Raw genomic sequence first — 72,089 nt, 5'->3', positions numbered from 1 at the left:
AAACTGTTGGACAATAAGTAAGACATTGTTCCATGTATTTTTCCGGATGATATCTAGAACAGAGGATTATATGATCACTTATCTTAAATGGCGTATCAATATCTTCTCAGTTCCAAGAGACCTTGAAAGAGCTACGATTGTCGGTTGGTTCCTGAAGTACTGGAGTTATAGTTATTAGACTTATCCAAGTGGGAGACTATTGGATAAGGTGTCTAAGTCCATAACTATTTCTGGTCAGTACTTGACCCGACCCGGCATGGTCCATTTGGGTTGCATGGCACCATGCAATTGGATAGACTAAATGAGAGAAATAACACTTGGAGATTATTAACATATTATTAGTTCTAATATATTAATAATATTATTTAATTAGTTTGATCAAGAATTAATTTAGAATTAATTAAGTGATCAAAAGATAACTAATTAAATATGTGGGTTGATTATGTAAATCATTCATATCTTGTATAGTGGGCTAAGAGGCTCCATGCAATATCAAGTTGGGTTCCACCCATAGGATGCTCCATGGGAGTTACAAACCCATGGGTCATGGAAATGAAGAGTCATGACACATTAGGGTTTACATGGTGTAACCCTAGATATGTCAACACTATATAAGAATCCCATTCTCCACCAAAATCGGTTACACATATGAAACAAGAGGGCTAGGCCGATTTCAAGAAGTGTGTGTTCTCTCAAAAGTCTTTCCAAGAGCATTTGGTGTTGTGTGAAGCATATGAGGCATCACACATGGGGTGCTAGGCTCACAAGGTTTCAAGGAACATAAGCAACAACAAGGTAAGTTATTCTATCTTTCATTCAAGTTAAAAATTGTTCCCCATGATTGCTAGATAGGAATATAACCTTGGAATTCAACTTTGCATGATAATTAGACAAACATAGATCAAAGGTTACTAGGGTTGCATGTACACTTAGGAAGTGTTAGAATGCTCAAAACCCATCAAATATCATATAAGTCTTCAAACCTAGAGATATGATTTGTTACTTACGAGTTGGTTATGCATTGATTGTGCGAAAACGCATTGGTAACTCGAAGTTATAAAACGTGCTTTTTTGTGTAATTTAATGAGTGGTAGAACAAACATATGAGTCGAAGTTTATCTGTTCCTTGTTGGATTAGAAGCTGATATCTGGGCCCCTCGATGATTTTGTTTTGACCTATGTACCGGGCCCGATCAGAACTAAGTTGATGTGTTCAATTAAGTTCTTAGTCAAACAAATCGGAAATCGAGAAACAAACTGCTGGACAATAAGTAAGACATTGTTCCATGTATTTGTCCGGCTGATATCTAGAACAGAGGATTATATGATCACTTATCTTAAATGGCGTATCAACATCTTCTCTGTTCCGAGAGACCTTGAAAGAGCTACGATTTCCGATCGGTTTCTGAAGTATAGCAGTTATAGTTATTAGACTTATCCAAGTGGGAGACTGTTGGATAAGGTGTCTAAGTCCATAACTATTTCTGGTAAATACTTTACCCCACCCGGCATGGTCCATTTGGGTTGCATGGCACCATGCAATTGGATAAACTAAATGAGAGAAATAACACATATGGTTTATTAATATATTATAAGTTCTAATATATTAATAATATTATTTAATTAGTTTTGATCAAGAATTAATTTAGAATTAATTAAGTGATCAAAAGAATAACTAATTAAATATATGGGTAGATTATGTAAATCTTCCATATCTTATATAGTGGGCTAAAAGGCTCCATGGATTATCAAGTTGGGTTACACCCATAGGATGCTCCATGGATGCTCCATGGAGTTAACCCATGGATTGAGAAATGAAGAGTCATATTACATTAGGGTTTTACCTAATGCAACACACTATATAAAGACCATGTCTCTCCACAAAATCGGCTACACTAGTGATACACAAGAGAAACAAGAGGGCTTGGCCGATTTTGAGTGTGTTAAAGTATTCTCTCAAGTTTATACTTTTCATTTGGTGTTGTGTGAAGCATTTGAGGCATCACACTTGAGGTCTTAGGCTCACAAGGTTTCAAGGAACACTTACAACAACAAGGTATGTAGTTCTATCTTTTGTACAAAGAAGATTGTACCCCATGTATGCTAGATATGTTCATAACCTTGGAAAACAAATTTGCATGATTATTACACAAACATAGATCCAAGGTTATTAGGGTTGCAAGTACACTTAGGAAGTGTTAGAATGCTCTAAACCCATCAGTCTAGGCCTTACACCTCCTTAGATGCTACCCGGATCACTCCTAGCACTTGAAATAAAGTCTTTTCGAGTCTCGGAGTATACTATCTTAATGAATTAGTGGTCAAAGTCTAATTAGATACAATTGTGTACCTCTTCATATTACATAGGATCCTCGCGCGTGTTCAAGCCCTGAACTGACACTTAGCATCCTAACTGGCACATTTCTCGTCTAGTGAGTTCATAACCCTACACATTTTTCCGTGTTTTTCAATGTTTTCGGGGGGGGGGGGGGGGGGGGGGGGGAGGGGGATACAAGCAAGAGTACAAAGAAATCTTGTACTCAAACTTATTATTTCGTATGAAATGTTTCATATTTAGTATACTTTTAACATAGGAAATAGTTTTACCAACCATTTAACTTGTAGAGTTAACTTTTCAGATTAATTTGTGAAACTCCTTATAAAATGGTATATTTTATATTTCGCAAATGATTTTCTTTTTCATTTCTAGTAAAACTGTTAATCTTAACATACTTAACACATCCTTGGTAACACCCCCCTAGTTACGAGAGTGAAGGATGAACAACATAAGAGTCCTTGATAACACTCCCCCTAGATACGAGAGTGAAGGACCAATAACATAAATCTAAGAACTTTTGATACGTCCTTGATAACACTCCCCCTAGATACGAGAGTGAAGGACTAATAAATTAGAACGTTCCGTATTATTACTTTTAATTTCATTAATCTTAAGATTGGAGTTACGTCCTTGGTAACACTCCCGCTAGTTACGAGAGTGTAGGACTACCCTTGTAACTAGAATCTCCTGGAGGGAGAGCGTGACTTGAGTGTATAGATCTATACAGGATTGACTACCTTGCACCTGAATGCTAGCTACAGTCATACCGAAAGGTCCAAGGGTGACAAAAGTCATAAAACGATATTGGCCCCGTTCCGAGCCTTATCTAGTCTATTGTATGGTTATGGAACTCGCAATCTAGATTATGAAAAATTTCTACTTACTTTATAGTTTTATATACGTGTTAAAACTAATGTACTTTTCAAGGATAACCAGACTTTCAGGAAACTTCATACAAACACCTTAAGTATGGTAGATACTTGTACACTGCGTTCTGAATCATTAACCAACCACAAACTTGTAAGAAAAATAAGGGTTTTTCCTAGGATAACTGAACTGTTCTTAACTAAGACCGTGTAACAAATGGGTAACTAAAATTTACTTATAAAAAAGTATGGGATTTTCTTGGATAATAACTTTTACAGAAAAACCAAAGGAAACTTGTTCATTTTCAGAAACAAACCACTTATGAACTCATTAGCTTTATGCTGATTTTTCAAAACTGCTTGTATTCTCAGGTCCACATTAGACAGGTACCCCGCGATCTTTTGGAGAAGACGGAGCACATTAGTAGTCTCGTCTTTACTTTTGTTCATTTTGGATGTATATATCTATACTCATGTATAACTTTACTTTCAAACAAATGTAAATACTTCTATGTGATGTAATGGTTGTGTTTACTATGCTTGCTATGTACATTGGTTGTGATACTTAACATGACGTCACCTCCGCCCCAGAACGTTTCCGCCTACGGTTTTGGGGTGTGACAAGATTCTTTTGTGGTATATGGAAGTCAACATCTACACACTATGAAGATGAATGTTTAATGTCGACTACTCTCACTAAGGGGGAGATTGTTGGGATTAAATGTGTATAGTGAGGAGTCGATGTGGTAAGAGCCTACAAGGTGTCGAAGTCAACATTACATTAGTTATTCTATCTATTTTAACATGAATAGTTGTTTCGACACTTTGATGTTTAGTCCTTGTAAGATTTTGTGACTCTGGTGTACCCTATAAATACGGTAGGTGCATAAGAGTAGAGTAACGTTCGAGCACTAGCTAAATTCTTTCTTGTACTCTTGTTCAGTCTTGTACTCATTCAGACTTATTCGAGCCAAGCATACAATATTTACATCTTGTGTTCATTTACAACTTTGATCGTCTTAATCGTGTTCTTAATCAATCACTAAATCATACCACTTAGCCAAGGCGTATTTTGAGTACGAAATCCAATTTAATTGGGGGAGAATTGTAACATCCAACTTTGGATGTTCCTTATTTCAAAATGGTGGACTTTAATTTGATCAAGAGAAGGTCTCGACTTAATATGGATGAAGTCTCCACCTTAAAGAAAGAGGTTCTTGGGCTAAGAGTTTAAGACTTTGGGCAATATGTTAAGTTTTAGGCTGAAAGGCAGTTTTGGCATAAGCTGATTGGGCGTTGCTGGACCAGGCCAATCACGGTGCGATCTTTCTGGATTCATGATGCGAATCCTCGGCAGCCCAAGCACACTTCATTATTAGGTTTTAATCTCGTAATTAAATGTATTATATCCTTGTTATAGATAATTTGCAATTTCCATCACATAAGTCATCAAAGAGTTCCTTGGGAACAAACCCTAGCCTCCATATTGTCCCTGCTCCACTCCTTGCAAGTTTGGTGTTCTTGGAAGCCTTATTTGAAAGATTGTATAAGAAGAAACATCATTTGATGTTTATTAGTCATCTTCATCTAAACAATTCTATAGCTTTGTATGATGCAAAGCTTCATCTTTTATGCTTATTTGATGCTAGATCTAGGTTTTGGTTTGTTTTATGGTGTCAGCTTGGTCCCTTTAAAAGGTGTTCTTGGAGTTTGGAGAACTCCATAACCATATGAGTGATTTAACCAACTTCTGAACTTGATTAATGCTGTAAAAATGTTTGTGTATGCTTGTCCTTTGATAATGCATTGACTTTTAGCGTTATAAGTGGACTCTTGGACTTAAGGTTTTAAATTTAGAGTCATTAAGCCTTTGGGATTAATAATGATGGAAACGTTATCTATCAAGACGATTGTCTAATTCAGATATGAGAATTGAAGGTTCTGCACTTAATGGATTAAATCCTTATAGTAGAAGGTTGTTCAACTGAAAATCACAACACAATTTATTGGATTTCACGGTGCGACTTCTGGAGAACTCCTTATTATTTTGTTGTTTAGTGATTCGAGAGTTGATCGGTCAAGGCTCATAACATGAGGGTCATTGATTGTTGACTTGGACCGTAGACTTTTTGTCAAGTTTGACTTTTAGATAAACTTTGGTAGAATTGAGTATTTGGCTAGGGTCCGGTCTCGGTTTGACATTAGGAGGCTTGTGTAAGTTGTTTCTATCGTTAAGGAATGTTGTTGAGCTTCAGCTATTTAGGTCAGGTGAGTTTTCACTCACTCTCTCTCTCTCTCTCTCTCTCTCTCTCTCTTTATATATATATATATATATATATATATATATATATATATATATATATATACACACACACAGAGAGAGAGAGAGAGAGAGACATAAACACATATACACACACGATTGATAATGTTTTATTTAAATGCATATCTAATGCCTAATATGTTTTTAATGTTTTTATTTATTATGATTTGAGAATTATTTTACATTTTTTTAATAGGTTAGTTAATGTTTTTTGACACTTGGTTCATTTCGAGTTAAAATAAGCTAATCTGAAACAAATTTTGAGTTATATATAGATTAATAGGAATTAATAAATCAATAATATAAATCCTTATATATTTTTTGTTATACGAATACACTTTAATTATCTGTAAACGAAAATTCTCTTTTTTTTAAAGACCTTCTATTCATTTCGTATTTATTATAACGTCATTTTGTTTAAAATAATACAAGTCGAAAACTAAAAAAATGTTAGAAAAACAATTCATTCAAATAAAGCGTCAAAAGGTTACAATATAAATTTTAAAATAATTAAGATAAAAATAATAAAAAGGTAAAATTAAGTAAAACAATTAAGAATGTATTCAATATAAAATTGTAAAAGAATATTTAAAAAAATCCCAATAATAAAATCAAAGATAAAAAGATTAAAAAATAAAACTAATTTTATTGAACATGTTTATTTTAAAGATCTAAAAATATAAAAGATGTTTTTATCATGTTTATTTTATAGATTAAAAAATTAAAAGTTATTTTATTGATAGATTTAAGATGTGAATATTAAAAAACTATTTCTTTTTATCAATAGTAAAAAGGGGTAGTGTTACTGTGTAATCATTATTGTTATTTAAAAAAAATATTGGGGGTATTGATAAATTAAAAATAGCCGAACCCTTAGGTGTCTCGGGGTGGACTCAGTAAGGGTCTCTGTAACAACGTCAATTTTCAAACAATTTTTTTTTTTCACTTTAAAATCATATAATTCTCGTAGTGCATTTTAAAAAAATCTCATTGATTTAATTTACAAAAGACAACTTCATAATTTTTTGATCCGTACTCGAAGATCCTCAAAACATAACTCATACTCTGGTGTGTACAATCAAGCCGGTGCCTTCCCACGATCATGAGAAAACCTGAAACACATATCATATAACACAGTAAACATTAAGCTTAGTGAGTTCCCCAAAAATATGACATACAATATATTAGCCACTCAAGGATATCACTCTATAAGACCCTCCGGTCTATGTGTCTCACTGGGACCCTCCAGTCCCATGGCTCGTCGGACCCTCTCGTCCGGTCTCGCCGTTCGTTGGACCCTCCTGTCCAGTCTCGGTGAGGACTTTTCGGTCTCACAGCTCGTTGGACCCTCCGTTCTGGTCTCGGTATCACATAACATAACATATATATCACATAGACAAAATGCATAACTCAAATAAGCACATACGACCCTCTGGTCACACATAAATACCACTCTAGGTAAAGTATAGTGAGAAGACTCACCTCAGATGATGAACAACCCCTAAAACATTGCAACTGCGCACCGACCTCTATCTCTGAGCCAAACCCACAATTCACCCAATTAGGAACTAAGTCCAAACTCTCACTCATTAGGTATAAATGTAGCCTACTTACTAGCCCATCAATAATCTAAACCCATTGGGCCCACCAAGGCCAAATAATAAATGGACTCTCCCGAGGTCCAAATTCTCAAATCTAAATGGCAAGCCCACCCAAGGGCCCAAAGCGCGCACACACACACACACACACACACACACACACATATATATATATATATATATATATATATATATATATATATATATATATATATATTCCTCTGGTCCTAAACTCTATTGCAACCAGTCCAAACTCCAGGCCCAACACTCAAGGCCCAAAATAAGACTTAGCCCAAAAGTACACAGTGAGGTTATGCGGGGCGTACCTCCCTTGGTACGCTCAGCGTACTCACGAATTCAGATTGGTCGTCAGGGACACTTGGTCAGTACGCGGGGCGTACTGGAATTACGCTTAGCGTACGTCCAGGATTGTAATCTCCACTCACTTGATCATAATCCGTTAAGACCATAGATATACTCTTTACACGGAAAAATTCTCATATCTTATGCATGAGGTGGTTCCAATGTCCAAGGCCTCATTTTTATGAATCCTCTCCACTAGAAACACTTAAAGGGACATATATCAGGCTCTGGAGTTCAACTACTCATACAACTTCAAGCCTTGGGACCTAAACCACTAACATGGAACCAAAACAAAAACTAGCACAACAATAAGCAAGTTTCAAACTTGATACCTCTGGAAGATGCACCAACATGACAAGAACATAGATCCAAAAGCTAGATGCTCAAGCTATTCTCTTTCAAAGCTCCTTCTTCTTCAAAAACCAAACATAACAAGTCATCACCCCACTAGATCCACATAAGAAAGCCACCAAGATTCAAGATTTATGCTTTCTGGAGCTAGATCAACCAGATTAGGGCTTGGATCCACAAGCTCCAAGCCAAGCAATGCTTCCTCAAGGAGCTCCTTCTTCCACAATATGCACCAAAAACTCACTAAATCACCAAAATGCTCAAGAATCACTCAAATGGTGGCTTAGGGTCAATTTTTAGTGTTTAGAGGGATGGAGGCTGAAGATATTTGGGTTAGGTTATGAGATAAGGAGCTTATATAGGGTCCAAGACCCTAAAATAGGATTCAGGTTTGTTCAGCGTACATATGGTACGCCCAGCGTACTCCGAAGAACATTCGCGACCACCCCTGGTTAGTATGCCCAGCGTACTTCCTTCTTCACTAGTACGCCCAACATACGCTTTGTGTACGCCTAGCGTACTCGGTTAAGCCTAAAACCATAAAACTTTTGAAGGCCATAACTTCTTCGTTATAAATCCGTTTCCAACGATCCTTATATCCACGAAATGGTAACGAAAATCCCTACAGTTCTATCAACTTTATATATTCTTTGAATGAGAAGAGAGAGTACTCATTCCTATTCCTCCTGAATCCCACACGAACTCAGATCCAAAATTCATGAAAAGCCCGAACCAACGCCTTTAGCAATACATTTGGGCTCTAAAGTACAAACCGAACTCTTTTATCACACAACCTACCATACCCACATCCCAAATGGGCCTAAACCTTTCTGTTTCAAAGCCTTAAAACCTTCTCATACTCGGATTAAGGCCCACTAGCCTTAAATCACAAAACTATCCAGAAGAGAATGTTATAATTCTCCCCCATTTGAATCGGATTTCGCCCTCGAAATCGCTCCTTATCAGCACATAGGTCGAGCCCAATAATATGATAAGCACCACCAAAAGTACCTCATATCATACAAAAATCTCTTTCAAAAACAGCTGAACCCAACAGGAACTCCTTACCCCGCAAAAGGACATACCCAACTGCCGCTACGATACTCAATCTGACTCTCCAAACTCTAATGGTCTCTCTCCCTGCTAGACCACCCTCGCAAAACATCATCCTGCTAATCGCCTATCGGCCAAAAGACCCTAAGAACACTCTTCCAACTCTGATTTTCTAATCGATCCCAATTGCAACTCAAAAGGAACAGAAAGGTCATAAGCCCCTAAGGACCCACCACCTGAACAGCTATCAGGACTCATCAGATGGAAAGAACCCCAAAATTAAACATAAGAAAAGATCATGCTCACTTGGAGGCATCCTCTGACATCTATAGACATAAGCCCTAACTTCCTCTCAGTTATCCCTTTCAACGCTGAGCATCAGGTCACCTCCCGACCCAAAAGATGAACTTCCAAAGGTTACTCATTGCTAACCAAAAATGTCTCACCGACTTCCTTCTAACGATAACTATCTCGGCTCATCGTGATACACAAGTCATTAACTTCACTTTACCACAAGCGAATGCTACAACTTATCTGAAATCGTCTCATTTTCGACCTCTGTCGTCTACTACCCACTGGTTCCATGCGTCTCGCAGATCTTCCCATACCAACGAAATTGATCCACTCCGACCTAAGATATCAAATGAAGGTCAATACCCCCCTCAAAATGAAACCCATCCATTAATCCGAAACCTCATCTCGCCTATTCAATACACAAATGGATCTAGACTCGAGCTCGAGAGTCTGATACAACAGGAGAATTGGAACCACTCATTTCCAAACTGGTACTCAACTCATGATCCAAAATTCGTGGATTTATGCACACACCATCTCTCCAATTCCTTCCGATTACGATAATCCCTACTCAACCTGGTATATAAAAATTTCTTAAATGACATGGAGACCCCCGTCTCGCCCCTGGTTCGGCAACTAGGACCCCAAAGACTCAAGTGGTAAGGCTACCCAAGCCTAAGAACTCCTGTGCGCCATACTCTGACTAGTGAATACTACAGCTCCCGGCAGAACAATATTCACCCTTATCGACTACTAACTGCTACGACCTCCCACATAGTCTTGCGATACTCTCTCACTGACTTGTGAATGCTACGAATCCCTGTAGTATGACAACTCTCTTTCTCTCTCTCTAACCAGTAAATACTACAGCTCCCCATAGTATCATGACACTCTCTCGCTGACTAGTAAACAACACGCCTCCCCGCAGTATCACAACCCTCTCTCAATATCTTGTGAATACTACGGCTCCCCGTAGTATCGCGACACTCTCTCGCTGACTAGTGAATACTATGGCTCCCCGCCGTATCACAACCCTCTCTCAATGTCCAGTAAATACTACGGCTCCCCGTAGTATCATGATACTCTCTCACTGACTAGTGAATATCATGACTCCCCGCAGTATCACAACCCTCTCCCAATATCCAGTAAATACTACGGCTCCCCGTAGTATCACGACACTCACTTCCACTGACTCGCCATGGGCTCACTCTACGGTTTCTCCTGATAATCCCAAGCGATGACTCCCACTCGGATTCACTTGCTCTCTTATCACCCCATAACCTCATCATCAGGTCCTCACCACACTGAGTTCACTAACTCATGATCCGTAGCTCGACATAGATAAGTGCTTACACCTACCCAACTTATGCACCACGACTCCTGATGTAAGTTCTCACAGTCAAGGCACTAGTCTCATCATAGATACAACCTTATACAGTCTCACTCCGGCGAAAATTAACTGACGGGTTCCCACTGGAACAAAATCACTCGGGTACCTTAGTACATCATCACAACATCTCACGATGTCGTGCCTCAACCACCGATAACTCAGGTCTCATATGCCCGCACCGCAGATTTCCATAACCAGTTGCACTTGAACAAATTGATGATATTCTTAATATAATACCCAGTTCTCCCCTACTCAGGGTTCGAACCATCACCAATTGGCATGCCAACAATCTACTCCATAGACTGTTTCAATGGGTACATTACACTTGATTCTTGGAACATACCATGCAAACACTCAATGATCTTCCCGATGGAAACCAAGTGACTCCAAATATCTCGTAACTCATACAAGAATCACAGAATCCTCCCAACTTGACTGCCTCTGTTCATCTCAAAACCTCAGACTAACAGACCACCGGATACCTCAATTGTTCCGAAATAACCCTGACTCTCGGTCTGGGAATAATGCACTATCACACACCTCGTCTCAGATTCCTCGACCAGCCTCCTACCACGGGAATCATCATAAAAGCAAGAGACCTTACTCTCACAGAATATACAAAACTTAAACAATGAGGGCCACCGCCATGATATACTCCTCTTGATCACCTGGAACTGCTGTTAAAAGTGTGCTTCCCTTAACAAGGAACCTTCTTGTTCTCTTCCATCTTAGTCCCACTAACAACTCTCTCGTGGTATAAAAATACCTCGCAGCAAACAAACTGCCAAAATACTCTGATGAAAAGGTCATCACCATATGTTACCCCACGGGGTTTACCTCCAAACTCTGAAACTGGAACCTCGATACTCCTTCACAACTCCCAAAAACGGGACCAACACAACTCTTTCTGCAGAATGTGACGTCTCATCCATCAGCCGATCGCTCGACTTAGACCTCGATCCTCCAATAATCATCATCTCTACTCATCCCTGAACCTTGCGACTCCAACTATCATCTCACCAATAAAATCCCTCGGAAACAAACTCGATTTCCCTTTCAAGGTATACTCCATTAAAACTTGCTCGGCATAGCCCTCTGGCCCCACACTCTATCATATGATCTCAGACTAATCAATCATCACGGAACAACTGGTAAAACCAAAAGCACTAACCGCCACGAATCATGGTACTCGAACCATGTGATCACCTCTCAATCTGCTATGAATCATGGTACCCGAACCTTTGGAAATTTCCCTGTATCGAGTATAGGTCCTCTACTTTCAGTAGTACGGGCCCATACCATCTACCACATCTACCCATACTTTCCACATAGATTATTCCATATTTCCTAAGTAGCTGCTCAACCTCCTCAATCACCAATCTCGTCATACCTGATCGCTCTCCTGCAAATACTATCCGCTATCAGCATACTCATATGACAAAGGTCACTCCCTAGGTGTAACGCCTGTGTTTCTGGGCTAGGCATTAATGTTGATGTAATAGTCTAAGTTAACCTTTGTAACTCGTTTTGAAATAATAAGAATGTATTATTTGAGTATTATGTGTTTTATGCCTAATTGTTGTGACTTAATTGAATTAAGGATAATTAAAGCGTTAAAAATAAAATGTTACATAAACCCAATATCGATACATGACATTGCAGTGGTCGTGTCAAGGTTTCTGGATATATAAAGAATGCCGAAATCCGAGTTATAACGAAGAAGTTATGAGCTGCCGAAGTTTCGCGACAAAACCGACACGACGCTGAATGACGTATATAGTGAATTTATGATAGAACGATATCTAGCCTTAGTGATCTAAACGAACGTCGTAGAATACGTTAAGCCGAGGGCGTCCATAAGGAGAATGTCTAAATCTGACTTCGTATGAGGAAGTTATGATTTTCCAAAGTTTCGACTTAGTGGTATGCAGCCCAAAGTTTGAATATGCGATTGAATGATATTTGGCCGAAACAATCTAAACGAGAATCGAAGATCTCGTCGATAGTAGTCCACCGGTGACACGACAGAGGAAAACGGACGTCGGATGAAGAAGTTATGATTTTATAACGGAGTTTTCCTGTCCCGGCCTACTAAAAATAATATAATAAAAAAATTCAAAATTAGCCGATGGAGTCTAAATCAAAGTTGTAGAGCTTAGTCTCACCTACACGTGGATATAAAGAACGACGAAAACGGAGCTCGTATGTGAGAGTTATGTAATTTTGAAGTTTCATATGTCGATGTATGCTAAGCGTAATGTAGTACGCCCATCATATCCGTATGCATGAACTGAAATGGGCCACGTCGACCTAACCTAATACTCGAGTGCATGAGTCTGTAAGCCATGATGCATTAGCCCTGATCCGAAGCGTACGCCCAGCTTACCCTATGTACACCCAGCGTACTGCTTGTAGAGGGAGTACGCCCAGCGTACTCTGAGATTACTCCCAACGTAATCCAATGTTCATCCCCCTTTAAATAAAGGTCGTGGGCATCCAAGTTTTGTTGCCCTTTTCTCCCTCTCTCCCCATTTTACCTTGTTTTACGTGCAAGCTATACCCCCGAAGCCCCAGTATCATTCCCGAGACCCGATGCAAGTCACGAAGCCCCGAGGATCCCGATAAGTAAAGTTCCCGAGCCGAAACTCTGCCCGCGTAAAGCTTGGTTTTGGAGAAAACATCCCGATTTTATCGGAAAAGATTATTTTAAGAGACGAGGTGCTGCCCGATCATCGTCTTTTCAATTGAATGCATAGTCCCTTTCACATACACGATTTTAATACAAGTATTGATGAATGTATTAGATATATGGTATGAGTAGGTGTGTAGTTGCTTTATGATAACACACATATGTGAGTTATACTCTATGAAATATGTGTTATGTGATTATATGCTACCTGTTATGTGGTATTAGTATTGAATGGATATGTTATACAGGTTTTAAGTTTTATAGAAACAAGTATATTTTATCTACTAATATGTTGGGTAGAACATGGGTAGATAGTTGGTGTGTTATGAAATAAAAATGATGAGAGGCCTCGATGTTGTTGTTAGTCTAGTCATCTAGCGGAGTATACATAACGACCACGGACTCTTTCTAGACTGGCCAGTGGGAACGCTGGCAGGTTCATAACCTGAAGGTGTTGTGAACGATGTGCTCACCGATGTACTCTATCCCCCTCATTGTTGCCTTAGGACATTCATCGCTGAGGAAATCCCTCTGTAGTAGTGTCCGTCCCAATGAAAATCCTAGATTAGGTCCCTTGTAATAGATGTGGTCATAGGGATGTAAAGTGAGGTTAACGGGAATGGGTAATCAGGTTATTGTTGGTTGGTGAATTTAAACATAATTATTTATTATGGGTTGAAAACCCTATATATTGACCAGGATCCCAAGCCTAACCCACTCAGTTTTATTTGTATTACAGGTAGTGGCGTGAGAGCATAAGTTGGACAATTTGTGAAGATATTTTGTTTATAGGAAAGTAGTTGTGTATAACTGTTGTAAGGCTTATAATATGCCGTTTATGCTTTTGTGTCTGTATCGGAACATGACATTCCGAGTTTTGATATATAATGAAAATACATTCGTTTAAAGAATGCTTTGATAAATTTTATTTATCATATTTGTTTTGGGAACAAATTCCGCAACTCTATTAAATCAAAGGATTACTCTAAAAATTATTTCAGAAGCATAAATTAAATCGGTTTTTTCTGGCAGTGCTTTTGGGGATGTCACAATTGGTATCAAAGCATTAGTTTAAGCGAATAGGAATTTTTAGGATTTCTAGACTAAAACTTAGAATCCTAAGTGAAGATTTTGAGATGAGTGTCTGTTATATTTTAGACACGTGCACTAGTTTATTTTAGGAAAATTGTTTAAAATGTTTTTATGTTCTAAATGTTATATGTTTTCCATATATAATATTATTTTTTCGGATCTATGGTTTGTTGCCAACCGGATCTGGAGACCTTATGTGTTTAGGATTCTAAGCGTACGACTACAGTATTAGAACTAGCATGTAAACGTTTCAGAGTGATAAGGATGATTTCTTTATCTATCATGGATGAGGATCTAATTTCACCTTTTTCAGTGTATAGATAAAAAATTGTAAGAACCAGAAGTGGTGTTGGGTCCTTTATGTGATGCGTCTTGGGCTCGGTCCATAGCCCAATTTTGTATCCGGATTGGGCTTGTCCATCCGTGATTTAATTATTAGGGTTTTAGTATTTATAGATGCTTGCATGCATCTTTGTACGTAACGTTTGAGTCGATCATTCAAAGTGATTATTATTTTGTCGATTGTAACCCTAAAAGCCTCTACAACGGAAGTTCTTCATCGAGCACTGCTGAGGCGTGAATCTATTGAATCATTCAGCTTATTATTGATTCATTCTCTTGTTTATTATTTTGTTTGCATTATTCTGATTAACCTGTGTAAGATCTAAACGATTATAGAGTTTTTAAACTCATCAGTTAGTATCAGAGCAGGAGGCTGTGTAATTCATACACATCTCTTCTGTCATAGAAGTGATTAGGGTTCATTCCGCATTTATTGATATTTATTGAGCCATCACTCCATAATTGACGTATCTCATTAATTATTAATCTTACCCTAATATTACGTATTACAAAGTCTGATCTTATAACAGGTTAAACGATCAAGCATGGACGATTCTCAATCCAATCCCATCAACATCTCTAACAGCATCGGATCAACAACCAAGATCCCAATCCTCTACACTCAAGACTATGAAGTGTGGACGCACCATTTTGAAGATTATGTTATTGGATCGGAAGATAACGGGTATCTGATATGGGAAGCAATCACAAATGGCCCATTTGCTCACTCAAAAACTTCAAGAATCATTAAAGCTCGGAAGGAGTACAATGATCTATTAAAAGATGTGAAGGACGTCGCTCAAGATGAAAAGGAGAAGTTCCAATGCAACATTAAGGCATTGAGACTAATTCGATTCACCCTTCAATCCGACACGTTTCAGCTAGTAAGTTCATGCAGTACAGCAAAGGAAATCTGGGATCGGCTGCGAGAGCTATATTCTACAGATGAAGATTTGGAGCACTCGATTCAGACCCTACTTCTCTCCTAATTTGGAGAGTTCAAGCAGAAGCCAGAAGAGGTTGTTACACAAACTTTTGATTGGTTCAATCATCTTCTCAATAAGATGATCAAATATGACATATAAGAAAGCTTATCGAATAGAAGGTCACCATCTTCAATGGCCTAAGACCCGAATGGAGAGCGGTTGTGTCGACGGTTAAAGCACATGAACAATTCAAATCATACTCTTTGGCGAAACTTGTGGGGATTCTGAAATCCCAGGAAAAGATTGTGCTTCAAGAAAAGAGCGTGGTTTCAAACTTGGGGTCCTTGGCCCTTCTATCTAAAGGCAAGAGCGCAGAAGAAGAAGAAGAAGAAGAAGAAGAAGAAGAAGAAGATCTGAATCTAGGAGACTATGATCTGACATCTGAAGATTATGCAATGATGGTGTCAAACCCCAGGAGGTTCATCAAGAAGAAGTTCCCTTCCAACAAGAACCGAAATTGGCAGGGAAGCTCCAGCTCTAAAAAAGCGAAAGAGGAGCCGAAGGTTGAAGAACCAAAGAAAGAAGCGAAGGGTGAAGCCGATTCTGGTGTCAGCTGTTTTTACTGTGGAGGGAAAAATCACTACGCAAAAGATTGCGTGTTGAAGAAAATGGCAGAGAAAGATGAGGAGAAGGATGAAGAGGCAAATCTCTTGAAAAGACTGGAGGAGATTAAAAGGAAGAAAGCTGCTACTAATCCTTCTATGCATGCTCTTATTGTGCAGGGTTCGGTAGATGATGATAAGTTATGTGGTGTACATGTGTGGTCAACCGACTCAGAAGATGATGAAGTGAGAAAGCCTTCTCATGGAAAGGCTTATGTTGCAAAGAGTGGTGAAGCTAGTGGAAGATGTTTGATGGTGATGGATGTATCCCAGATGAGGGGATACAAAACTAATGGTGGAAACGAAGTGGCTAAGGAGCGAGAGGACGTGTGTTTTATAGCGAAGCCTCTCAGTGTGCAGATCAGTGAACTTGATGAACTGATCAAGAAGGTACAATCCATCTTTATTTCATTTAAAATTCCACAAACATCATACGAAAAAGAATTAAATAACTTGAACTCAAGAATTTCAAATCTAGATAGTTGTTTAACTCAAACACGGGTCACGAATTCTAATCTGACTGACCAAATGAGCAGGGTGTCATCCAAGAGTGAGGAGCGAAGAATGTGGATTGAGCAGAAGGAGTTGGAGTTGATTAAGTCTAGGGATGAAAATATCTATTTGCAAAGAGACAATCTTAAGTTGTTAAAATAGAGAAATGTTTTTTGTTTGATTGCAAAAAGACTTTATACTAACATTACACAACTACATTTGGACTGTGAAATAGGCCAGAAAATACATCGCATGATTTTGCCCTTCCTTGAGCTAAAGGAGGATGAAATCGATGCCGAAGCATACAACTGTGAAAGTGTTGTATCTTCAGATAATGTGAATCCCACTTATATGTATGGTCTGGACAAAATTGAATCCTTTATAAAGTCCAAAGATCATAAGGACATGCTTAAGAACCTTTTGGATGAAAATGATAAGTTGAAACTCAGAGCCGAAACAATACAAAAATTTGATTCATTGAGTACCAAATTAAGTTCATAAAATAAAATTAATGTTGAAAATGAATCTGAACTTAATGAGGACGATGACATGAGTGAAATCTCTGTAGAGGATGAGGTTGACTGTTCGGATTTTGTTAGGAGCGAACCCGAAAACAACAAAAACTTGATATCTGGAAATTTTGTGGAATTCGCTCGTCTGTCCAAAAATAAGTCCCTAATTCTTAAAGAAAAGGAAGTTGTATACCAAAAGGTGAGAACCACTCCCAATCATGTTTATAAAGTCACAGGAGTAACCGAACATCAGACAACTGAACTGACTGCATTGGTGAATGAAGATAATGTAGATGGTTGTGATGATTTTTTCTGGTCGGCACCGATAGACAAGGCAGACGAAACAGTTGGTTTGTCGGATCGAACATCATGGAAGGTCAAAGGTAGATAGGTGGCAGAACCACTTAATAAACTTACCAACTTTTACGTGCCCAGTACCAGTGGCACAAAAGAGGTTCCAATAGAATACGTCTCTTCAACAAGCGAAACCTCTTCCATGGAGAGTGAACCTGTTGTTCAGAAGCCGAAACAGAAGGCAAACATTCACAAACAACCGAAACAGGTGAAAAATCAAAAGTAGCAGAGGAATCTGAGGTATAAGAAAAACCTCTCAGAGCGAAAGGAATTTTGGCGCTCCTAAAATCCTCACTATACTCACTTTGATAGAAACTCCAAGGCAAAATGAGAGGAGAAAAAGGATAAAAGGAGCTTCGGTCCTTTGGATCAAAAGAACCAAAAGGAGACTTTCGGGCCACAAAGAGAACAAGACCAAAAGGATAGGTTCGGTCCTGAAAGTAACAACAACCGGAAGCCTAGTTTTGGTCCACCAAACAACAACAGACAAAGACTAGGGCTCAATCCATCAAGTTTTTACAGCAGAAGACCCAGTTTCGGTCCAATGATACACAACAACCGAAAAGCCAGTTTCGGTTCATCATCAAATAGCAACCGAAGGTCTAGGTTCGGTCCCTCAAATGGTCACAACAGAAAGGGTCATTTCGAACCTGAAGTCAAGAAAGATTCTCATTCTAATTTCTATTCTTCTAATTCTTCTCATTCTCATTCCTCTTCTAAGCCTAATTCTCGTCCTACAACAAGCTCACAATCGACGAAGGATTTGAAAGGAAAAAGTAAGATTTCCTCAGCAAATGAAGACCGAAAGAAAGCTAACGACCAAACTCCTAAACCTAAATCCAAAACCCTTGAATCTAACTCCAATAAAATCAAAGTGTTCACTATTAAGAGGAAAGATCAAACAACATTAATAAAATGAACTTATCATGTTGATGCTTCTCTTATTATTCTTGTTTCTGTAAAAGCCTCACGAGGACCCAAGAAACTTTGGGTTCCTAAATCTGCTTAATTCTTGGAGGTTATAAGTGACGAGCAGTTCGACGAAGAATGGTACATAGACAGTGGCTGCTCGCGTCACATGACAGGAAGGAAGGAAGAGCTAAGGGAGTTTCAGTCTCTTCAAAACGGTGGTAACGTCAAGTTTGGTAACAACTCCTATGGAACGATAAAGGGTTATGGGATGATAACCAATGGAGACTTTACAATCAGAAAGGTGGCTTATGTAGAGGGGTTGCAGCATAACCTCATCAGTGTGACTCAACTGGTGGGAGGTACAGGTCTCGAAGTCTCGTTCGATGACGAAGGTTCAGAGATAATAGAGAAGAAATCCAACAAGGTTATTCTCAAGTCAGAACGAAAAGGTGAGATATTCCCTCTGAATCTCAAACCAATCAAAGGGAATCCAGCCATATGTCTATTGTCTAAAGCTCATTCAGACGAAAGTTGGTTGTGGCACCGAAGGCTCTCACACCTCAACTTCAAAGACATCAACAAGCTAGTCATCGGTGATCATGTTCGGGGTCTTCCACTGTTTAAGTTCGATCGAGAACACTTATGTGCTACTTGTGAAATGGGGAAACAAAGTTGCCAAAGTCACCCAAAAATCATAAACACCAAAGTTGTTGAACCACTTGAGTTGCTTCACATCGACTTATGTGGTCCTTCATCAATTGAGAGCATCGGCGGTAACAAGTACATCCTTGTTATTGTTGATGACTTCTCACGGTTTACTTGGGTGTTCTTTCTAAAGCACAAATCAGAGCCGACTCCCAAGCTGAAAATCTTTATCAAGCAGGTCGAAGTGCAATTGAGAAAAGTCATTCAAAACATCAGGAGCGACAATGGACTGGAATTCAAGAACAAAGAATTCGAAGATTTCTTAGCAGAAAAGGGCACCGGTCACAATTTCTCATCCCCCTATACCCCTCAACAGAACGGAATTGTCGAAAGGCGAAACCGATCCCTGTGTGAGGCGGCCCGAACCATGGTGAGTTTCGCCTCCTTTCCTCTATATTTCTGGGCAGACGCCATTGCTGCAGCTTGTTTCACTCAAAACAGATCTTATCTCAACAAGCGTTTCTCTGTCAACCCTATGAGATTCTTAACAACAGGAAGCCGAATGTCAAGTTCTTTCATGTGTTCGGCTCAAGGTGATTTATTTTCAATTCCAAAGATCATCGCAACAAATTTGATGTCAAAGCGTACGAAGGCATCTTTCTGGGATATTCTCTTGCTTCAAAGGCGTACGGGGTTCTGAATAAACGTTCTAAACATATTGAAGAAACCTATTATGTAATATTCGATGATAATTACATCAAGAAGTTGAAGTCTACCGAAGGGGCAATTGGAGAGATTTTCTCTCAAACCGGTCAGGTCACAGCCTCAATCGCCAATTTGTTTGACCAGTTCATGGATTTATTTGATGAACCTGAGAAGGCTATTCACTCTGAAGCCAAGGCAGTAGATAACAAAGTGGATCACCTTAAGAAGATTATTGAAGACTCCGCTAAACAAATGGAAGAAGAAGACCAGTTAGAAACGAACCTCCCCAGACCAATACTTCAGTCGAGGAGGAGAATCAATTCTCTTCGGATCGACAGGACTCACATATCCAGGGGTGGGTCCATCATTTTCAATCGGCGATAATGCTCATGGCCAAAGCGAAAATCCAATCTTTGACGGAACCAAAAGCCCAGCCAGATCCGAAAGTCCTGTAGCACCCGAAAGTCCGAGACAACCCGAAAGCCCGGTTGCACCCGAAAGTCCAGAACCATCCGAAAGTCTTGATGCAACCGAAAGCCCGGAACCACCCGAAAGCCCAGTATAAGAAGAATTTTATGGTTCACCTCCAAATTCTTCATCATCTGTCGAGGGGGAGAATTCCAATTTGCTTTATGATGATGATATTCAATCAGAGTTGGAAGAAGAGGTAAATGCTGAATGGGATCCCACTTATGATCCAAATTATCCTCCTCTCATCAGATGGACTAGAGATCATCCTGTATCTCAAATAGTGGGTGATGCAACAGAAAAGATTCTAACTCGATCACAACTGAAGGCGAAGCAAACTGCTCTATTCTCCAAAGTAGAATTCTACATGTTCAATTCTTTTATTTCCAAAATAGAACCAAAAACTATCAATGCTACTCTCGATCATTCTGATTGGGTTCAGGCAATGCAAGATGAACTCAATGAGTTCGAAAAAAATAAGGTATGGAGACTTATTCCAACACCAAAAGATGCCTCGGTTATCGGTCTCAAATGGGTGTTTAGAAACAAAATGGACAAGGAGGGTAATGTGATCCGGAATAAGGCTCGGCTAGTGGTGAAAGGATATTGACAGGAAGAAGAAATCGATTACGAAGAGACATTCGCTCTGGTTGCAAGGTTGGAATCCGTTCAAATATTTCTTGCATATGCTGCACACAAGAACTTTGAGGTCTGCTAGATGGATGTGAAGTGTGCCTTTCTGAATGGAGAACTTGAAGAAACCGTGTACATGGAGCAACCTCCTGGTTTTGTAAATGAAAAGCATCCTAATCACTGCTATATCTTGGATAAGGCAGTTTATGGTCTGAAACAAGCTCCTAGGGCATGGTATGAAACATTAACTAAGTTTTTAAAGATGTCTAAATTCAAACAAGGTTCGGTTGACCCAACCTTCTTTCGTAAAAAGGAAGGTAACCACCTTATGATCGTTCAAATCTATGTCGATGATATCATCTTTGGCTCCATGAATCCTAGCCTAACAGCTGAATTCAGGAAGTTGATGGAGACTAAATTTGAAATGAGCTCAATGGGTGCGATTAACTTTTTCCTTGGTTTAAATATTAGACAGGGACCCGAAGGCATCTTTATCAACCAGGAAGCATACACAAAGACTCTTCTTTCCAAATTCATAATGATGGGAGACTCAAAAGTCAAAGTCCCTATGGCGTTCGGCACCAAGCTCACACCTTCTTTGGAAATACCGGCAGTTGACATAACTCTATATCGCCAAATGATTGGTTACCTGATGTATTTCACAGCTAGCAGGGCCGATATAATTCAGTATGCTATTGTGCCAGGTTTCAAGCAAATCATCATGAACCACACATGCTGCAGTGAAGAATATATTCCGGTATTTGAAGCGAACCACCTCTCTCGGTCTCTGGTATCCCTCAAACCCAGGTTTCTTCGTTCAAGCCTACTCAGATGCAGAATTACGAGGATGTGGTGTAGACTGAAAAAGCACCACGGGAGGCTGCCAATTCCTAGACGGGAAGCTGGTTAGCTGGCAATCAAAGAAACAAACATGTGTTTCTCTTTCTACAACCGAATCAGAGTACATTGTAGCCGCCTCCTGCACATCTCAAGTGATTTGGATCCAAAAGCCAACTCTGGGATTATGGACTCAATATCAAAAAGATCCCACTATATTGCGATTTAGAAAGTGCAATTAGGATCTGTCATAACCCAGTGCAACATTCCAAGACCAAGCACATAGCACTGAGGTATCACTTTATTAAGGATCATGTGGAAGATGGAAACGTCGAAATTCACTTTGTTCGAACCACTGATCAACTGGCCGACATCTTCACCAAAGCCCTTCCTGAAGCAAGTTTCAATAAAATCCTACAAGGCCTAGGTATGATGGAATCGGAGTCAGTACCAAAAACACCTTCTCAAGACTAAAAGTTGGAAGCGAAATGAACCGAGCACTCGGTCTATTCGGGCTCGGTTCACACGGGAATCGAAATGAACCGAACGCTCGGTCTATTTCGGGTTCGGTCCCATTGCACTTGTTTTCGCTTATCTCAAAAAGTTGTTGTCTATGGTTGTACACTTCTGTACAATTGTTTTCCAAAAATCCAAAAATATTTTTTTAAGGAACCGAAATGAACCGAGCGTTCGGTCCATTTTCGGGTTCGGTTCAAATTTTTTTTGGTTTGCCCTTCTCTTTACAAAAATATCAAAATTCCAAAAATACTTTCTTTCTTTTATCTCTATTTCTGTTTATGTTCACGTTTCTGGAATATCGATGGGGCAGGTATCATTCTCACATTTTATACTAGCTAAGTGTCCCTAAAAGCATGCTGTTGCATGTTGTCCAAAGCCTCAACTGATTTTGAATAAAGCCTTAATGACTGGGTATATACAAACCTCGTCTTCCCAATTAGGCTGCTAAATTTATTCTAATCATAAGCTACCTTACTCTTTTCTCACATGAGTTAAGAGTTTTCTGCTTGGTCTCTCTTTTTATAGCAGAGGTACTTTGGTTTCTTTACACCACCTCAATCATTTTTCTCCATCATACTTCGGTTCATAATTGTAACCCTTGAGACTCTCAGAAATAACCACTGAGGTTTATGGTTACACCATCTCTGTGTTTATGATCTTAGCCTCGTGTCACTACGTGCTAAGTGAAACCCAAAATTCAATACCTACTATGAATTGACGGTGAACAATTAAATTTGTACCATGCAATCTCTTCTTTCTTTTTGTGTGATTCTTATGAAATTGTTACACACCATAAAATTTCTTCCCATAGAATCCAGTTTTAAATTTTTTTTATTTGAGATTTCACACCAAGCATTTCCAACAAGTCACTGCATACTGTCCTAACCTACTGGTTCAACAGACCACATCGGTCTCACAGGTACTTCGTTCGGTTTCGGTCTTATGTCAAGATCCGGAATTCTGAAATGAAGCGAAAGCCACCCTTTTAAGCCTCATCAAAAGATGCCTTTCAACACTTCTTAACAAGTGTTTGATCGTAATTCAACGGGAATCTACACAGACACTTTAAAGTCTCTCTTGACTTTGAAGGAAGAGATTCGTGCCCGGGATCCACTGTTTCGTGTCTATATTGACATCACATATTCCCACATAGATGTTGCTTTATTTCTTTATCTTTGACACTCTATGCATGAAAATCTTTTTGATTTTCCAAAAGTCTGGTTCGGTTTTCTACACGCTACTTTCCTTTATGTAGCTTCGGTTCTTAAAGATATACTCCACAAGGGAATGTTGTGGTTTTTCTAAGTCTTTGATTTTATCTAATGATGACAGCTCATTTAAAAGATAAGATGATGACTCAGCCGGAAGATTAACGGTTTCAAGAATTCAAAAAGGGATTTGGCGGGAAGGCGTGTTATTCAGAAAAGACTTTCTCTCTCATGCGTAATCATCGGGGTTGCTAACTGTCACGCTTCAATCAATTCAGGAACCGTTTCGCGTTTCAAGAGGATTTGGGGGCGGATTTTTCTCTCTCCTCTATCTCCGGTATAAAGGGTTAAACCGTTGCTGCTTTACCTCTTTACTGCAACCCAAAATTTTGAGAGCAAACTAAGGCGAATTCTCTACCACTGTTCATCTTCTTCTTCAAAGCATTCAACAATGGCGGATTCCTCATCTGTTCATGAAATGTCTTCTCGATCAAACATTCTCCCAATCAGACCTCAGCAAAGCTTGGTCATCGACCTCAGCCCAATCTCATACGACGCCTTCATGTATCCAATAGTGGAGTGTCTCAAATACTCTCCACTGGTTCTCGCATTCTCCAAGGTGGAAGTTATGCCTATGGAATGTCTCTCACAGATTTTCTCCACTGCCCACTACGACAAATCTGTTGATCGAATCTACTTCGACATCCTTGACACCAAAACCTCCATCTCAAAGCAGCGATTTTGCTGGCTTCTAGGGTTTGAACCTGACGAATCGAGGGTTAGCCCTGATTCGATCTTTGTAGGACAGTTATTCTCCATGTTTTACAAAATGGGTTACACCGAAATCCTTACCACTGTGACGAAGTTCAAAAAATCATGCCTTCCTCCTCAATGGAACGACTTCTTCATGATTTTATTCAAGGGTTTATCGGAGAGAAGTGTAGGTTCTGATGGGGCCAGTCGTTTGTTCATGACTATTCTCTATGGGTTATACAATGGGATCAACCTCGACTATGGCTCGGTTCTCTGGCAGCAGTTAATTCAAAGCCTTGGCTCCACTTCTTGACACACTGAAATATCCTATGCCAGGTTTTGGACGCTAGTCAACAAATGGGCAATGGACAAGTTTCATGTCCCCACTGTGGCCACTTCCCCACTCTCCTCGATTGGCATGTTCCACACTACAAAGATAATCATCACTGATCCCTCCAAGTTCATCTTTGTTGGATCAATTCCTGAGTCCATGTATGCCAGTGTATCAAAGGAGAGCGTTATCATCAAGACCTACAAGGAGTTTCTTCCTTTGGGACCGAGAGAGCTGACTGCAGAGATGCTTCAGTCCATAAATGACGTAGACAAACCTGCTACCAGGGGCAAGAAACCGGAGAAAGGGAAAGTGAAGAAAGTGGTTAAAGGGGTGAAAGGCCCTACTCCCAAGAAGAGAAAGACAATAAAGGCAGCCCAATCACCTCCACAAAGAAGAAGAAAACACAGCCAAAGAGGAAACTTATCCTTATTTCTTCCTCAAGCGATTCAGAGGCTGAAAGTTATGACTCAGAGGAGTCGGTTCGTGGTGATACTCCTCCCCGTTCGCCTTCACATGAGGTACCTGTTTCAACCAAATCTGTCTCTTCTCCACCTATCATCATACCTATTTCCATTCCCATCATAACCTCCCTATTTCCATTCCCATCATAACCTCCTCTATCTCCATTCCCATCATAACCTCCTCTATTTCCATTCCCATCATAACCTCCTCTGTTTCTATTCCCCCCATAACTTCCTCTACCCATATTCCACCCACTTCTATTTCTATACCACCACCTACTTTCTCTGAAGCCACAAAATTAACAACCATTGAAGTTCGAACCAACGTATCTGATACGGGGGATTGTACTTCAGCACCCGAACCCACACCTACAACCGAACCCATTTCCACACCCGAACCTACCCCCATAACCGAACCTCCTACATCACCTTTATCACCCAATCACTCAGCCGAAACCGAGACATTTCTGGGCGGGGAAGATATGACTTTCGATTCAATTTACTATAGCCCCTACCAGGTTCAGAGCGATGATGATGATGATGCTCCTGTCACCAAAAAGCACATCAAGGAACTTCACGAGAAGATTGATAATCTCATCGCTTCTTCCTCCTCCTCTCGGTCCCATATGACATAAGCTGCCATTCAGGGGATGGTCGATGATTTCACCAAGAAACACAAAGCCTCCATCAACTCTGCTACTGCTGCCATAGATGCATCCACAAAGTCTTGCACTGATGCAAACGAAAAAGTCGAAAAACTATTCCGAGATGCTAACATCTTTTTGGAGTCTTTGCAGGGGGCAGCCGAATCTAATGCTGAGAAGGTAAATTCCGCTGTTGAGAAGCTAACTACTTCTTTCGATACAGAACAGCAACGCTTCGCCAGTCTTCGTCAGACTCTAGAAGCTGACAACAAATCCTTCCAAACAACCATTGAGGATCGCCTCACTAAGCTCCAAAAGGACCTGGCCACAGAAAATTCTGTGATGGATACGCTTGCACGCAAAACTACTGCGCTAAAAGCCAAGAGTCTTCAACTTTCCCAAACTGAGAAGGAGGTTGATTCTCTTTTGTCCGAGCGAGCTATAATGAAGAGTTATGTTTCGGATGTCCACGGAGCCCTTTCCAACATCCTTGAAGCGCATGACCCAATTCTCAACTACTCCATGAGGCGAACTCTTCATGAGAAACTTGTTCTTGCCCTCGCTATGCTTAGCCGAATTGAGGGGCTTCTTGAGCAAGTGGTCCATCCAAAACAAGGGGGAGAATTCAGTTCAAAGGATAGTGATCAATCTCAACCTCCTCCTGTTTCCACAGCTCAATCCTAACCGCCTCCAACTTCTTCATCCGTTCTAACTAAAGCAACCTAACCACCAACAACTGGTCATGCATCAGGTTCGGGTGCTCAAGTCAAAGGGAAAAAGGTTCTCGATAACAGTGATGGAGACGAAGACAAAGAAACCATTTTTGATATTCTGAAGAAACAGGCCAGGGACAAGGAACTGGATATGAATGCTCAGATTGCTAGGGATGCCGAAGCAAATGAAAGGAAGATGAAGGAGGCTCATGATCTCCTTGAAAGTCGAAAAACCCTATTCCCTCCATGGACTCTTGAGAAGCTTGTCAAAGAAGCTACCGAGTCCCCCAGTCTCCTCTGGATTGAGCCTGTGATCTCTTTGGATAGGGCTAATTCTGTTAATTCCCAATTTGACATGCCCTTGACCCAAAAAGCTTTTATCTTTCACGCATTTTCCAACATAGCTATAGTTCCTCATCCTCACCCGAAGGTTGATAGGGAACTTGTTGATTTATATCAGAGGTGTGGTCAGCCTCAGTATCAGACGTGGAGTACATAGAAGATTATCAATGTTCGGGTCCTCAAACCCTTTCGGGAGGGTAACTTCACGAATGTCGGATTCAAAGTTTTGAGGGGGTCAGATAAAGCTGAACATGCAATTTCTCTTGCAGATCTTCCTAACCTAAATCCTCATGACTGGATCATCATGCATAACATCCTCCTCACCAATGAAGTTGAATATGGGACACTCATAGATCACTTCAAGAGGATGTTGGTTTGTTATATCTTGGAGGTCGCCAAGTTGGATCAGGAAATTGCTAATGTGCTTAGAAAGAAGCCCACCATCAGCCCAGTGGGTTCTTCAAGTGATCTGAATAAGATGCAGATGGGGAGGATTGATCCACAGAGAAACCCGATCATGTTCACTAGGAAAGAAGGCCAGAAATGTCTGTTTGCTTTGGAAGACAAACATCATTACACCACATCTTGTCTGGAGCATGTTCTGGGGATCATCAATCAGTGTCAGCAAAATTCTGAAGCTGATAAGAAATACTTCAATGACAAGGTCCACTGGTTCATCCATTTCCGACGAACTCTTCTTTCCATCATTCCTTGCTTGTTTAAAACCACGAAGAAGGTTGATGCAGCCGGATCTAGTAAGCCATAATAGTGTCTCGCCCTAATTGACGCAAAGGGCGAGATTGTTCGGTCCTTTATGTGTTGCGTCTTGGGCTCGATCCATAGCCCAGTTTTGTATCCGGATTGGGCCTGTCCATCCATGATTTAATTATTAGGGTTTTAGTATTTATAGATGCTTGCATGCATCTTTGTACGTAACGTTTGAGTCGATCATTCAAAGTGATTATTATTTTGTCGATTGTACCCCTAAAATCCTCTACAGCGAAAGTTCTACATCCAGCTCTGCTGAGGCGTGAATCTATTGAATCATTCAGCTTATTATTGTTTCATTCTCTTGTTTGTTATTTTGTTTGCATTATTCTGATTAACCTGTGTAAGATCTAAACGATCATAGAGTTTTTCAACTCATCAAGTAGCGTTGGAAACGCAGATGAAAAAAGGAATCAACCACCTGTGATTGAGCGAGTACCCATTGTAGCTGCAACACCTGAGCCAATGATATTGACTAGGGTACAATTGATGATTCAGACGATGTTGGATCGTCAAATGGAAGAAACTAGACGTTTGATTCAGCAGAATCGTGAAGAACCTTCAATGCCGATTGAACAACCTGAATTGAATGAAGGGCATTCAGAAGGAGGAAACTTAAGTGGAACTGTTGGTCAAGCCAACCCACCGATTATTAGGCGAGTCAACCAGGATGGACGAAATGATGGGCGTGGTTGCAAGTATAAGGATTTCATGGCATCCAAGCCACCATGTCTATCCGGAAGCCTGATGTTGGTGGAAGTTATGAACAGGATCTCCGAAATGGAGACAATATTCGAGGGTTGCGAATGCAGCAACAGACAGAAGACCGGATCCCTCTGTGAAAATCTGGTGCATTGAGTTGGTGGAAGTTGTTAGCTGACTCGATGCCCAAGGGAGAAGGGAGTAAGATGTCTTGGCAAGACTTTGTGGTGCAACTCAAATTGCAATACTGCTACGAAGAGGACCTTCTAGAAATCAATAATGAGTTTCAAAATTTAAAGAAGGGAAAATTGAGCGTTACTGAATACACTAAAACTTTCACATAAAAGACGAAGATTATCCCATACCTAGTACCCACAGAACTCTCTAAGGTCAACAATTTTTCCCTCGGACTACCAGCGGACTATGGTCCAATGGTTAAGCAAGCAACCGCATTGATAGCCGCCATCTGGGCTGCTAGAAATGTTGAGACCCAGATCAGGGAGAAAGGTCTAAAGAGGTCAGAGGTTGGTGAGAAGAGGAAATTAGACGGACCCTCAGTGTCCAGCAAAAAGGGTAAATTCTCGAAGTCTAGTTCGAGAGGAGGTGGAGGAAGCGAAGCAAAATAATGCGACAAATGCAAGAAGATGCATCTTGGGAAATGTGGCGGGCAAACCACATGCTTCAAATGTGGAAATCCAGGGCACTATCCCAACGAATGCACCCTTACCAAGAAAGTCTTCTATGGGTGTGGTGAGGAAGGGCACATCTTGACGTAATGTCAGAAGAAGAAGGAGGCAGCAAAGCAAAATATTCCCCCAAAGCCAAAGGTGAGAGCCTTCCAGTTGACACTGGAAGCTGCTAAAGATGAAGTTGATGTCACTTCAGTTACCTTTCTTGTATACAAATTGTCTGCCCAAATTTTATTTGATTCTGGATTAAACTACTCCTTTATTTCGCATGAATTTGGTAGAAAACTAGCTTTTCCTGTCGATTGACTAGATAATGCTTTATTAGTTGAAGTTGCTAGTGGAAAGTTTGTACTTGTTAGCCATCGTATGAAAAACATCTTAATTGACTTGAATGGGAATAAGTTCCACGAGGAATTATTTCCTATTGAGCTAAATGGTTTCGACATCGTGCTGGGGATGGATTGGCTTAGCGCCAATGATGCCGAAATACTATGCAAGAAGAAAATTGTAAAAACAAACCCGACAGGGAAAGAGTCATTTATGGTGTATGGTGACAAACACAGAGTAAATTCTGGAATCATTTCGCTAATGAAAGCCAGAAAGTGTTTGGCCAAAGGATGTACATCATATTTTGCATTCGTAATTGATGCAAAGAAGGAGAAAAACGAGATCTTCCCGGATTACCGGCTGATAGACAAGTGGAGTTCAGGATAGACTTGTTACCAGGGATGACTCCAATAGCAAAAGCACCTTACATACTAGCACCGACGGAGATGAAGGAGCTGATGATGCAACTTTAGGAGTTATTGGACAAAGGTTTCATTAGACCTAGTTCATCACCTTAGGGAGCTTCGATGTTATTCATAAAAAAAAGTACGGGAGTATGAGGATGTGCATCGATTATAGAGAGCTGAACAAGACAACAATAAAGAATAGATATTCGTTGATGAGGATTGATGAACTATTCGATCAACTACAAGGTTTAAGTTATTTTTCAAAGATTGACCTAAGGTCAGAATATCATCAGCTGAAAGTAAGGGAGCAGGATATCGAGAAGACTGCATTCAGAACAAGATATGGACACTACGAGTTTTTGGTTATGTCGTTTGGACTAACCAATCCTCCAGCAGCATTCATGGATTTAATAAACAGAGTTTGTAATCCGTTCCTTGATAAATCTGTGATAGTGTTCATAGATGACATTCTGATTTACTCGAAAAGCGAAGAGGAGCATGGCAGACACTTAAGAGAAGTGCTGGAAGTCTTGAAGAAGGAGAAGATGTATGCTAAGTTCTCCAAATATGATTTTTGGATTTGAAAAGTCCAATTCTTGGATCACGTGGTCAACAAAGAAGGGATAATGGTTGATCCAGCAAAGATTGAAGCTGTGATGAAATGGGAACAACTGAAAAGTCCAACGGAGATCCGAAGCATTCTGGGATTAGCCGGATATTACCAAAGATTTATCCAAGGTTTTTCTTCGATCGCTAGTCCTTTAACAGCTTTGACTCGCAAAGGAGATACTTATTCTTGGAGTAATAAACACAAAGAAGCATTCGAGCTGCTAAAGAAGAAGCTATGTGAGGTACCGATTATTTCTCTACCCAATGGAGTTGAAGACTTCGATGTATATAGCGATGCGTTTGGTGTTGGGTTGGGTTGTGTTTTGACCCAAAGAGAAAAGCGATGGGTTTTGAGCATTCTAACACCCCTAAGTGTACATGCAACCCTAGAAAAACCTTGGATCTAAGTTTGTATAAAATACATGCAAAATATGATTTCCAAGGTTTATAATCCTATCTAGCATACATGGGGAACTTTTAATCTAAAAGATGGCTAGAATTACATACCTTGTAGTTGATTTGATTCCTTGAAAACCATTAGATCCTAGCACCCCCAAGTACGATGCCTCAAATGCTTCACACAACACCAAATGCTTTGGCATAACTTTAGAGTATGTATAACACTTGTATAAATCGGCTTGCCCTCTCTTGTTCTTAGTGTAGAGAATTTTGGTGAGTTTCATGTTCCTTATATAGTGTGTCACATCTAGGGTTACACCATGTAAACCCTAATGTGACATGACTCTTCATTTCCATGACCCATGGGTTTGTAACTCCCATGGAGCATCCATGGAGCATCCTATGGGTTTAACCCAACTTGATAATCCATGGAGCCTTTAGCCCACTATACAAGTTATGGATGATTTACATAATCAACCCATATATTTAATTAATTATCTTTTGATCACTTAATTAATTCCAAATTAATTCTTGATCAATACTAATTAAATAATACTATTAATATATTAGAACTTATAATATATTAATAAACCACAAGTGTTATTTCTCTCATTAATTCTATCCAAATGCATGATGCCATGCAACCTAAATGGACCATGATGGGTCGGGTCAAGTACATACCAAATATAGTTATGGACATAGACACCTTATCCAACAAAAAGGTGATAGCATATGCGTCTCGATAGTTCAAAGAGCATAATAAGAACTACCCCACTCATGATTTGGAGTTGGCAGCAGTAGTATTTGCTCTAAAAATATGGAGGCATTACCTCTATGGCTCGAAGTGCAAACTTTTCACTGTTCATAAGACTCTCTAATTTCTTTTTAATCAGAAAGAATTGAATATGAGGCAGTGACGCTGGCTAGAGTTAGTTAAAGACTATGACTGTGAGATACTTTACCACCCCGGTAAAGCAAATGTTGTCGCTGATGCTCTCGGTCATAAAGTCAATATTGAGAGAAAAAGGCTAAAAGCATTGAGAATAGAAGTTTTCTCGACAATTGTGGAGAGGATAAAGAAAGCTCAAGAAGAAGCTTCTGAGAAAAATGACCGAAAAGGAGAACGTTTGGGAAAAACGTTAGTGTTCGGTGTAAACAATCATGGACTGAAGGTATTCCAAGATTGAATTTGGGTGCCTAATCCAGGAGAAGTAAGAGATCTTTTGATGAAAGAAGCTCACAAGACCATGTACTCAATTCATCCAGGTAGCACTAAAATGTATAGGGACCTGAAATCCTATTACTGGTGGCCGACGATGAAGCTTGATATTGTAAAGTATGTCGCCGAGTGTGTGGCTTGTGCAAGAGTCAAGGCACAACATCATAAACCATACAGGAGTTTAGAACCTTTACATGTGCCTTTGGGTAAATGGGAAGACATTGCTATGGATTTTGTCACTAAACTGCCCAAAACAAAGAATGGTCATGACATGATTTGGGTGGTCGTTGATCGCGTCACTAAGAGTGCGCAATTCATAGCAATCAATGAGAAATGGTCTATGGATAAGCTTGCGAATTCTTACGTGAAGGAAATTGTGAGGCTTCATGGTGTTCCGTTAACGATTGGGTCAGATCGTGACAACCGTTTCACCTCATGATTTTGGAAAATTCTACAAGAGGAATTGGGTACCAAGTTGTGTTTGAGTACAACTTACCATCCACAGACTAATGGTCAGAGCGAACGAACGATACAAACGCTTGAAGATATGTTGAGAGCATGTATCCAGGAATTCCAAGGCAACTAGGATGAACATTTTCCTTTGGTAGAATTTTCCTACAATAATAGTTTCCACTCGAGCAAAAAAATGGCACCTTATCAAGCTATGTACAGAGAAAAATGTCGTACGCTGTCTTGTTGGCTTGACGCTGGGGAAAAGCAGTTTATGGGACCGGAGATAGTCCATCAAATGGCTGAAAAGTTGAAAATAATTAGGGAGAGAATGTTAGCAGCTCAGGATCGTCAAAAGAGCTATGCTGACAATAAGCGAAGACCGATGACTTTTGAAGTTGGAGATTCGGTTTTGCTTAAAGTCTCACCATGAAAGGGGCTTATACGATTTGGTAAAAGGGGAAAGTTAAGTCCAAGGTTTATTGGACCGTTTAAAGTTCTTCAGAGGATTGGGAACCAAGCTTACAAGATAAAACTACTAGAAGAACTGAATGGAATTCATAACACTTTCCATGTGTCATATTTGAGGAAGTTCACGGGAGAAGTTCCCGACATAATTCAAATTTCTGAGTTAAGAATTTATGAAAACAAGAGGTTAATTGAAGAACCAGAGGCAATCCTTGACCGAAAGACTAAGAAGTTGCGACGCAAGATGGTCGAATTAGTGCTTGTCCATTGGAAACATGCGAATCGGCCAAATCACACCTGGGAAACGGAGAGTGACATGATGAGTCGCTATCCGCATTTGTTTGTTGATGTGTGATTCTGGGGACGAAATCATCCTAAGGGGGAGAGAATTGTAACGACCGTGTTTCTGGGCTACGCATTAATGTTGATGTAATAGTCTAGGTTAACCTATGTAACTCGTTTTCAAATAATAAGAATGTATTATTTGAGTATTATGTGATTTATGCCTAATTGTTGTGACTTAACTGAATTAAGGATAACTTAAGTGTTAAAAATAAAATGTTAGATAAACCCGATATCGATACATGAAGTTGTAGTGGTTGTGGCATGGTTTCCGAATATATAAAGAATGCCGAAATCCGAGTTATAACGAAGAAGTTATGACCTGCCGAAGTTTCGCGACAGAACCGACACGACGCTGAATGACATATATAGTGAATTTATGATAGAACGATATATAGCCTTAGTGATCTAAACGAAAGTCGTAGAATACGTTAAACCGAGGCTGTCCATAAAAAGAACGTCTAAATCTGACTTTGTATGAGGAAGTTATGATTTTTCGAAGTTTCGACTTAGCGGTATGCAGCCCAAAGTTCGAATATGAGATCGAATGATATTTGGCCGAAACAATCTAAACGAGAATCGAAGATCTCGTCGATAGTAGTCCAACGGTCAAAAGACAGATGAAAACAGACGTCGAATGAAGAAGTTATGATTTTATAACGAAGTTTTCCTGTCCCGACCTACTAAAAATAATATAACAAAAATAAGTTTAAAATTAGCTGACAGAGTCTAAATGAGAGTTGTAGAGCTTAGTATCACCTACGCGTGGATATAAAGAACGTTGATAACGGAGCTCGGATGCGAGAGTTACGCAATTTTGATGTTTGGTATGTCGGTGTACGCTAAGCGTAATGGAGTACGCCCATCATATATGTATGCATGAATTGAAATGGGCCAAGTCAACTTGACCTAATACTCTAGTGCATGAGTTCGTAAGCCATGAAGCATTAGGCCTGATCCAAAGCGTACGCCCAACGTACCCTATATACGCCCAGCGTACTGCTTGTAGAGGGAGTACGCCCAGCATACTCTGAGATAACACCCAACGTAATCCAATGTTCAACCCCCTTTAAATAGAGGTCGTGGGCATCCAAGTTTTGTTGCTCTTTTCTCCCTCTCTCCCCATTTTACCTTGTTTTACGTGCAAGCTTTACCCCCGAAGCCCCGGTATCATTCCCGAGACCCGATGCAAGTCCCGAAGCCCCGAGGATCCCGATAAGTAAAGTTTCCAAGCCGAAACTCTGCCCGCATAAAGCTCGGTTTTGGAGAAAATGTCCCGGTTTTATCAAAAAATATTATTTTAAGAGACGAGGTGCTGCCCGATCATCGTCTTTTCAATTGAGTGCATAGTCCCTTTCACATACACGATTTTAATACAAGTATTGATGAATGTATTAGATATATGATATGAGTAAGTGTGTAGTTGCTTTATGATAATACACATATGTGAGTTATACTCTATGAAATACTTACTATGTGATTATATACTACGTGTTATGTGGTATGAGTATTGAATGAATATGTTATACAGGTTTTAAGCTGTATATAAACAAGTATATTTTATCTACTAATATGTTGGGTAGATCATGGGTAGATAATTGGTGTGTGATGAAATAACAATGATGAGAGGTCTCGATGTTGTTGTTAATCTAGTCATCTAGCAGTGTATGGATGACAACCACGGACACTTTCTAGACTGTCCAGTGGGAACGCTGGCAGGTTCATAACATGTAGGTGTTATGAACGATGTGTTCACCGGTGTACTCCATCCCCCTCATGGTTGCCTTAGGATATTCATTGCTGAGGAAACCCCTTTGTAGTAGTGTCCGTCCCGATGAAAATCCTAGATTAGGTATCTTGTAATAGTTGATGTTAGAGGGACGTAAAGTGAGGATAACATCAATGGGTAATCGGGTTATTGTTGGTTGGTGAAATTAAACATAATTATTTATTGTGGGTTGAAAACCCTATATGCTCACCAGGCTCCCAAGCCTGACCCACTCAGTTTTATTTCTATTACAGGTAGTGGTGCGAGAGCATAAGCTGGATAACTTGTGAAGATATTTTGTTTATAGGCCAGTAGTTGTGTATAATTGTTGTAAGGCTTATACTATGTCGTTTATGCTTTTGTGTCTGTATCGGAACATGACATCCCGAGGTTTGATATATAATGAAAATACATTCCTTTAAGGAATGCTTTGATAAAAAATTTTTATTATATTTTGTTTTGGGAACAAATTCCATAACTCTTTTAAATCAAAGGATTACTCTGAAAATTATTTTAAAAGCATAAATTAAATCGGTCTTTTCTGGCCGTGATTTTGGGGATGTCACACTAGGCTCTTCCTAGGTTCTCACACTTCTTTGCCATCAGTTGTTGATGAACTCCTTATGATGCCAACCATCTACCTCCTGAATATCGTCATATTCGCTTAGTAGCTGACTCCCATCATCAAGAGTTCCACTAAGCACGAAGCAAGCAGCATTCGAGCATCGAATAATTTCTACCAACACGTAAAACCACTCTAGGTTATCACTCCACTTGTTCTACTCACACTCAAAAGGTATCACCAAACTCAAGAAACTCTACCCCTCGCGGGTATCTAATTACTCTCTTAGTAGGATCCTCTGATGCTCTTCTAGGCATCTCTCCTAGATTACTCCTCTACTCAAGTTCTCTCTAAAAGATCTCAGTTGGATACTCTTACTCTGCGCATACTCAAAGTACATAACAGATAGCAAAATTCCTAGGCTAAGGCATCACAAATCAGGAAACTCTAGCTCTATAATATGAAATACCTAGCCTATCTTCTATGATGCATCACTAATATCTCAATAATAACTCATAAAACAAATAAGTAAGGGTATTTTGGAAAATCATCGTTAGGGCTTTAACTGATTGTATACACTACTCCTTCTCGTTTTTCTCATAGAATCTCTTGCTCGTTTTAGAAAAATCATTTGTTTTTGAAAATTTTTCTCAAATCCTCAGTTTGAGTCCAGATATACCCGAAGGTGCATCTGAATCCCTCAAACCAAGGCTATGATACCAACTTGTAACAACGTAAATTTTCAAACAATTTTTTTTTTCATTTTAAAATCATATAATTCTCGTAGCACATTTCACAAAAATCTCGTTGATTTAATTTACAAAACAAAACTCCATAATTTTTTTTGATTCGTACTCTAGGATCCTCAAAACATAACTCCTACTCTGGTTTGTACAATCATGTCGGTGCCTTCCCACGATCCTGAGAAAACCTAAAACACATATCACATAACATGGTAAGCACGAAGCTTAGTGAGTTTCCCAAAATACCACATACAATATATTAACCACTTGAGGCTATAACTCTATAAGACCCTCCAATTTATGTGTCTCAGTGGGACCCTCCAGTCCCATGACTCGATGGGCCCTCTGGTCCAGTCTCAATGAGGACCCACCGGTCTCACCATTCGATGGACCCTCCGGTCCGGTCTTGGTGAGGACCCCTTTGTCTCACAGCTTGTTGGACCCTCCGGTCCGGTCTCGGTATCACATAACATAACATATATATATATATATATATATATATATATATATATATATATATATATATATATATATATGTATATATATATATGTATATATATATATATATATATATATATATATATATATATATATATATTCCTCTGGTCCAAAACTAAATTGCCACCAATCAAACTCCAGGCCCAACACTCAAGGCCCAAAATGAGACTTAGCCCAAAAGTCCACAGTGAGGTTATGCGGGGCGTACCTCCCTTGGTACGCTCAGCGTACTCACGAATTCAGATTGGCCAACGGGGACACTTGGTCAGTACGCGGGGCATACTGGAATTACGCTTAGCGTACGTCTAGGATTGTTATCTCCACTCCCTTGGTCTTAATCCGTTAAGACCATAGCTATAATCTTAGATCTGGTTTCCATAAAGGCTCATACACAATAAAGCTCGTGACTTTAAGCCTTTGCACGGCAGAACAAGTCCCAAACACAAATGCTCTTACTCTTTACTCTGAAAAATGCTCATATCTTATGCATGAGGTGGTTCCAACGTCCAAGACCTAATTTTTATGAATCCTCTTCACTAGAAACACTTAAAGGGACATATATTAGGATTTGGAGTTCAACAACTCATAAAGATTCAAGATTCGGGACCAAAAACCCTAAAATGGACCCAAAACAAAAACTAGCTCAACAATAACCAAGTTTCAAACTTGATACCTTTGGAAGATGGTCCAACAAGAGAAGAACATAGATCCAAAAGTTACATGCTAAAGTTATTCTCGTTCAAAGCTCCTTCTTCTTCAAAAACCAAACATAACAAGTCATCACATCGCTAGATCCACGTGAGAAAGCCAGCAAGATTAAAACTTTATGCTTTCTGGAGCAAGATCAACCTGATTAGAGCTTGGGTCCACAAACTCTAAGCCAAGCAATGCTTCCTCAAGGAACTCCTTCTTCCACAATATGCACCAAAAACTCACCAAATCACCAAAATTCTCAAGAATCACTCTAATGGAGGCTTAGGGTCGCTTTATTGGGTTTAGAGGGATGGAGGCTGAAGATATTAGGGTTAGGTTATGAGATAAGGAGCTTAAATAGGGTCCAAGACCCTAAAATAGGATTTAGGTCTGATCAGCGTACGCCCAGTGTACATATGGTACGCCCAGCGTACTCCGAAGAACATTCGCGACCACCCTTGTCAGTACACCCATCGTACTCAAAAGTACGCCCAACGTACTTCCTTCTTCACTAGTACGCCCAACGTACGCTTTGTGTACGCCTAGCGTACTCGGCTAAGCCTAAAACCACAAAACTTCTCAAGGCCATGACTCCTTCGTTATAAATCTGTTTCCGACGATCCTTATATCCACAAAAAGGTAACGAGAAGCCCTACACTTCTATCAACTTTATTCCTCTTGAAGCCCACTCGAACTTAAATCCAAAATTCATGAAAAGCCCGAACCAACGCCTTTAGCAATACATTTGGGCTCTAAAGCACAAACCGAACTCTTTTATCACACAACCTACCTTACCCACATCCCAAAAGGGCCTAAGCCTTTCTCTTTTAAAGCCTCAAACCTTCTCATACTCAGATTAAGGCTCACTGGCCTTAAATCAGAAAACTATCCAGAACAGGATGTTACAGTCTCAGTTATCTCGACGAACATCGAGTCGAACCCTTGGCATGCCAAGCGTGGCTCGGCAACTCGGGACAAATGAACCAATGAGAGAGAGAGAGAGATTGTATGATTTTAAAATTTTGAACGTTGGAAGGATATTTGTGACTAATTTTTTTCAAAAAAAAAAATTCAAAAAATCCCAATTTCTACCCTATATAAATACCACTACATATTCATTTTATCTCATTTCAATTTACACTTTGGTGGTTTTTACTATCCATTTCTAACCCAAAATCAACCTTAATACCAAAATCAAGCACACAATATCAAAATCAACTTCAATTCCAAAACCAACCACAGTTTAAAAGACAATTCTAATTTGAAAACCAACCACAAATGAACATCTCATCAAAATAGAATTTGACTTCAATCCATTTCATGATCTTCCTGACTCCCCAATGAATATCCATACCCAATTCCAAACTCAAGGGAAACTCAACTCGTCCCTGAAACGGAATCGGAGTCGAAAAAGAATCAACCAAAACCCAAAAAAGTGGAAGGCCGGCTCTAAAGTAATTGACACTGACCGAAGAAAATGCATTAACTCTTGCGTGTGTCGATGTTTCTGAAGATCGAGTGGTTGGAAACAACTGGGATTATCCAACTTTTTTCTAGAAAATTACACGGTTTTCTTATGGAAATGAATCTTAGAGAATACCTAAAAAAAGACCAAATTTATTCGAAGTGGAGAAATGTCAACAAAGTGGTGACGGAGTTTAATGGGATGTTTTCGAGTGTCAAACGACAATGACAAAATGGTGTCAATAACAAAACTATTTTACAAAAAGCTCTTGAAGTGTATAGGATTCAGAAAGCGGTCAATTTCAAATTTCTACATATTTTGAATATTTTTAAATTATTAAAAAATGGCAAGAGGTCGATGCTTCTGAAACCTTTATGGAAGGTTCTACTTAAAGAACCAAAACTTCCGAAACGACGCATAATCAATTGTACGATGCGCATGTCGGGATTGACCTCAATGAGGAGGAGTCTTTTGAAGCTCCAAGAGCCACTAATCCCATTGGAAGAGACCGAACCAAGCGAAAGGGAAAAACGATGAAAAGTGGTTCGAAAAATGCTTTGGGTGACATTAAGCAACTAATAACCAAAGGACAACTTGAAGTCATCTTTGGAACAATATTTGGGGTCGCACAAGAGAAAGAAAAAACACCGTATCAAGAGGATCTTAACAAGAAAGACTAGCGCTCTCATGGGACGTGGAAAAAAAATGACGATAAAAGCGAAAGAGGAAGTCGTGAAAAAATATAACATCTAGGTTTCGTTATTTGATTTTCATGGTTTCGTTATTTAAATTTCTAGATTTGTAATTTGAAATTCTTTTTTTTTTTTTTGGTGTTTTGTAATTTTTTTTTTTTAAGTTTAATGAAATTTAAGATTTAAAAAAATAATATGCTTGAAATATTCATTTTCTATATTAATGAATTTTAGAAAAAAAAAATAGCATGATAATTATGACAACCAGGCATATAAATGATAAATTTTGATTAAAGTATGAAAAAACTGACGTGATACTTACGTCTTAGGTGGACTGAGGCATCACTCCTATCGGACTTATTTTTTCTTCCCATCATTTCCACATTTATATTTTACATCGGTGCCTCCAAGCTTCTTTCTTTTTTTAGTGGCCCAAGCTTCATATTAATATAATTGCATTCCCTTAAAAATAGGGAAAAAAAAAAGCAAAGAATACTAGTGACTTTTTTTCTTGGACACTTTTGAGTTCTCGCCTTCTTGGAAATGAACCAATGTGGGAACGTCAATTTGTAGCATGAGCACATGCTCTATATATATATGTGGACCTGGATTCTTAAAAACGTGTAGCCCAATTTGAATCTATAAAAGGTGCATCGTCTAAATGTTATGCATTTAGGAAATTAATGAGCATGTAGTTCATGATATATACTATAGAATTCTTTTACTCAATTTTGAACTTCACTTCATAGTATATATGTGTGTACGTCACTTGCGTAGAACAGAAACGAAATGAGACCATGTACTAATACGGGTCCAATGTTGAGGAAAGGTGCATGGAGCGTGGAAGAAGATATTTCTCTCAAGAACTATATTGAGAAACATGGTGAAGGGAAATGGCACCTCATTCCTCTTAAAGCAGGTTGAAAATTACATAATCCTTTTTGTGTTATAAAAGCATCATCTCCTAACTCTCTTTCCTCGGTGTTTAAAAATAATAGCTAATAAGAGTAAAAAAAAAAAAAAACTTTGCCTATATTGTTAATGTCGTTTGACACTCGAAAACATTACTGGAAAACATCCGGTGGTGGTTGTGTTAATAGGTTTCTTGTTATGTTTGCAGGGTTAAATAGGTGCAGAAAGAGTTGTAGGTTAAGATGGTTGAATTATTTAAGGCCAAATATAAAAAGAGGAGACTTTGCTAAGGATGAAGTTGATCTCATACTTAGGCTTCATAAGTTGCTAGGAAACAGGCAAGCACACATTCAAAATATTAATTCACTAAGAACATCAAGTGAAGTTTAAATATTTTTTTAACCAGTTATTTTTCATTCATTATGGTATTATATTAAAGATAAAATATTATAGCGACATTTATTCATTTTGGAATTTGGATTATAATTTTAGATGGGCATTGATAGCTGGAAGAATACCAGGAAGAACCGCTAATGATGTGAAAAATTACTGGAACACTCATCATCGTTCACGTCCCAGGCAACGAAGAAAGAAAAAACCTATAGAGGATGAATCATTGCAAAAAACCATGGTCACAATTATTAAGCCACAACCACGAACTTTTTCAAGAACCCTAAATATGGGTAACAATCCACGACACACTGCTATGGCTCATGAGGTTGGTAACCTAAATTCGCCGAATAATGTTACCAACAATAAATTTAATGCGTCCTCGGGGTTAAAGTTGCCATCCAATTTATTAGATGACAACATCAGCAAGTATATAGACCAGTTATTAGATGATCATGAAACGAAATTTGATGGAAATTTTGGTTGTTCTTCAGTGGACGGAGTTGTCGGGAAAGATGATAATCAAATTAGTTTATTTGATTTCCCAATCGATGATATCACGATGGACCTTATACATTCTGATCAACCATGATCATGAAAATAATGATATGCTTGCTCGGTGTACTAATAAATTGAACAATAATATAAATAAAGTATAGTATTATATATATATATATATATATATATATATATATATATATATATATATATATATATATATATATATATATATATATATATATATATATATCTATTTTAATAAAAGAATAAGTTTATTTTTTTTTTGTTATTTGTAACCCTATTGCGCCTCATAGTTAATGTCATTTCACTTGTCAATATATTTATTCTTTATTATGTCTGAGATTCATTCATTACATGTGTTAATTTAAAAAATATGTTAAATATAAAGATCAAAATATTTGAGAAATTTGAATTTATAAGAAAAAAATAATGATTTATTATAATAGAAATGTTTTTTTACTTTTTAAATTTAAACATATAATTTAAATAAAGAAAAAAAAACAAATGAACTTTAATTTTGGAAATTTTAAAATAAAAGGTAACTCTATTAGTGAAATTAATATCTATTTATTATTATATTAATTGCAATTATATTAAAATATTATGTAGAATTTAGTAATGTTAACGTATATTCAAAAGATATCTAGTTTCCTTGTAGATATATTGTAATTAGCCTTTTCATAAGTTAGCTTCACTATTTAGTTCATATACTTTAGTTTAGGTCTCATTGTAATATCACAAAATATACAATTCGATCTTTTATATATATATCAAAAGCTTTCATGGTATCAGAGCCCATGGCTCTCTAACCTCGCAGAACCCCAGTCAGTATCTCTAGTACTGACTTCGCTGGAGACACCCAGACCACCAGACAACCTGAATTTGCCCTGCTGTCGCTGTTCTCTTCACCAGACACCCCCATTGTCTCAATCGTTGCTTGAATCTTCCTTCCCGTCAAACTCAAGTCCCATTATTGCTGGTACTTTCCTCTGAATCATCGCCAGTCACCACCGCATCAAAAAAAAAAGGCTGCCCCTCTTCTCAACAGGAAAATAAATCTCTGGTTTGAAGCTTTATCTATCCCTGTTTCAAGGTTTCTTTTATTTGAGCCTTTGTTCGGATACTACACTATTCCTTGGAGTTCTCGTTTATCCATAAGACCTTAACCAGGTTCCATTTTTTAGCATTAATACTTATTTAATACCCTTTGGTATTATTAGTCATTCTGTCATATTGCCTCTGTGGTATAATTTTCTTACTTTCTCCATGTCACCCACTGGAATCACATCACGACCCATTAGTACCGTTTTCAATGGTACAAATTATGTTACTTGGGCTCGTCAAATGACAAGCTACCTTCAATCCAAAAAATTATGGCATGTTGTAACTGGATCATTATCTCGTCCAGTAATCAAAGAAAAAGAAGACAAAGATGCATTTGATCTACGTGAAGAAGATTTGTTCTGCAAGAACGCTGAAATCATTACAGTCATATGTAACTCATGCACCATTGAGATCACTCAACAATTTGGATTGTATACTACCAGAAAAGAGATCTGGGATTTTTTGGCCAAATGATATACCACCACAGATCTTGCACATCAATATCAATTGCTTCGGACTGTCCTTAGCAAACGCTAACAAACTAATCAGTCGATAAGTGCATTTGTATCTGAGATGCAAAGTTACTGGGATTAACTCACATTGGCTGCACCTACCACTAAATGTCACGATGATGCAATCATAGCTGTGAATCACCAAAAGCATCTTCAACTAATGATTTTGCTAATGGCACTTCAAGATCGTTTTGAACCTGTAAGAGCATCTCTCTTGCACCGTTCTCCTCTCCCTACCTTGGAAAGCAGCAATAACTGAATTGATTTCTGAAGAAACAAGAATTGGGGCACCGACTTCTCCATCTAACGAGGTTATGGTTGTCTCTGGTTATAAAGGAAACAATAAGTCTTCTGGTTTCACACCACGCAACAACAATACAAATAAGAACTCAAGTGAATGCAACTATTGTCACCTCAAAGGCCACCGGTTGCTCGATTGCCCTCGCAAAATCTGCAAATTTTGTGAAAAGAAGAACCCGAAACACTATGGTTCAGACTGCATGCAAAACCCAAATCGCAACAAAAGCTTTGCCAGCTCTACTTCACATTCAGACTCCTTTCCAAATCCATCGATGATGGTACCAGGGGCTGCTTCAGTTACTCCAGATGATGTGATTGCCCTCATGAAGCAAGTTATGTGTGGATCATCGCATTCTATGGCTACATCCCAAGGTACATCATGGTTATTCGACTCTGAATGTTGTAATCACATGACACCAGACACCAACATATTTGCTACAAAATCGTCGAGTAAACCCTTATCTCATGTTACTACAGTTGATGGTACACAAGTACCTGTTCAACATAGTGGTTCTGTTTGTACTTCCCATCTATTATTACCAGACACCCTATGCATTCCTAAGCTTTCTATTAGCCTTATTTTTGTTGCTCAGTTATGTGACATGGGCCTTAATGTCAATTTTACTCCATCTGATTGTTGTGTGCAGGATCCAAGGATGAAGCAAATCTTTGGGATCGGTCGTAGGACGGGACAACTGTACGAGCTTGTCTACCTTCCCATACCCAAATCTTTTACCCCCACTTTGCTCTCAACCTTACCTTCAACAAATTTTCTTGATATTTGGCATTCTAGATTAGGTCATATTTCTTATGATAGACTCAAATTACTTATTTCTTCTAGTATTTTGGGAAATGTCAAAACCAAAACTTTACATTGTTTACCTTGCCAACTAGGGAAACAACATGCTTTACCCTTTTATCCAAATGAAATGAAATCAGTTGCACTCTTTGACTTAATTCATTCTGACGTATAGGGTCCCGCACCTATCCCAACAATGGGGGGAGCACGTTACTTCGTGACATTCATCGATGATCACACTCGATTTACATGGATATACCTAATGAAACAAAGATCAGAGTTGCCCCAAATTTACATCACTTTTGCTCGTATGATTCAAACTCAGTTCAATAAACCAATGAAAATTCTCAGAACAGACAATGCCATGGAATACAAAGAATCATCCTTACTAAATTTTCTTCACCAACAAGGCACTGTCTCTCAATATTCTTGTCCTGGCACGTCTCAACAAAATGGACGTGCTGAGAGAAAACATTGGCACATTCTAGATACCATTCACACCCTTCGTATATCCTCTCAATGCCCTGAACGCTTTTGGGGTGAAGCTGCACTCTTTGTAGTGTATACCATTAACCGCCACCCTACCCCAATTCTATAAAACAACTCACCATACTTCATACTTCATGGTACACTTCCTGCCTATGACCTCCTTAAGGTGTGGGGGTGTGCCTGTTTCGTTCTCCTTCAACCTCATGAACATACCAAACTTCAAACTCGCTCACGACTCTGTTGTTTCTTAGGTTATAGCCTTAAACATAAAGGTTATCGGTGTTGGGATCCTATATCCAATAGACTTCGAATCTCTCGCCATGTGTTTTGGGAACACACTATGTTCTCTACCCTTTCCAAATTTCGACAACCAACAGATCTGACTCCTCCCCTCTTCACTGATGCATCCATTCCCCTCACCCATGAGTCAGTAATTTCAAATCCTTCCCCTACTCACCCTTCCTCTCCTACCTCATCTGGTCCTGATCACCTTGAACAAACCGATATACCTGAACTTATTTTGAGCTCTCCTACATCACCTACACCTATTCCGTTGTCTACGAATGTTCCTGATACATCTGATTCCTCTGAAGATCCTGCTCTCGACGTGGCACTAGAAGTTACTGAACATCGCCGCTCCACACGAGTAAGGAATGTTCCTTCTCACCTTCATGATTATCAATGTTATAATATATTTTTCTCCACTCATACACCATCCTCTTACAAAGAGGCTTCCACTGATCCTCTTTGGCAACAAGCTATGAATGAGGAATTGCAGGCTTTAGATTGGGCCCAAACATGGGACATTGTTCCTCTTCCTCCCAACAAAGCTATAATTAGTTCCAAATGGGTATTCAAAGTCAAGACTAAATCTTATGGATCTGTTGATAGATAGAAAGCTAGACTCGTTTCTAAAGGTATTAATCAGGAATACGACATTGATTATGAAGAGACTTTTGCACCCGTTGGTCGCATTACCTCTGTTCGAACTCTTCTTGCTATTGCTGCTGTTCGGAAATGGAAACTCTTTCAGATGGATGTTAAGAACGCATTTCTTAATGGTGATTTATCTAAAGAAGTTTATATGAAACCCCCTCCCGGGGTACCACATCCTCCGCATCATGTTTGCAAACTATGTAAGGCTCTCTATGGTCTAAAACAAGCACCTAGAGCATGATTTGAAAAATTCAGTGTTACTGTTTGCTCATTGGGATTTATGTCTAGTCCCTATGATTTAGGTCTTTTCATGAAGACCACAGATGCGTGTACCATCATCTTGCTTTTATATGTTTATGATATGATCATTACTGGGAGTGCCTTACAGGGAATCATTCAACTCAAGTAATATCTTCAACAACACTTTGAAATGAAAGAGTTGGGCTTACTTCAATACTTTCTAGGGCTCGAAGTTCTTTCTCAGGACCAAGGAATCTATTTGAGTCAAGCCAAATATGCATCTGACCTTCTTTCTCAAGCTGGCCTTACCGATAGCAAGACTGCCTCAACACCTCTTGAACCAAACCTTTGTCTAACTTTGAACGATGGTTCACCTTTACCTGACCCTACCTTATATCTCTAGTTAGTGGGATGCTTGGTCTACCTGACTGTCACTCGTCCGTACATTGCTTATGCAGTTCATGTTGTTAGTCAATTTATCTCATCTCCATGCACCACTCACTATGCTGCCGTTCTAAGAATTCTTCGATACATAAAAGGGTCAATGTTTCGTGGCTTACATTTTTCATCAGCATTATCCTTAGAGCTTCGTGGGTACTCTGATGCTGATTGGGAGGGAGATGTTATTGATCGTCGCTCTACAACAGGTTATTGTTTCTTCCTTGGTTCCTCCCTTATCTCCTGGCATAGTAAGAAACAATCTCTGACATCTCGCTCCTCTACTGAATCTGAATATCGTGCTCTTGCTGACACCACCCAAGAACTCGTTTGGCTTCGGATGCTTCTATCCGATATGGGTGTCTCTCAATCATCCCTTACAGTTCTTTGGTGCGAGAACCGCAGTGCCATTCAGATAGCTCATAACGATGTCTTCCATGAACGTACCAAACACATAGAGATTGATTGTCATTTTGTTCGCCAACACGTTATTCGCAATATTGTTCGTCTTCTATCAATCACTACCACTGATCAGACAGTTGACATCTTAACCAAAGCTCTCCTTCCAGGTCGCTTTAATCTCCTACTCTCCAAACTCAATTTGGTCTCTCATCAACCTCCTTGAGTTTGAGGGGGGTGTTAACGTATATTCAGAATATATCTACTTTCCTTGTAGATGTATTGTAATTAGCCTTTTCCTAAGTTAGCTTCACTGTTTAGTTTATATACTTTAGTTTAGGTCTCATTGTAATATCACAAAATATATAATTCGATCTTTTATATATATATATCAAAAGCTTTCAAGTAAAATAGAAAAAACTCATAAAATAACATATATAGAAAAAAAATTAATTCAAAATAACATTTGACAAATTTAATGAGAGTGTAACAAGTGGCAAAAAAATATTCATTTATTACAGTGGATTTCAAATTTTAAATTTTAAATTTCTTATTATAATTACATTAAATTAACAACATTAGAATAAAAATTAAAATATAGTTAACACATATTATAAATTGATATAATTTCATTTATTGATTTTAACGGTTATAATTTTATATAACTAAAAAAATATCTTTTTAATTAATAATTTATTTAAACGAATTTACTTCAAATAATTTATTAATAATTTTGAGCTTTTGTTAATTAATTTTGTAATCGTGGTTCCAACGAGTTATAAACCGGTATGTGTGTGTATATATATATATATATATATATATATATATATATATATATATATATATATATATATATATATATATATATATATATATTCCCTCTAATAAATGAAGGTTTTTTTTGTCATTTGTCAAATTCTCAAGCGTTCCGCCACATGTCATTTTCTGGTTGCTTTGTATTAAATGAGAATAATTAATTATTTAATGTATTTACTCTATTAATTTTGAAAATAAAAATTATAAATGCTATATATACGTTTCTTTCCTATGATATAATAAATACGCATCCAATTTTGATTATGTCAACCCAAATTCTAAGCTAATTTACCATATAATTATCAAACACCAATTTCTTATATGGTATTACAATTTTACCATATAATTATCAAACACTAATTTCTCGACACATATTTATTGGCAGCTTTAAAGTCAAACTTTAACTAAAATCCAGAAGTCAATCTGTCTGGATCGAAAGTTATTTGAAGTTTAAGTGCAATATCTTTAATAGTTTTGATAGAAAAAGAATACATTACAATCCAAAACAAATTGAAAGTGACTCTCTATAATTTATAAATCCAATGTAATTCATTATAATCGATTTTGATTTAATACCATTTTTAGTTTTTTTTTTTCGCAATTAAAGTTTTATTTTAATCAAGCACTGTAGTTCACGGGTCTCACACCTAATATATATATATATATATATATATATATATATATATATATATATATATATATATATATATATATGGCAAAAGTGAATATATGACTGATAAGTATAAAACCAATAAAATAATATTGTTTCAATAGAAAGATCACTGGTATATTATTCCAATTTTTTCATATTGTGTTCCAATCCTATTTTATCTATTTCCTGATGCAACCCTACCGTATTTCGTTTGTATATGCGTACTCTATAAACCTTCACGTATGTATATCTATATGGTGTTTCAGTGAGTCTTGCATAAGACCATCCACAGCGGGTCTTTCAAAACTTCTTGCAATGCCACATTTACAAATTTGAAAGCCACCTATGTTTAGTCCTTTCTAATCTTGAAAGGATTGCAAGCATTAATGAGCACAACTATTCATTTTTGTTTATACATTGTATTTAAATAAGTAACTTTATTTACCATATTATACTATATTTCTATAATTTATCTCATTTTTTGTATTTAAAAATTAAAATATTAAAACTAATTTCTATATTATAATCTACAAACAAATAAAAAGACAATAAACAAGATATACTTTGACGTCTAAGCTATTTAAATTTATAATTAGTTAAACTATTTAAATTTTTAATAATTAAATTTATGTTTATTTATTATTGAGTAAAAATTAATATTTAATATATATATATATATATATATATATATATATATATATATATATATATATATATATATATATATATATATATATATATAAAGTAATTGTTGATGTGGTAGTGGGGACCACTTTCGAAAGATGAGTGTTATTGCACTGATGTCAGTAGTCAATGCAAAACTGATGTGACACAATTGAAAGATTAATGATATTGTACTGATGTGGATGACCTAATGGTTTTTTTCATTAATAATAATGCCCTCGAGTTTATAATCAAGAGTGAGATTGTCGTTGGTTCTTTTAATCCATTAGTTTTTAATCACTATAAGATTTCTTTATTCATTTTCCACAATGGGTTCAAGGAGTAGCAACTGTTGGTGAAATATCATGATATACTTTCAGTTTGAAAAATTAAATTTATAAACTTAAATTAAAATGATTAACAAACAAAATTTCAAATAAAAGATGCATGAAAAAAAAGATTTGATTCATTTGAGTTAAAACTATATATTTTTGTGGTTCTATACCTAACATTAGGTACATAACAGCCACATATTCTCTGTGCCTTATATATATATATATATATATATATATATATATATATATATATATATATATATATATATATATATATATATATATATATATATATATATATATATATATATACTAGCTGTTTACCCGCACCAAGCGACGAGTTTGAATAATTTTTTAGAAATTAGTTTCTAGAAGCGATTATTTCTTTTGCGCAAATAGTTATTATATCTAAACAATTATTAATAAGAATCATACAACCAAAAACAAAATCATGAAAAAGAAAAAAATGAAGAGTTGTGATAATTAGTTTTCATTTCTTTTAGAAACGTATTGTATATAGCATACATGCAGTGTGATTGTATAAGCATAAACCAACTTGGTAACTATATGTAACCATTTAATAATCGTTTTTTATTTGTAATTTTTGGACTTTATTGAGCAACTGAAGTTCAATGCGTATTTCTTTAAGTTCATTACTTATCTATAAACAATGTCATATAAAGTTGGTCACATTAAAAAAAATAAAAATTTATTTGATTATTAATTAAACAAAATGATCATGAAACCTTATCTTTTTCATATATAAAGCTTGAAGAAAAACATTATTATTTATACTTCATAGTAATTCTAATTATCTTTAAATTGGTTTGTTATAAGATTATCAATCAAAAATGACAAGACTACCGAAGTATATAAAAGAAATAAAAAACGGATTTAAAACAATTTTAAATTGTTTAATGGTTACAACCATTTAGATTTACCTGAAAACAAAGATTCAAACATTTTTGAAAAAATACAATTTTTAAAACAATTTTTTAACGCCAATTTATATATAAAAAAACACAAGAATAATACAAGCGTAAACAATGAACTAAAAAAATCATGATTCGTTTGTATAAGAATCAAATTGGAAAAACAATCTATATTTTATCAAAATTCCATTATAAATTTAATCAATTAATAAACAATCATTTTTGAATTGAACACTACAAGTGATAAACACCTAATTTGCATTTTTTTTTAAATTAAAGTTTGTCTTGAAAAAATCTAATTGCCCATAGTAGTAATGGTTTTGGAGTAAACCACTCATTTATGAATTGCTTGAATTTTCAAGTAAATTACCCAATAAATTTAATTTATACTTGGATATCCCACCATGAGAAATCAATAAAAATCTTCCATAATATTTGAACAAATATTCAAATGAAATCCAATAAGTTTAATCAAGGAAACAATAACTTGCCACTCCATAAACAATAAGGTGGAGCCAAAAATCATCACTCACATATAAGATTATAACCTTTACGGAAGAAAATTCATACTCATATAGCTAAAATCATAGAACGGGCTAAGCATAAGCTTTAGTTTGTTGATAGACATTTTGACAAAGTAATTATACCATCGAGAGTCAATATTCAATGCATGATGAAATGTATTTGCAAGTAGATTTCCTTATTTGACAGCTACAATCACTTTATTATTAGGTTTAACATATACAAACCAACACTTCAACATCGGGTCCCTTAGTAAAATAAAAAGCATCTTTAATAGTCAATAACTCCAATTTTTACGGGTAAATATGTCCATAACTACCAATCAACGACAAGTCTCAATAGCAAGTCTCCAAGAATCGAGCATGGATGCAACATCAGAATACAAAGTCGAAATTTCCCACTCCAAGGGAAATTTAGAAGCATGGGTAAGGAAAAAGCCACCACCCCTCCGTAGATTTAAATAACAATCTAATTTAATTAGAAAAGGGTTTCTAACTTTTCTATAATAGCAAAACATTCTAGGTCTAAAAATAATTTATCCATCATACATGAAATTTGTCCAAGCTTAATGTATAAACATGAAAGTAGCAAACAATCTACTTTGAATAATATGAAATTGATTTGTATAGGTCTGATTGTTATTATTTTTTGCAAACCTTTTAAACTTGGCCCACTTACTTAAAACTTCTAGTCCTTGTTTTTTTGAGCAACCGTGAAGTATTTCGATTTGTTTAAGTAGACCTATTTGTGAGTCTTACATTCCTTTTTTGTTTGATCAAGATTTTGGTCTTGGTTTGTTCGAGTATCTGCCCCGTTTGGTGACACAGGTGACATCTTTTTTTTGAAAAACATATAAAACATTTTAACAATTTTTATATCATTCAAACATGTTTTTTGGGATTTAGCTACAACTGAAAATTGCAATATAAGAGAACAGAAGAGCGAGAGATGGTAAAGAAATGAACCTTTTATGTAATAGTATTCTAAATCCAGAATCTAGGGATTTCTCCACTGCTGAAACTCTGAAGATCCATCCTCCTTAACCATCTGTAAAAATCAAGATGAACCTCCTCCCTCCTCAACCATGTTCCAAGTATATGATCTTAATATTGACATCCTGAAATCGACATAAAGAAACATGAATAACATCCTTATCAGTGTACATAATATGTTATTTTGTCCATGTTATACTTTAATCCGTCCAATATGTATGTTCAAACCTCATACATGAATAGCATGATTGTGCTGAGCACTTTTGACCACTACATGCATATGCATCTTGATCACTAACCCCCCATAAAACATAGTCCACCTGTTAGTAACAATATAATTAAAACATACATATTTACTCCATATTATACTTCAAAAATATTCCAAATCTTATAGTTTAGTGCATAAACTAATAAACCTCATGAACAACAGGCCCATGCATCTTCCAATCTAATTCCACCAATTAAGTCATAAGCCAACTTATCTGATACTCTTTAGATACCTGTAAATATTGTTAGTTGTGGATTTGCCTTTATAATTGATTCACAATAGTTATATAAAAGTATTAGTCATTAGCATCATGAGTACTTTCTTTCGTTTCATCCCATCATCGCATTACCCTTATCCACCTAAAATGTCAATCGAAATAAACATATTTTTTCACAAATAAGCCTCAGATGTAAGCAAGAAAACACACATTCAAATCAAAACATAGCTAACTATTTGACATGAACGATTAAGATAACCTCATAATCTCTAAAAGTTACTCAATCTTTAAAATTGAATTTTATATAGTGTATAAGCAAAAAAAAAAAAAAACATGTGAAATATAAAAATCATGCAAAATTGAAGCTCTTTCTTCCAGAATGCTGCAGCAACCAACCTGAAATACAACCTTAAGAACAACAATTAGCACTTCTTGCACAAGAAATCTAGAGATGAATGAAAACATATTCGTAAGAATTCGACCACTGGCGATTGGGAAGCAGCAACATGTAACACCCATAAAGTTTACGCCAAATTTAAACTTTTAATACTAACAAAAGAGTCAAGTAGTAATTGTTTTTACAAAACATTTCCAATTCATTTATCATCAGAGTATCCCAAAATAGATCATGAGGATGAGGAACGTTACGGTCACGCCTTCGCTTTCCCTCGCTCTCCTCACGTACCAGAAACAATAAATTGAAAACTGTAAGCCCGAGGGCTTAGTGAGCTACCCCCAAAATACCAATACCACGCTGGCAGAAACCATAGCCATAACGATCAATCAAACAACATACATACTGGGCCATCGGCCGGATTGGTCCGCCCTACGGGGCCTACAGTCTATCTGAATCTATCATGAGCCTTCGGCATGACTGGTCCGCCGCGTGGGCCTACAGTCTCCCCGAACCGCTCAGAGGGTGTGTTGGCCATCAACACAAAGCAGGACCGCCTCAATCCAACCAACAAGCAACTAACCATGTACGCATACTATCATATACTGGCACATACACATAGCAAACATATCTATCTCATTTACCATCAATCATAGAGTTTCACTCGTAAATAGAGCATCGACCTAACAGGTCACTAACATACCAATCCTTACGGATCATAAAAGCATAACATACTATCTATCCTGATTTCGATCTAACAGATCAGAATCACATGTAGCATACCACGACAACCGATCTAACCGATCTCTGGCATAACAACCATCCTAAATAGGATGAATTCTAACATAGCAATAACATAACACCCATCCTAAACCAGGATGAAATCTAACATGGCAATAACAAGGCAACCATCCTAAACCAGGACATAAATCATAAAGGGCCGGACTTGGTGCCGTAGACCCTATCGATATAGTGAGGATAACTCACCTCGCAGATGTCGATTCGAAATGCAAAATCCAACTATCGGATCCCTTGACACCGGCTCCACCACCTATAACCATATCACAATATACTCATAAATTCTTACTCTTATGAGACACCCCATAACCTCTTAGTAATTCCTGATCAAGGTCAAAATCCTTAGTCAAGGTCAACAGTCCATGTTGACCTCAACTCGCCGTGTACACTCGGCCACTCACCGAGTCCATGGAGCACATTCCAACTCGCCGAGTCATCGGAGTGACTCGTCGAGTTCCTTCGAATCCTGATCAATCCTCAAGGCCACCCGTCGAGTTTCCTCCTTGCAACTCGACGAGTACACACGCATGTATATCCTAGGGAAAAGCCATCCGACTCGTCGAGTTGTTCTTCAACTTGTCGAGTTTTATGGTGATCTTCATCGGACTCGCCGAGTTGTTCATCCAACTCGCCGAGTTCAATGACCATCTTCATGTGACTCGCCGAGTCATCCTTGTGACTCGCCGAGTCCATCCAGTCCTCTTTCCATACATACTTGTTTTGAGCCATGCAGCGGCTCCAAGTCACAGATCCAAGCTTCTAGGGCATATTTACCACGTAAAGTTGCAAACTTTATGTGCATGCATGGTTATAAAGGCTCCAAATGTCCATTTTATGTTCTTAATGGAGCTTCTAGTCCAAGAGGGACTTCAACCACAACAAATACATCAACTTTATGACTCTAGCATCCAAGGCGGGTCCAGATCTGAAGTTACAACTTCAGATCTAGCCCATAGCTCATCATCCCAACTTGAAAATCCATAAAAATCCCTAAAACTCAACAAAAGGGAAGAAAAGGAAGTAAGAATGGAAATTCGATACCTTTAAAAGATGCTAGTTGAGGCAAAACCCGCTTCCCACTCCTTTCTTGCTTCAATTTCCTTTGCACTCTTAGCGTCCTTCCTCCAAGATCCTCTTTTCCAAGCTTCAAACCCACACCAAGGCACACACACACAAATTAGGGTTTTAAGGGCTCTCAAAGACTGTAAGGAGGCCCAAAGGAGGCTGAGGATCCTTTAAATAGGGGTGAAAACCCCGGGATTTAGGGTTTCATATGCCAACTCCTACTCGCCGAGTCCTAATAGTGGACTCGACGAGTAGGTCACTAAACACGTGTTCTCACCCCACTGCTACTCGACGAGTAGGTCGACCAACTCGTCGAGTAGAGCTTCATCCAGAAAATTCTTAATTAATTAATACCTGAGGATCGGGGCGTCACACAACAACTCATACGATAATTGTGAATGTGTGTGTGATGGTGGTATAGATACTTACTTCATTGTTTAGATAAAATAAAATCATTTTTTTCCGGTGACTTCATTTCATGAAGCTGCATAGGGTTGAGATCAGCGTGTTCTGTATCGGAGGTGACCGCAAAAATAAAACCCCAAATCGCTGACCATGAGTGAGAAGAGAAGGTTGTGTCGAGTCCAGATCCATCGATAGGGTTTGGGATGACGTTGGATGGTGGAGATGGTGGTGACGGCTAGGGTTTCTAAGAATCTCAAGAAAATCAAGCGACGTGGTTCTTTTATTACAAAAAATATGGGTGGCTAAAGGTTGTTTTATAAAGCATTCTGACTTGACCGATTCAATTGGCTGAAGATGAGGAATACCCATTCATCTGACCAGTTCAATTTGAAGATAAGAATGGGAGACATATTCAAAATCTACTTAATTCCATAAATTGTTGACCAGATAAGATTCAGTATTTCTTAATGGAGAGACTGATTGTTGACCAGATAAGATTCATTTTGACTTATTCAATTTGAAGATGAGATCGGGAGACCAGTTCAAGGAACAAATTCGAAATAAGTCTTCAGTTTGACCGATTCTTTAATGAACTGAGTCAAAGACTTCCAAAGATAACTTTAATGCATAAAAGTCATTGTACAATATGTTTTAAGGGTTATACCTCTTAAAATTCAACAATACATGATAAATGCTTTTTAAGGTATAAAGATATATATACGACCTGGGCTTAAACAAAATGAGCAACGATTGAATTGGTTTCAAATCGATGGATTGATGAATAGTATGAAATTAAAATTTGAGCTTAAGGTTTATGAATCAAATGAATAGAAGGATTGATTTGGCTCGGAAGATTAAACGAGAATGAAATTGATTTCAAATTTTGATCAAACATATACCATTCATCATTGGATCTTTAAAAACAAGGTATCCATCTCAAAATGAATTTTTTGGAATCCATTTGTGAATTTGAGAAACATTCTTGATAAACCATTGCAATACTCGAATCGATCGTTGAAGATCTTGGTTCCTTGGTTGGAATTAGAAAATCTCCAATTTGCACATTATACCACCCATGATGCACATTGTACCATCCATGGAACTTGTTCTCACTTCTCCAATATCTAACTTCATCTTCATAACAAATTTGAGAATCTTCAACAATTTTGGGTTTGGAATTCGATTCCATAACGAAATTTGTTGATTTTTTCTTTACAACCCAAATTTTCTTCATTGATTTCGGCTTCAAAACGACAATTAAAGAATTTTGTTTTGAAATCCAAATTTTCTTATTTTTTGTCTTATTTTTGTTCTTCATCTTTTTAGATCTTGAAGATTTGAATTCAAGAACAACTTCATTCTTCATAACTTCAACTTTGCATTTTTTAATCAAATATTTTGGAGTTTGATACATTTGAACACCTTGGATTGAAGGCATTCTATATGGCACCATTTTTTCAAACGAATTACAAGAGTAAAAACAATCATCGGTTTGAACTCCAATCGAAGAAAAGACTTTTACAAATTCCTAAGAATCACATTGAATTCCCTTGTCTTGAACTCCAAGAACATCATGAACATGATTTACTTCTTTAAGAACATCTTTAACAAATTCAAGAGCACGATGATCATTTGGATCTTCAATTAGCAAAACATACTCCTTTTTGAACAATTCTCTTTCCTTTTCTTCTTTTTTGTTACCACACCAAGATAACATACTCATGGAAATTTCAACTAAACATTCAATCTTACAAAGAGATTGATATATCAATTTTCTAAAATCATCTTTCTTATTTCCATAAGAGATTAAAGAATTCCATGTAATAAACCCGACTTTCAACATTAATCCATAAAATTACATCTCATTAACTTTGTACTTGACATCTTTAATTATCTGTAACATCCCGAAATATCAAGAGCAGAGTTGAAGGGCTAAAAGAGTAAATTGGGAAAGAGTGACTCGGCGAGTCCATGGATGGACTCGGCGAGTAGAGTCGCGATTTAGTCGCGTGTTAAGTAGCCGACTCGGCGAGTCAATGAGATGGACTCGGCGAGTAGGCACTGAGTGGAGAAAACCCTAATTCTCGGGGTTGAGCCCTATATAAAGAACATTATGTTTCCTTCTCAGCCTCTTTATCACCCCTTGAGTCCCAGAAACCCTAATTTCGTGGAGGAACCCTATTGTTGAGCAAATTGGAGCTTGGAGAGGTGGTTGTTAAAGAGATCTTAGAGAAGAAGAGGCTTGGAGCAAGGGGCTTTGCTTGGAATTGAGTTTCATTGCAGTTGGGGCGTTCTTCTGAGGTAATATCTCGTTTTTGAGCTGCTATTTCCTAGATGCATCGTTTTAGGGGTACTAGAGATCATATCTTTGGATGTATTGGAGTTTAGAGGTTAGATCTGAGGTTGCTACCTCAGATCTGGAATGGAGAAGGGTTGGAATGCATGAAAGTCCCTGTTTTTGAGTGGTTGATGGAGCTATTTTGTCCCAAACCTTAGCCCTAATGTGAAATTGCATAGATCTCTTTGGATTCACGTAAAGTTTGCCACTTTACGTGATGGATGAGTTGTAGGAGGCTAGATCTTTGTTTTGGATCAATTGCATGGCCTGGAATGCTTCTGTATGGGTTCAGACCGGTGATACTCGGCGAGTCACATGGGTGGACTCGACGAGTTGCTTGAAGATGAGCTGGAACTCGACGAGTTGGAAGAACAACTCGGCGAGTTGGATGAAGATGGCCTGGAACTCGGCGAGTTGTATGAACAACTCGGCGAGTAGGTTGAAGATAGCCTTAGACTCGGCGAGTCTTGTCGAGGAGTCCCGATATTTTCTGGTTGAGTCGAGAATCGGCGAGTCAAGGGATGACTCGGTGAGTTGTGTGCGAGTGGACTCAGAGTTGTGGAATTTGGCGAGTCTCGGGCTGACTCGGTGAGTTGAGTCGTGGACTGGGGAAGTTCTAAGCATGGGGAGTCGACGAGTCGACGGGTTGACTCGGCGAGCAGGGTCAACCAGGAGGGTTGACTTTGACTGAGGACTTTGAATTTGACCAGGAGTTGACCGTTGACTTTTAGGGCTTGGTCAGTGATGTGGCCTTTGGGCCAAGAGAGGGGTAAATAGTCTTTTACCCTTAAGAGGGTGCCATGAGAGGGTTGATTCTAGTCTCGAGAGTTATATTCATGAGAGTATATGCCTTACGTGTTAGGCGGTGGCGAGTTCGAGATTCAAGTGTGGGGATATCTGCTTTCTGCTTGCCAGGTGAGTCTTCTCACTATACTTTACCTTGAGTAGGTAACCAGAGTTATGTGACAGTATTTGTATGCTATGTTTGATATATGTTGTACTGCATTATTTCTATGTGATTTATGCTGTGCATGTTTTCAGAGTTGGAACCGGAGGGTTCCTAGAGTTAGAACCGGAAGGTTCACGGAGTTAGAACCAGAGGGTTAACAGAGCAGGGTCCACGGACCCACAGAGTTATAGCCTCGAGTGGCTAATATGTGTTATGGGTGGTATTTTGGGGAACTCACTAAGCTTCGTGCTTACAGTGTTTTGTTTTATGTTGTGTTGCAGGTTTCTTTCAGGATCACGGGACGGCACCGACTTGATTGTACACACCAGAGAAAGAGTCATGTTTTGAGGATCCTGGTTTTCTATACATGTGAAAATGGAGTCATGTTTTGTAATTCGATTATGAATGAGAATTTAAACAAGTGTTTCTAAGAATTAAACGATTATTTTAAAATGAAAAATTTGTTTGAAATTTTCGGTGTTACATTATCACGATCCAAGAATCATAATCCAAACATGTTGTCATATGTGAATCAAGATCAAAGAACAATGCGATTTCTAGAACAAAAAATACTCTAAAAAATGAAGCACTTGCACCAATTTTTGATTCACCAAATCATGTTGTCATCATGCATCAAATTCTTGAATGCTTTAAGCACAATTCAAAAACACCCGCTCTAATACCAATTGTAATGACTCGATTATGATGACGTATGCAGAATTGTAATGATAAAGTGAACCTAAAGCAATATTGAAGGACACACAATGTAAATAATCTCGGTTTGATCTCCATTAGAATAGAAATAGTTTACAAAGGGGATATTGGAATGGTTTCTCTATCTAAACTAAATATCACATAATGATTCTTACATAAAATGGGAGCCACTAACGTCCTATTTATAAGAAAGGCTAAACCCATTACACATCACAAGAGGGTAAGACATATATAAGGAGAACTTTTCACCCTAACAATGTGTAATTTGTTAATGTTCGTTACTATAGACCTCCGTCCTTACCCTATTTATAGGGAACTTCACACATACAAAAATACGAGGGCTTAAGCATACATATTGATAGTAGAAAGCGCCTTGTAAATACATAAGATAATGAAAGACTTAACTTTTTTTATTTACATACATGAAACCTTAAGATATATATTTCGACTACTCACTATAACTTTCGACCGTAAAAGCTCACAAAGTATGGTTTCATTAGAAATGAATATGAATGTTTTTGTTTATATGAAAACTAGTAGGAGCTCGGTGACCATCTTGGTCGTATATGTGAACCATATATCATGGGAAATCATATTCCAACCTTATGAGGTGTAAAATCTTGGCTTGGAAAGTACTTCTCAATGGAAGATTTAGGTGAGGCTTAATATATTTTTGGAATCAAAATCTATAGAGATAGATCGAAACGATTAATAAGTTAAAGCCAAGTTACTTATATTGATAAAGTCTTGAAATCGTTCAAGATGGAAAACTCTAAGAGAGGATTTGTACCTATGGTGTATGGCACAATACTAAGTTCATCCCAATTTCCTAGTACACAGGCTGAGGTGGACAAGATGAAAGATGTTTCATCTGCTTTCATAGTTGGATCCATCATGTATACCATGAATTATACAGGACCTAATCTTACCTATGCTATGAACATGACATACAAGTACCAAAAAAATCCAGGGGAGAGTCATTGGATAGTTGTGAAGAGGATCCTTAAATACTTACGTAGAACTATAGATATGTTCCTCGTCTATGGAGGCGTGAAACAAAGCTTAGGTGTAAAATGCTACATAGATGCTTCCCTTACAATATATCATGATTATTGTAATTCGCAATCAGGATATGTGTTCATTGTCAATGGGGGTGCAGTTTCTTCGTAAAGCTCCAAGCAAAGTGTTGTTGCACAATCTCACTATAGAGTCAAAATACATTGTTGCTTCAGAAGCTGCACAAGAGGCTCTAAGTAGAGTATTGTTGCACACTCCACTTTGAAAAAAGAACCCCGGTAACATAAGAAAAGCAGGCATATAAGCTGAATAGTCAGCTTCATTAGGTATAAATTTGAAGATGGTGAAATTAGTATTCACAAAGTTCACACTGATCAAAATTTGGAGGACCCTTTCACGAAGGCCCTTCCTTAAGAAAATTTTGAAGGACATGATCAAAGGATTGAACCTCACTATCCTAGTTATTGGATTTGATCTATGTATTAGTATTGAGTATAGGAACATTTATTAGCATAATCTATTGTAATTACTATGATATATATGGCATTTGACCCTTTCATTAAATATTTGTTGAGTTCTTATTAACATGTTTAATCCTTGAGTAAACTTATTCACACTATAATCCATAGTCAGTTGTTATTATGGGAACAATAATTAAGTAAGACTAATTTGAATTGGAATTGTAGAAAAAGTGTTGTAACCAGTTTCATAGGTACTTGATAAAGAACAAGTATTGGATTAACCTGCTCAAGATCACTTCATGGATTGACCTTAGATACATATATTGGTCTTGAGTATGGGGAGTGTTGTGCTTTGATATAGTCAAATGTTGTTTTTTAACCAGGCAGTTATAAAAGCTATTATCATTTTTTATATAAACCATGGAAAAGGTGTATGTAGTCAAGATGGTATTTGTTCCTCATATTCATTGAGAGTTCGATATCTAAGGACTGATGCAAAGTTGAACACTTATATGATACTGACTGCGTTTTATTTCTCATGTTCAACATGAAGTTTGTAGTAAAGGGATAACTGATAAACTTACCTTATATACCAATTGTAGCCTTGGGCTTTGGGACTTCGGTGTTGATAGAATGACACAAAGTTGTATATTGATGGAGGCAGTGAAATGTTGTTAGACATTCACCATTGTCTATATCAATCTAATATGTGTCTTGTGCAAGGTGGAGATTGAAAGATGTAATACCCTCAATAGTCATATTAAAATGATATTACTAATTAACATATGATACAAAGGGTCACACTAACATCAACTTGATACAATTAATTATTTATTAGAAATTGATTTTAATAAATATTCACAAGCTCTTATAATAAAAAGAGAAAAATATTTATTTCAAGGAATAACTATTTTTACCAATTACAAGTAACACATTATTTCATATAATATGAATTAATAAGTCATGTACAAAATCTAGGACTAGTTAAATCTTTTTGTCTTTTACCCAAAGACAAAGTTTATATTTTATAAACTTTGAGTTTATAAAAAATAAACATGTCTTCTCTTACTCTAGCAAATGGCCGAAAGTATGGAGGATGTAGAGAGTCATGGGTTTCCAATTTGTTTGATAAAAAGAAATATGTATGGGTGCTTGCATGGGGACAAGGTTGTCTAAAGGTCTTAATTGTTAAGGATATTTAGAAAAAGATAACACTTAAAGTTGCTAGAGACTTGGATTTTTGACCACTCTCTTGCAAGAAAAAGCCGAGACACTTAGTCTCTTTTCTCTCATATTCTCTAGTCTTGAACATGATTATTTATTTGTGTACACTCTCTTGGAACAAATACATGGGTATTTGACTCCAAGATTAAGAGTATCAAAGAACTAGCATTCTCTTAAAGTTGATCAATTGTTGGTGTTTCAAAGTTCATCCATCTCCATCAACTTCCAAGCCTCCCTTAGAAGACCCAAGTTCTTCAACGGTTGTTGTTTCTTCTTCCTTCTATGGTTGTGTTTTTATCTTTCCATTACTTCCAAGAAGATCCTTGATAGGTTTGATTTGTCATTAAGTTCTAAAATTTAAAGACATTTTTATAATATTATAATTTTTTGGAAACTATTTTTGAACTAAAACCCAACATAAAGAATGATGAAATCTGACTTCATATGAAGAAGTTATGCTTCTTCGAATTTTCACGATTAAACATGCACGCTTTAGCATATCATAAAAGGTGAATTTTAGATAGATTTCTTATAAGACTAAGCAATCTAAACAAAATTCGTAGTAATCATAAAACCAAGAGTGCGCATATATAGAATGTCCAAACTTGACTTCGTGAGAGGAAGTTATGATTTTTAGAAGTTTTAGCACAACAATATGCGACACAAAAATCGAAATTGAAGTAATCGGTCAATTGTGAGGAAAAACAATCTAAAATGAGAGTTAAAGATCTCGTTAATACCTATATGTTAAATCGTTAGTATGCCTCATTCACGATGCCCATGATTTAAAAAGGGTATAAGGAAATGGCCTATAAAATGACCACTGAATGGGTGTCCTTTTTCACCCGCCGTTCTCCTTCGTGATGGAGGATTGTTAGTAGAACGGGTTCAATAGGATATAAACTCATTAAAAGTATAATGCTATAAAGTAGTAGAACCTTTTTTTAAATTACCCACTCTAGTTACTTTAAGAAAAATGTGAATGTATATGTTAATCCATGAAAACGCATATGAATCTTTATAAGTCGTTAGTGGAGCATGTGTGGTTAACCAGCACACTAATTAGGGACTATATAGTTGAAATGACGACACAACTCAAAAATTATCATTAATTTATGGAGCGTGTATGGTTTACCAGCACATTAATTTGAGACGGTAAAAGACATTGAGGTCGTTAATCAGGGTTGCATTGTTATTCATATCTTTTTTGTGATCCTCGGTATCCCAGTCACAAATTGAAGAGCATAATCGTGATTAAATATGACATTGATAAGATTAAATGAATATAAAATGATCTTGGAAATTCATATAGATTGAAATAGGTAAAATGCATTACCTACCTTAAATGAATTGCTGATTAGATTATTGCATTCCTTTTCTTAATTTGGAATTGCGTTATTGGATCCTATCATTGAACATTAATTTGGGTTAAAATATCAACTATTTAGTCAACTAACCAAAATATTGTATTTGTTTTTCATACATAAATATTTTCAACTGGTGAAGTTCCTCCTCATCTACCTACTACATCGAACCATAACTTCAGTATACTATATGTCCTTGTTAAGGACAATCTTCTCGGTTTAAACTACATGGACTGGATGAGAAATCAGTAGATGATGCTTCGCTTTGAAAACAAAGAGTATGTTCTTACTACTCCAATTCCAGAAATAAACAAAGAAACTGCAACTCCTGAGGAGATTGTTGATTATGATCAACACATGGATGATGCCATGAAGGTCTCTTGCGTTATGATTGTAACTATAGCACCTGAGCTCCAAAATACTTATAAGGATTACTCGCCATCGGAACTTCACACAACCTAGTCTCAAATGTTCCACAAGAAGGTAAGAAAAGAGCGTTATGAAGTAGTCCAATCCCTTATGGCATCCAAACTGAAATAAGGGGAATATATGTGTTCTTATGTGTAGAAAATGCAAAGGTATATTGAAAGATTGGAAAAGCTAAGTATGAAATTTGATAAGGACCTTGCCATCTAAATGGTCCTTAACACTCTGCCTAGTAGTTAGAATCAGTTCTTATTGATCTACCACAACAATCGACTACCACAATTTTCCTGCCCACCATTTTCTCATAGCTCGCTAATCCCCCTCTCTTGTTTTTCTTTCTTCTCACTTGTTATCTCTCTCTTGTTGATGTAAGTAGTAGCCCACTCAAATGACCATTTTTTGTCCTTCTTGTCATTCATGTCATAACCCAAGATAGGGTGTGAAGTCTTTAAAGTTGTAAGCCGAACCATGAGGAAATGATGTGAAGGTTAAAGCTAGTCGATGTATCCCATATCTATCTCGATCAATTCCATATTCCTTCGCTTGAATTTTTATTTTCTTCTTCTAATCAACAACGTAGTATCCCATGTACAAAATGGGGTCGTTCTTGAAGAGTTTCATGGTAACCTAAACAATAAAAACGGAAGAAACCAAATGCAATCATCGATTGCAATACCAGTAAGTGTTACACACGTTTTTTTTTTCTTTTGCAAAAAATACCTCAATTTCATATCTTGAACCATTACAACATTAACTCCAATTAGCATAACATTCTAAGTTTCAATTATACACACTTAAGCCCCTCACTATTCTACATTTATTAAATTTATTCAATATATACTCTTTTCTACACAAAATAATTAATTAAATTATACACATCTTAAATTTTGATTAATTATTTTTGGTGTTAAATAATATTATTTTTATTTAATTTATTCCATTTTAGCCTCATAAAGTTAAATTTTGTAAGGTCACACTTTATGATCTCACGAGTCAAACACATAACATGCTGATCCATCAGCATGAGCGTGTCAACAACACCAACGCCAGCTTAACAAGTTCAACAGCGTCAGCTTATAGTTGTTTGATTGTAATATTTTGTATATTTGGAAATTATGATAGATAAATATAGAATAGATCAGATCCCGTATCTTTATGATAAGATCGATTCTTAGTATAGATTAGATTCAATACCGTCAATCAAGGGATATACATGTATAAATTTGTATATATATATATATATATATATATATATATATATATATATATATATATATTACATTAGGGCTAGCCCTAATGTTGTGCTAGTGTTCGTGGTTTTGTGTAAATTGTCTTGGTTACAAACCCGTCTTCTTTGTGAAGACAAAACTTATTTTCTTTCTGAAAGGAACAATTTGGAGAACATTTTTGTTATTTACTTTCTCATGATTATTTTGCTTAAATTAGTTTTTCGTTTCTTATTCATACTTGAAGTGTATCCGATCATATACAAACCTTTAACTGGTATCAAAGCAGGTTTGTGATACACTCAAGTTATCATGTTGATTTCTAGAAATTCCAAATCCTTTGGTTTCAACAAAATTCCTCCCTTCGATGAACACAACTTCACCATGTGGAAAACCAAGGCCATGGTGGTTCTTGAAACCACTGACTATGAGATGAAAATTTTCATTGAAAAGGCGCCTATCATCCTATGTACCAACCCATGACAAACAATTCTCCTGTTGGCCCCTAAAGCAAAAGCCAACATTGAGTTATGATAAAGATGACAAGAGACTACTCAGTCTTGATGTGAAAGCTAAAGCCGATATTTGAAATTCTCTTCCAAACCACATGTATCATCTCATACAAAATTATGAATCAACCCAAGAGATGATGGACATGCTAATGGTGGCTTATGAAGGCACTGTGGAAGTCCAGGTTACAACCATCAACAATCTTAATCGAAGATGCAAGCATTTCCTTGATCAACAAGGTCAGTCTTTTACTCAAACCTTAAATTCGTTTAATTGTTTCATTAAAAACATGCATAGGCTAGGAATCATTAAGCATTCACCACAGTTGGTTCTAATGTTTTTTGATTCTCTTGGGAAGAGATGGGAAAATCACACTGATGTTCTTAAGAATAGTGATAAGATCGATTCTATGGATATGAATTCGTTGTTCGGTAATCTGCAAAATTATGAAGAGACAAAAGCTTTTCATAAGGAAATCATGAAGGACTCGAGCAAGGAAAAGACTTTTGCCTTGATGTCTCAAAAGGAAACAATAAAGAACATTAATGACTCAGATAATTTAGATGATGGTGAACGAAGTGATGAGGATCTCACCGATGAGCTTGTTGTCAGCGCTACACTTATCGTCAATCGTTAGGAAGAAAGTAGAGAAAATGGGGTAAGAAGTGCTAAAATTCAAGGGAAGCTTCGTATAGAAAAGATCTAATTCAGAGAAGAAAGCTTAGACAACTACTTTAATTGTGGGTGTCATGATCGTTTTTCTAGGCATTGCAAGGAGAAGATAGAAGTCTAGAGTCCTGAGAACTATGAAGTCTTGTAGAAGAAGCTGTTGGCTTATATGAAGAAGGAAAACATCTCTCTGCTGAAAGCTTTCATTTTAAAATAAGAGGATCACAAACAATGGATGGATGAATATTAGGCATCTGAAGATGAGGCGCTGAAGGTTTAAGGTCTCATGGTACTTGTAGATAATTCCACTGATGGTTCTCACATTAACAATGAATTAAGTCCAAATCTAGCTCAAACTTGGTACCAAGACAGTGGAAGTTCTAGGCACTTAAATGGTTACAAGTCACTTCTAACAAATTTTACAAAGAATGATGGTCCAATGGTGACTTTCGGTTATAATAGTGGAAGAGTTGTTATAGATGTTGGAACTTTTGAGTGTAGGACGATTAAGCTGAAGGATGTTTTCTATGTAAAAGGACTCAAAGGTAACTTTGTCTCCATCAGTCAACGTTGTGACACATGTTACAAAGTTCTTTTCAACCATCATGAGGGAAAAGCGTATGATGCTGAAAACAAAATTGTGTTTTCTGTTCTCTGGGAGAATGATATTTATATGGTTTGATTTATTGATTTTGACGATGATAGTTTATTTTTTGTTTTATGCTTTGCTATTTTTAAAACATTGAACATAATTTGCTATACTTTTAATTTATTTTGGTTTGTTTGCATTTAAAATAAATTTCTTGTTTCTTACCAAAGAAGTATATATTATTAATACATTTTCCTTTCTACTAACGTTTCCTACATGATCTTCTTCTTCAACAGTGACCTTCTTTGTCTTATCTACCTTGAAGGAATCAACATGTCATTTTTTTAATGCATCACCCCCCTTGTGAAATCCCGTTGACGTTGACTCTATATCTTTTCTTCAACACGAACAGCTCTCATGTTGTTACTGATGCTTACACTAATAAGAACAGATGAGGGATTATTATGCCAAAGGATATTCTTCCGGGGCACATATATCCTCTGAACAAGCTATTTGTATTTCAATTAGATGTGATGAAGCTAGGTTACCTAGCTCTACTAATTTGAAGAGACGATGTCACAACAACCTCATCACCTCAAAGATCCAAAAGGCGTATTCAAGGAGACAACCATCCCCCCTTCTTTTCTTTTAGTAGTCACAATGAATGGAACTTTCGAGTTTTGTCTTAGTGATTCCTATAACTTGAGGGTTATAAGATTGGATCCCTTTAACTTGTTGGTTACAAAGACTAGTTCATGCTCTTCTTTTGTTCATGGTGAACATGAAGCTTGGAATCAATCTGCAGAACCTTATCGATTAAAGGCATTTTCTATCTTTGTTTACTATGATGTGTATTATTCTTGTGTGAAATGGTTGATCTGGTTTGTTCTCTTTTATAGCTGAAATTTCAAGTGGTAGATATCTCTGGAATTGGAAGTGCATTAATCGCCATTCAGTTCTAAGGATTTGATGGATCAAGTCTTGATCCACTTTCTGAAAAAGCTACAGATTTCTCTGTTTAAACTTTTTTTTGTATCACTAATTCTTTTGTTTGTATAATTATATTGTCATTCTCTCTTTGTACCATTTTTTTAAATGGAATCTGAAGATGACATTTTGGCCTAGTATGTAAATTTTGACACATCATCGTCCCTAGAAGCATGATGTTGTATGCGACAACATCTGTCTAAGTTTCTCATCAGCGAGACCATCTGCTGAGAACATTGAGTCACCCTCTAATGTCGATTGTTTAGCATTGGCTAAACTCTCAAAGTGAGATAGCCTGGTCTAAATAAAAAATATTGATAAAAAGGCTAGGGTGTTTATTTCTTTAAGCTAATCATCTTTTCTTGAGCCTGTCCCTGGAAGCATGCTTGTTGTATGTATCAAGTCTCATGGTCTACTAACACATTGATTATAACCCAGTGGCTTACCCTGATTGCGTAGTCATCAGAGTAAGAGATACTTGTCGGGTCCTTAAATGGAAAAGGGTTGTTCATGTCCTTGACCTCCTAGTTTGAGGAAGACATGGTACCAGTATGAATTAATAGTGATTCTTTCATTCTAAATTCCAACTTATTCTTTGATATAGAAGTTTAAAACACTTCTTGTTGATGAGTTAAATTGTTAACGCTTCATGCTGATTTCACCTCAACATAACTGAAATAATCGATTTTCTCCTTATATTCTTCTATAAAGTTTTGTGATTCAGCGTAATGTACCATACGCTAATGAGAGCTTGCCAAATATGTGCCGGTGGATATATCATTGTCCATGATATATCACATGCACCTATCCATTGTTCCCATTTTTCTTTTAATTAAAAAGATTAATGATTTAGTGTATGAAACCACACATTGATGAGACATCTCAAACCAGCTAGATGATTATCAATCCTCTCACTAATTAATTACACTGATGTTAATGACATGTCAATAGATCCATAATTATCTTGGAATACGATATTTCTACGACACATATCTCTTCTCTCATAGTTACGTAAAAAAAAATACTATATGGGTGTAAATTGGGAATTTAATGCTCTAGGTCAATTGCACAAGCGATTCAAAATCAATTGACATTCTCTCAAAAGGTTCGCAGTCGTAATCTTCCTCACAACTTTCACCATTTCAAATCCCTTGTACGAGTTTGATCCCAACTGTAACACCATCAAAGGTCCTCATGCTTCTGACACTACCATCATCATTCAATCGACAAATGTGGCATTCTATGATGAAATTCCAAAATAGTTTATGAACTTTGGAATGAAAGATTTTGTCGAATTTATCAAAAGCGGTCCACTTAGGTATGTATTCTGAGACTTTCTAGAGCCTTTATACCTTAAACAAGTATGTGAATTCTACTACATATGCTCTATTGATATCGTTGATTGAACCATCTTTGGAACCCTTGGAGATGGTCAATATAGGGTTACTGTTGATGTCAAATCCATTAGAACTGCTCTTCGTCTTTGTTGATATGATAGTTACCATAAGACTCCTTCTAAAGACAGCTGCAAGACTATTCGTGAAACACAAGGGTATAACTTCAAACTCAAGGGCTTCACTCAAGATCCCTATAGGACACCCTTCGTCGATGTTTAAATGCATGATGGAAGTACTTAACAGGTATGATTGGAAAATGTATTGGTCACAACACTGGATGCTTGGATTAAGTACATCACTTTGAGCAAAGGATATTATACTCCATTCTTTACAATGAGAACCTGGATATTACTCAAATCTTTCTTGATCATATGATTGAATGTTGTTCTATGAACAAGAGACAAGTGCATGTTCCCTACCCACACTAGCTTGGGTTGATCTTGGCTCATGAGTAAGGATATGTTGAAAGGCGTGGGATCATCATTCCTATTCCTTCTCTTTCCTAGAAAATCATCAATGCTGCCCCATCTATGGATGATATTTCTATTACTGCAAGAATTAGAAAGTGGATTGAAAATCCCTATGTGGTTAAATCCACAGACTCTGAAGAGGATAACTGCAATGATGATGCTGACAATCAAGAAGGGGATGATATGGGAGAAGACACTAATAAAAATGGAAATGACTTACCAGGTGATGAGGGAGATGACTTCACTCAGAATATGAACTCTCCTCCAAGGATAAATAAGCCCATATGTTTTTTTTATCTACTTCTTCTTCCTCTGCTGACGACATTGAACATCGTGAATCAACCCTTCATGTTGGAGATACTACAACACTAATGATCCAAGATGACCTCGCTCCAACACAATCTCCTGGTCATCAGGTTGAATCAATTACCCCCTTACCAATGATCCAAGATGACCCCTCTTCAACCCTTTATGTTGGAGATACTACAACACCTCTTACTACTGATGTTGTTCATCAAGGGGATCAAGAAGATTCCAACTCCAAATTTGAAATTGTTGTGCTTTCCCAACATTCCTTAATTGTGTAGTGGACTTATTCAATGGATAAAAGATTGACTAAAGTTGAAAGGAATGTGGCTACAATGAAGTGACTAATGGCCTTGGATGATGATAAGGATATGGTTGTTGATGACACTCCACCAAACTCTCTAGGTGATAACCCTACTCTACCTCCTCCTCTATCAACAAACCCTCGTCCACCACCTCCTCTACCATCTCATCCTCCTCCAAGAACTCCTTATCATCCTCCTAACTCTCCTCCCAGATCTGATGCTGCTAAAAAGGGGGAGAATTATCAAGAGGGTCGTCAGCCAATGCAAATGAAAATGGTTATTACATCTCAGCCTGAGATGACTGAAAGGAGTGAGGCTAAATTTGATCCTCTAAAGCCGATTGTTGTTGCTAATATACCTGATGTTGATGCTTCAACTGATCAGCCCATTCCAGAAGCTAGTGACCAATCAGAAACTGATGACTATGAAGGGTTTCTGGATCTTGGTTTTATGCAACAAGCTTCCATTTCTACTGTTCCATTAAACGTGATATATCCTAGTTTTTGTTTTGAGGGAGAGTATGCTCAAGAGGTTCCTTAAGGAAAAAATAGGGAAATTATTTATGATAATGGTGTCCAGCTTAATCCACGAAAAAAGAAACGCTTCCTTCTCGGGGGGGGGGGGGAGCTGTTAACCCTGAAGTTGAAAGTTCCTCTCTAACTGGTGATACTTCAACACATCTTCAAAAGAAAAGAAACCTCATTTTTTATCCGAATGAGTTAGCAGAAACATGGAGCCTAACTATCGATGAAGTTAAACAGATAATGCATAAATACAATGTTGCTATTTGACAGAAGAATGAAGTAAGAAAACAAGAACGCTTGTCTGCCAACCTTGTTCCAGAACTTGTTTCCATTGATAAAAATGTTGAAGTTCAAAGGACTGATGATCAAGTTATGAAGAGTTTCAACAACAATGTAGAAAGACAACACATTGTTTCAAATCTAGATAATCAGATTGATAGAAAGAAGTGTGGAGACGTTCTAACTCAAAGAACAAAGCCTAATCCCATCATCGGAGTAAGATGCACCAAGGCAAAGAACAAGTTACTAAAACTTCACTTGGTAAGAAAGAAAATTTAGTATGAATACACTGAATTTAGGTTTACTCATGAGCTAGTCAAATTTGGTTACAACGAGTGGATGCAGATTATTGAAATCATCAACAAGCTTAAAAGTGCTCATGCTCAAGAAGTGAAGTTGGCAATCCAACAACTTCTCAACAAAGTGAAGAAAATGAATTTTGTACCATCCGTTGGTACATCAACGAGTTCATCTAGACAAGTCTCATAAGGAGGAATACACGCTCATTGACAGTTTAAGAATACCAATTTTCTTTTTCCTTATGGTTACAGATGCATCAATAATGAATTACCAACTAGTGTTGAACCTGTTCGGTACATGTTTATTCCAGAACCAGAGCACGGGCTTTTCTATCTTGACAGTGAAAATCAGATGTGCTTTCAATGCACTAATGAGCTTCCTTCTACTCCCAGTAAGCACATGTTTCATCTTCACTTGGAAGGGCTAGGTCACTATGAACTGGAAAGAGGATATCGTGTGCTAATATAATGGGAGCTGAATAGAAGACTGGATGAGCTGAAACTTGATCAATTCAAATGGGTAAAGCCTGAAATCTTGAAAGAAGTTGACAAGTTCTACAATGGCACTTATGATGACTTTGAAGAAGAAGATTAGTTTTAGCATCATCAGATAGGGAGAGATTGTTAGGTCACACATTATGATTTGATGAGTCAAACACATAACATGCTAATCCATCAGCATCGACATGTCGATAGCGCTGATGTCAGCTTAACAAGTTCAACGACATCAACTTATAGTTATTCGATTGTAATATTTTGTATATTAAGCAGTTATTATAGATAAATATAGAATAGATCAGATCCCGTATCTTTATGATAAGATCGGTTGTTAGTATAGATTAGAGTAAAATCCCGTCAATAAATGGATACACGTCTATAAATTTCAATATATACAACATTAGGGCTAACACTAATGTTGTGCTTGTATCCGTGGCTTTGTGTCAATTTTCTTGGTGACAAACCCATCTTCTTTGTGAAGACAAAACCTCTTTTCTTTGTGAAAGGAACAATTTGGAGAACATTTGTGTTAATTACTTTATGTTGATTATTTTGATTAGATCAGTTTTTTGTTTCTTATTCATATTTGAAGTGTATCCGCTCATATACAAACCTTGAAAATCTTTCACGTAAATATTTACTCGAGTCACAGAAAACTAACTTCATTAACGAAATGATTTTTGGTTCGTTACAATCTAAGAAAGGTCGAGCACTTTCAGCATGATAGGAGCATTGGATTGAGAGACGATATTAGACTTTAGATAATAGTGTTGATGTTATTTTTAAACTATATATCAATAAAATTTTAATTTAATAGATT

General features: G+C 37.3%; 1 protein-coding gene across 1 annotated transcript; it reads left to right on the top strand.

Annotated features, from left to right (window-relative positions):
• The first annotated feature begins 40,237 nt into the window (after window positions 1–40,237).
• On the top strand, window positions 40,238–41,571 carry LOC145100705 (transcription factor MYB113-like). Its single transcript, XM_079037873.1, has 3 exons — window positions 40,238–40,536; window positions 40,738–40,867; window positions 41,022–41,571. Exons 1-3 carry the CDS (start codon window positions 40,407–40,409, stop codon window positions 41,509–41,511), a joined length of 750 nt encoding a protein of 249 aa, XP_078893999.1. The 5' UTR covers window positions 40,238–40,406; the 3' UTR covers window positions 41,512–41,571.
• The last annotated feature ends 30,518 nt before the right edge of the window (window positions 41,572–72,089 follow it).

This window comes from Lactuca serriola, chromosome 4, assembly GCF_051521515.1.
Source record: "Lactuca serriola cultivar US96UC23 chromosome 4, Lser_US96UC23_V15, whole genome shotgun sequence".
Taxonomy (NCBI): domain Eukaryota; kingdom Viridiplantae; phylum Streptophyta; class Magnoliopsida; order Asterales; family Asteraceae; genus Lactuca; species Lactuca serriola.
The sequence above is the reverse complement of the archived record's forward strand: the minus strand, read 5'-3'. Positions and strand labels throughout refer to the sequence as shown.

What these genes read in the sequence shown, in the direction of transcription:
- LOC145100705 (XM_079037873.1), top strand. Translation starts at nt 40,407, where the DNA reads ATGAGACCATGTACTAATACGGGTCCAATGTTGAGGAAAGGTGCATGG. An exon ending in CCTCATTCCTCTTAAAGCAG is followed by an intron (nt 40,537 to 40,737) that starts GTTGAAAATTAC and finishes TTATGTTTGCAG; the next exon opens with GGTTAAATAGGTGCAGAAAG. An exon ending in CATAAGTTGCTAGGAAACAG is followed by an intron (nt 40,868 to 41,021) that starts GCAAGCACACAT and finishes TTATAATTTTAG; the next exon opens with ATGGGCATTGATAGCTGGAA.